This window comes from Odontesthes bonariensis, chromosome 12 (genome assembly GCF_027942865.1).
Source record: "Odontesthes bonariensis isolate fOdoBon6 chromosome 12, fOdoBon6.hap1, whole genome shotgun sequence".
Classification (NCBI taxonomy): domain Eukaryota; kingdom Metazoa; phylum Chordata; class Actinopteri; order Atheriniformes; family Atherinopsidae; genus Odontesthes; species Odontesthes bonariensis.
The window spans coordinates 19,432,301-19,504,389 of record NC_134517.1 but is presented as its reverse complement, the minus strand read 5'-3'; the positions used below and the strand labels follow the sequence as shown (position 1 = coordinate 19,504,389).

Genomic DNA, 72,089 nt, shown 5'->3' with positions numbered 1-72,089 from the left:
GTCGGAGTTTCACTCATTTCCCATCGTTTCCATTTCCATCCTCGCACACATACACTTTTGTAAATATTACACTGTAAATAAGAAACACATCCTTGTTGTTTAAAAGTTTTGTCAATCATATTCCTGTTGTGCATTTGTTTGTCGTGTTAGCTAGCTACTTTTAGTTGTTTCTTTCCAGAATTAATGCTGCCCATTCACAAATGTTACCTTTTTTAAGAATACTTACCACCACCATCAAACTCTTAAGTATTCATTATGACAGGGAAAAATGCTCCACAGATTCTGATCCAGTCACAGATCCAGCCATTTACAGGCCTTAGATTCGATCATACTTGATTTTGGCCTTTCTGTGTGAATTTTCAAAGCCTATACCTTCTTTCTGTGTATTTGCTGGGCATACTTGCAATACTAGACACAGCTATGTTATAACTAATTCCTTTTAACTTTTCTATCTTCTGCTTTGGGATGGCACGAGCTACTACAACCCTGAACACGTAAAATGGGCTTCCCCTATTTTAAAAGTCAGCAGCTGCCACTGGGTACAACAGAACCAGGACTGAAAGTAAAACTTGTTTTGTAGTATGACAGGCATTCTGATCTTTGTGAGGGTGTCTTGTTTAATCTCTGTGACCTCCCTGTCATTGTATTCATCACAAAACTTCTTTGTTGGTCATCATTGTGCCTCATATTGAGCCTCTGGCTGTATTCCTTTTGTTGTGAAGGAAGATATTGTGTTTTTTTTCTGGGATAGTGGCATGCTTTGGTGGTTTATCACATACTGTGATACACACGTTTAGTTCTTGTGAATGCACAGAAGCATAAAAAGCTGCAGCCACACTTCGATGGATGATTTTCATGTAGCGCTTCATGGTGGATGCTTAATTTTACTGTGAAAAACTGTCCAATAGTGCCATCATGTGGTCAAAGTTACAGTAGAGCTTTTACTTTAGGACGTAAAGCTGTTGTTGCACCTTTTTACAGACAATCAAGAAGAAACATTTGTGGTGTTCATTATTTCAGTCTCCTAAATTTTTCCTTGCTATAACTTTCTCTATTTGTCTACTTTCCAAATAAGAATAGCTGTCAGTATGGCATATGGCACAAGGCACTGTTATCTGGCATGAAGAATATTTTACAATTTTTCAAACCATTCTTTTATAATAATTTAAAGCTGAAGTTATTAAAAACATGAACAGATGGGCTGTTGGGTCCAACTTACTGTCACACTTCATCTTAACATTATCTTGACATTCATTAATCTAAAGAAATGTTAGCATAGCAGCTTACAGTAAAGCAGAGCTGCTTTTCTGAGGATTCTTTTACCCACCTGGTAAAACGTTGCCCACTTGACCCAAATTGAGCAAGCAAAAATGGCCTTCAATGCAACTACGGTAGGATAACTAGGAAGAACAATGGAGGAGCATAATGGATACTTGGTAAGAGAGCATTGTATAACACAAACACTTTCTGCCCTCAAATTCCAAACTGTACCTTTGGTTTTGTACAATGCCTATAAACTCACCTTTCAAAAACCACTCATGCCCGATGTTCAATTTTATAAAAAAAAAAAAAAAAAAAATGATTTTAAGGTTTGACAAGTTGCTCCGTGTCAACATGTTGAGAAGCGTAGCGAGTACCCAAGGCTTGAACAGTAGTAATGTTCATTTTCATATTTGAACTGCAATAATAGTTTTTTAAACATTTGTTCCAACTAAAATGGTTCCAGTTAGCACCATGTCAACTCCAGATAAGTCTTCTATATTACCATGATTGCATATGGACAAATGACATCGTATCATTTAACCCTTGTGTGGTGTTCGGGTCCGTGGGACCCGTTTTCATTTTTTATCAAAAGAAAAATGATACAATTGATTAATTTTTCAAACTCAGACTCACTGGCCTTGGCTCATTTTCTGTGAAGAACATATATCAGAATAAATTTTTAATGACCACACACCGTACACACCCCCTACACATTTCTATTACATATAAGATGTTCGGGTCCACTGGACCCAGGGCTAAAAGAAGTGTGGAAATTGATGTTCTGTGTACATACACTCTGTCCTCCTCCTGTCTGGGCCTGCTATTAGTGTGTGTGTGTGTGTGTGTGTGTGTGACAGAGAGAGTTTCTGCACCTAAGGTTCCCACACAAGTTTGCAACATTTTTGCAAAATTCAAGCATCAACACTCAACACATCAAGCATCTACTCTTGTTTTCCCGCACATTTGACCCTCTGTCTTGCGGGAATCTTTATTTTCTCCCACTCTATCTGCTACAAATTGGAGGCAGGACACTATAAATATAGCTTTGCCAGTGTGGTTTCTTATCACAACCGATCAAGATGGCCAAAAGGATCTCTGCGCAGAGGGTCTTGGAAGTTATTTTGTAAGATGGAGAAGGTTTTGATGATGATGTAGAGGGAGAGGATTCCCAAGAAGAGGTTTCCACTTCCTAAAATGCTTGGAACTTACAAGTCTACACAGGGAAACCTGATGGAGGAGCCCCTGAGAAAAACCAAGGAATGAGAGTTGTCCTGGACATGTCTCAGGGACTCAGTGGACACAACATCACATGCGATAATTTTTTTACCTCGCACAAGCTGGGACAGGAGCTCCTAAAGAGGAAGCTGACCATGGTGGGAACAATACGGAAAAACAAGTCAGAGCTCCCACCTCAACTGCTGATTACAAAGAACAGGCCTGTCAAGTCTTCCATGTTTGCCTACACGGCTGACATATCCCTGGTATCCTATGTGCCAAAGAAAGGCAAGAATGTGGTACTCATGAGTACACTGCACGGGGATGGAAGAATCTGTGACCAGGAACATCACAAACCAGAGATCATCATGGATTATAATGCCACAAAAGGAGGGGTAGACAACATGGACAAGCTGGTGACGGCCTACAGCTGCAAACGGAGGACTCTACGCTGGCCACTGGTGATATTCTTTGACATGTTGGACATCTCAGCAAACAACGCCTTTGTCATTTGGATGGCACTTAACCCAGAGTGGAACAGAGGGAAGCTCCAGAAGAGACGCCTCTTTCTCGAGGATCTGGGAAAAGCATGGGTGAGACCACAAATTGAGGAAAGACAACATGTACCCAGAACCCCAGCCTCTGCAGCCATCGTGAGGAGGATTCAGGAGGAGAATGCTGGTGCCCTGTCCACCCAACCTACAGAACCACAATCTGCAGAAGCTGAAGTAAGTGTGTTATGCTGTTGCAGTACATGGATGGCACTCATGTCTTGTGAGAGAGAGAGGTGTTAGAAAAATTCCTGATCTTTTCATTATTCTAGGTTGTGAACACCAGCAACAAGAAGACGCGGTGCGAAGTGTGCGGACCCAAGATGGACAGAAAAACACACATGCATCAAGTGCAAAAAGTATATCTGCAACACACACACAGTAAAACTCTGCCCCTCATGTGTTGTATTGGCTAGTGGCTAAAGGCCATGTGTTCAATGGGGCTCATGTGTTGTCTTGACTGATGTGTTTACTCTATGTGTTCATGTGTTCAGGTTGTGTTGTGCACCTGAATGGGTTAAATTTCTGAGTTCAAAGAAATAAAAGTCAGTAGTTTTGAAAAACCTTGCTTCACTTGTGAATTTGTTTCCACTCATATCTTGATTTTAATTGATTTTCTTTATTACGTTTTAAATAATAAGTTATAAATGTGATCTAACAAAGGTAAAGGGCAAATATTAACCATATATACTGTTTATACTGCTTGTAATTGGGATGAAGTAAACATCTGTTGAGTTTTTTAGCATAAAATACTTGATTGTGAGGCATTAAAAACCACAAAATGCTACGGGTCCACCAGACCCACAAACACTGGCTGAGTAACAACAATATGAACACCACACAAGGGTTAAGAATGATGTCCATGTGTTTGATCAATGCCTTTGGGTTGATTAGTTAAAGGTTGGGTAGGGGATCTTTTTCTGGAACATTTTTTTTTACATATTCCTTGAAATACTCTTCACACCCCCATTGCAACCAATTAAAAGTTTTGACATTAATATGAAAAGTTTTAGTGGCCTCTAGAACGTACAATCTAGGAAAAACAGTATCCAATCATTGTGAACGGACCGTTCACAATGATTGGATACTGATGCCGTCTATCAAACTGCAATCTGCTCCTCCCTCCCCCTCCTTACCCCTGTGCGCGTACCCTGCTCCGTGAACGATTTACGCGTGCCCAGAAGCTTGGCAGGAAGCTAAACTAGAGCCAGCTTGGCTAGCATTATTTAAACATAAATACGGCAGCGATCGATGCTTGCTGTCAGAACAGCGCTCGTTCATGTACTCTAGAGGCGTGCCTTCGGGGGGGAAAGTGAAGAAAAGGGTTGGGACTTTTTACCTGTGTATTTTCAAAATGCAGCGTCGCTGGACTCAAAATCCAGGATCTCCTACCCTACCTTGAAGATTAAGGTGCTTTATATTTAGTTTAAGCTAAACCCCTTCCCCCTCAAGGGCAGAAGCCTCCAAAATGTCACCCTGCTCTTCTGGTAGTCTGTTATCTAAAATGGTGTGAAGATTCACAAGTTAAATTCCACACCTCAAACTGCAGCCCAAAAAAAAAAAAAAAAAAAAAAAAAAAAAAAGTTGAGCTTCCGAACATCAGAGTTCGATCAACACTAAACCATGAGCAGAACAACTCATTGAATTAACTCTATGGCCAGAATTAAGAACATAAAATTGCTGTACACAAAGCCAAGAATAGAGGTGACACCATTTGTGACAGTCAAGATATTGGAACCCAAGAAAGCCAAATAGGGATTCAACAGCAGTGTCTGAATAGACCAGCTTTATTTATCACATGTCAGGACAACCATTTCCTCAGCACCCAGCTTTCATCTGGCAGTTGGGAGGCAGCCGCTTGCCCAGGTGGATGCCCACCATCAGTCCAAACTCCTTGCTGGCATGCTCCTCATGGACATCAGGCTTCAACTGGAAGCCCTTGTCGTCAAAGCTGTCTAAGGGAATGAAGGACAGCGGCTTTTCTTCCAGGAGGCCATGCAGACGTGTACGCCAGCCCTCCAGCATGCTGGTGCGAGCTTCAGGAGAAGCGGAAGAAGGAGCCCAGAAGATCTGAGGGGCCAGGACCTGGAAGCCACAGTAGTGAAGGATGCCATTCTGCAGGGGGAAAGGAACATTTGTGTCAGTATAGTTGGGGGGGTTTGAATGCGTGTCAAGTAGTCCATCTGGAGTGAAATAGTACCTGCAGGGGCCACAGTGTGACATTCATGTCCCCATTGATGCCAGTTGGGCTGAACATGGATTCAAGAGACCCAGTGGTAAAGGACAACATGGCTTTCTTGTCCTGAAAAGCAGCAAGTTGAGAACACAGGATCTTTTGAGACAAATACAAACCTTGATTGAGCCCTTACCTTGAAGATTCCCAGACTGTACCGCTTGTCCTGTGAGAAGGCAAATCCACTCGTGAGCACCCGATCAATCCAGCCCTTCAAGATTCCAGGAACACTGAACCAGTACATGGGGAACTGGGGAGAACAGGCCCACATTTTGTATAATTAAGATTTATTGGTTAGTACAAACATTACTGGCACCCAGGTTCTACCTGAAAGATAATGAGGTCTGCCTCAGTAAGTTTAGTTTGCTCCTTAGTGATGTCATCCGACAGTCTCCCGTCCTCCCATGCAAGCTGGGTCTCCTTTGAGTAACGAAAGTGTTCAGCGTCCTTCAAGTCTCCTGTAACAAGTGGGGTTTGTTAGATTTACAGACCAGTCAAATGTAAGGCTTCTTTAATTAATTTGTGTATCAAGACACCTTTGATGTCCTCAGCTGTAGCAGTGGCTTTGAAGTTCATGGCGTACAGGTCAGAGACGTCAACTGTGTAGCCTTGAGTGGTCAAAACCTTCACAGCAGCATCTTTGGCTGCAGCGTTGAATGAGCCAGAGCTCTGGTGAGCATACACGATCAACACTTTCTTTGCTGCCAAGACAAGAAAGATTAAGTAGCCATCCAAATATCATTTAACTGACATTGACCAAATGTAACAGTAAACCTTTCATGCAGGTCAAACATAAAGACATTAGTCTTACCCATCCTGACACCAGTTCTGTAAATGATGAACTGTACACTTAGCTGATTTAACAAAGTTCATACTGCAACAAAGCACAGGATGCTGTTTTTATACACCCTCCTAGATCCAGCTCTCTCAGGTGCTGTCAATTAGCAATTAAGGTAATCAAGATTAAGATCAATCATCTGAAATGGAGCATTATCTCTCAGATCTCTTATCTATTGATTTTCTACTGAAATCAAAAACTATTTTCCATTATATGTTGTGTAAATTTGCTACTTTTTGTTTTACCTGTTAATAATGAGACCATTGCGTTCGTGTGAGCTGTGTTGTTTAAGTCATTGAAGCACAGAGGCAAGTTGTGTGTGATAACATGTTTCTTTAATCAAATTGATTGTGTAAGTCTAATATAGGTGCTAGATGATGATGTTTAAAAAGAAACAAAGAAGCTAAAAGGGCTACCATGTGGCTTGAGAGGGAGTTAGTCATTTTATTTATGGAAATTAAATACATAACAATGATCTGATGTCATACATTTATATTTTCCTTTTTTTTTTGTACTTTGCATTCCTATATTTGATATTGGTAGGATATCGATATGCCCCTTTCACTCAAGCAGAAACAAAATAGGGAAGTTTAGATGCTTTATCTGATTAAAATGTCCCTGAAAAAGACACAAGGCCACAGTGGTCTGAGCAGAAGAAATCATTTCACTGTCAGACTCGTTACACGTCTCAGCTACACAAAAAAATACTTCTCACATTTCGTCACAAGATGGCAACAGTGCACGGGTACTGTTGAAGCCAAGATTTTGATTTAATGCAGTGTCTGGTTTAATCGCAAACTGTTAATATCCAATTTGAGTGATAGCCCCCCCAGATGGTGAGACATTAATTGCAGCTGTATATTGATGGAACATAATCATTGTAAAGCATGCAAACGGCAACCTTTTACAGATTAATGTTGCCGATCTAATCACCAGGATGACCCTGACCAAACAGAGCTGCAGGATTTGCTGTGAGACTTTTGGCACCACTTCCTGGCAGGGACGCAAAGTGTGCGGTGTTCCAACACTCTGGTGTAGATTCAAGGGGAAGTGCAATTACTTTGTGCATTTATTTCCAGTTTGTGGAATGGAGCCTAAAATTAAAACTCACCTTTTGTGTTCAACTTGAGCCTTTTAGATATGATAAAATACCTTAAGCAAGTACTCAATCAGAATTATCATAACTAAGTGATCAAATGCAGATAATTGTCCTTGGTTAGATAAAAAATAAAAAAACAAAAATTTCATGCAATATCACTGATCCTGACACCATTTAACAGCAGATAGTCTATGAAATTACTTTAAACCTGGACTGTAAATATCCAGTGACAAATATTTCCTTAAATCTAAATTCATACTATTTGAAAGGGCCTATATAATCAGCCTATGACTTTCTGAATTATATGTGGCACAGATGAAATGAAGTAAGTTCTTTAAAACTATGTTTTTCAGAAACTTGTTCTGTAGTTTGTACAAATCCCCTACGGAGCAGCATTTACAGTTCTGCTGGAAAAGTGAAACAAGTCAGATCACAACGGCTCTTATAGACTGCTCAAAACAAGTGTTGCCTGCTTAAATTGATGACAAATAGATAACATTACATTAAAAACCATATGTAACTTTTAATATTAGATGCCTTCAGCATTGCATGAAAACCTCTCGACTCAACTTTCCTCTCAACTCTTTCAACTTTTGGATGTTTTCTAAGGAATGGCCCAAAGGGGAAAAGTGGTTGAATGTTGATACAAGTCCACTAATTTGGTCAACTTGAGAAAAAGTCTGGCTCCTAATCACTGAAAAACTGGTTGATTTTTCAGTACATCAAATCCTGTATGTCACAGCTGCCACCCACTCAACTAAAGAAGCTCATTGCTGCTAATGCACTCAAACTCAATGTGAGACTCTGTCTAAAACATGGTAGGCATGGCTGTAGCGACATTAGAGGACAGCGAGGTCTGGACCTCCCTTATTTCATCTGAGTTTTTTTTTTTTTTTTTTTTTTTTTGGACCGCCAAAAATGCCCAACTGAATCAAACATAAAAAACCTCAAAACCACTGTGAAACGTGCTTTGCAGATTGTGGTTAACATCCATGGGCTTTGTTTTCGTTTTTTGCCTGTGTGAGTGAGGCTCTGTTTACATTAATTCATTTCACCATTTCTTCGTGTCGGCGTCTTGCAAACTATTAACATTTACACACAAACGGGGATCAGCTGATTCGCTAGTCACATGACTAATCAGCCATCACATCACATGATCGCCCTTGCTTTATTATTTATTCTTCGGCGACAACAACTTGATCCACGAAATTGTCCCACCATGCGCTGCTTCTTCCTGGTCTAACCCAAAAGCGGCGCTCCATGTACGGCTTGGACCCAACACCCCATCTGTTCTACATGTTTTTAATAACTTCAGCTTTAAATTATTATAAAAGAATGGTTTGAAAAATTGCGTTGGGTTCTCATCATAAAAGCTTGTTGAATCTGGCGCCTCCTTGCCACGTATTGTTGTGCACAGCGTACTATCAGCAGTAGGACATGGAGCAGGCTCCCATGCTGATCGTGGTTGTCCATGATTTCCATATTCTTCTCGATGACACGAATAGAAAGGAAGTGTGTAACTGAAGTGAAGCACGCCTGTTTGTTTTTAGTTTCCCAGCACTCAAGTCACATGACTAACGATACCAGCCTAGCGAATCAGGGAGGAGTACGTCCGCAGTAGCTAGAGCTCAGCACTGCGGATCCTCGTTTCTCACCGTTTACAACTGCTAAAATCAGCATCGTATGCGAATGCTTACGTGGGCTCCGGCGTCTTTGAATCCTTCCACCTATGAAGTCGTATTCCAGTATTTTGATGTAAATGGACAATGCATCCGCGATAGAAACGATATAGAAACAGATTAGTATAAATGGCACCTGAAAAAGACTGTGCGAGTGGAGTGGTGCGACTCGTGGAAGAGAACGCAATTCAGCAGACATCGCAAGTGATTAAGCCTGCGCAGCGCAGCACTTGGGCGCAACAAAGCCAACAGTTTTAAAACAGTAGCCTATGCATAATGAGTTATGAGTAGGCTATGATGTCTTCTTTGACAACTTTGTGAAGCAATTTGATAAGTCACTGTTTTTAAGAAGCCGTCATTTGGTTAGTGGAGAAAAAAAAAGACCGACTGATACCATCAGCTGCATAAAATATGAACATTAAAAACATAGGCTCATGTAAAAGCATAGACTATCCGTGATCTACCATTCATCATTCAGTTCAACAAGTTCAAAGTTACCCCCTATATTCTTTAAAAATATGGTTGTCTACTATGAAAAAAATGTAAATTTAGTACAGTACATTTAAAAAAATAAATGCTGGTTTATACAATTAAAAGACATTTAAACAATACAACTGTTGTGTGACCTGTAATTTAATAAATACATAAAAAAATATAAATATATATTGTACATATACATAAATGTAGGCTATATATTAAAAACTATATCATTTTAAATGCAAGATGCACACTTTTCTTAATCAGGATTTTCCTTCTGAATATCTTGTGGTCTGTGTTTTTGTGTTAGTTAGTTTATATTTTTCATGTTAATAGTTTGTACTTTTTTGTTATCTGCAGTCTCCTTGTTTCCTGTGGGATTCAATATTGTTGCATCTTGTTTGCTGAGCTGCAGCGGAGCACCTGCTACCCGTGGGCTCTGTGATCTGCAGCGGTTCTTAAAATAAGACCTTCAGCCAGAGACCTTGCAAATTTTGTGCAACTCTGCTCAAAATGGAACATCTATCCAAGTGTATCACAATGACTCAAATCACGGAGCAAATTGCATCCCCCTACTTGTCATGTCTGACTTTTGGTTTTATATTTTCAGTCCATCAAAGGCCCTCTTTGTACAGAAACCTTTAGAAGCAAGCCGAGTGATCCATTTTCTAAAACCGATTTTACTTGTTTCTTGTACTATGCAAAAATATAGAAAAAGTATGCGGACAAAATCTTTTTTTCTCTAAATTCACAGATGAAAACAAGAACTTGGAAGGCAGACCTCATTATCTTTAAGGAACCCCACACGTTAATATGTAAGATGCGGTGAAATGTAGTTGTGAGGGTGTAGATTATCTACTGCCTCATTCTGCACTTCCAAGTCTGGAACGAAATGGAAACGATTAGATAAACATGACTTAAACCTGCCCAATGCTGTTCCTTTGGTCCCGATACCATATTCAAACTGTTGCAATAAAATAGAAACAATTTTCCTTTTTGCAAACAGATCACCCTAAATGTTCCAAATTGGAGCTTTGACACACAAATGGCAAATTAAAAAAATAAATTAATCACCAGTGTTTTCTTTGTCAGTTACTTCTTGAGGCTGTTGTATTCCTGCCATTTCATTTCATGTTGTATAGTGTCTTTAAAATCATGTGCTGCCCTATTGGGACAATTTACATTTCTTAACCTTAAAGTATCAAGTATGTAATTGCTCTGGGTCAGAGAATGCTGCACTTTTAATGTCAGTGTATTCATATCTCCTTCTCAAAGTATTTGTGAGCTTAAGAAGGTTTTTCCGCGCCTAAACCCCCGCAGGGTTTTGGATGAAGAGATGCTCACTGAACTGTGACAGTGACAGCAGCGAGACCGAGTAACACTGTTAAGAGAGCTGATGACTGACAAATCTTGTGAATTTCTTTTTTTTTTATGTTACCGCTCAGGAAAGAACTGAGATAAGAGCCTCTGCTTCTGAAAACATCTTTCAGACCAAAGCAGAACATTTACATGCATGGCTCTCCACCGTTCAATAAGTGCCCCAAAGGGGTTACAAGCAGCAGGCTTCTTCCATACTGTGTCTGCTTACCGGTTGTAGGAACAAATAACAAATGGAAGTGGGTCTTTTAGTTTTAGAGAGATAACTGTCAGATTTGAATATTCTGTGCTCCCCAGAGTAATTTACAGATGTGCAATGTATTAATCTAACAATAAAATCTTGTCCAAGTCTGTTTTCTGCTTCCCCTTTCATTGAAATAGTTCTTTCAGTTACTATAAGTTTTGAAATTAAAAAATGAGCAAACAAACAAATTGGAATGAAATCTGTGAAAAAGATAAAACATGTTACCGGTTAGATAATTCCTTTGTCTTGTTGTGGGTGAACTCCGGAGATGATCACACAGGATTAAATTGCACTACGTGTGTCTTTTACCAAAGTGCAAAACAAAATTCTGGTACTTGTTTATGGTTTATAGTTTATGATTATGGACGGAATTTATGACTCAGCACACAGAAATGCTTGAAGAAACTACCTTATCTAGCTACCCCGCTGTTGCCACGGTGACAAGGTTGAACGATTAGACGTCATGAGATTCCAAGTTGGCAGAAAACGGACATGACAGGAACAGATGAACAGACAGAGGGGTCTCAGGGAGGAAGTCAGAAAAGAAAGGCTTAAAAATAATGTGAATACCTCCGCTAATTTATACCTCCAGTGTGTGGGATTGTTTGGTTACAGCCGGGTTACAGACTTTCAACAAGGTTTAAGTGATAGAAAATATAAGAAGATCAGTTAATTAGACTATCATGCATGCAAACAAAATAAGCACCATATGCCAACTTTTTCATCATTCCAACACAAACGTCAAACAAACCTTTACACAAAGTTCAAACTCAGCAAAATATTTAACAAATGTGTGTTGTGTCATTCATGTGAGCATGTGCACGGATCTATGAGAGGAGATGAAAATGTGAGGCTTGTGGCTCTGTCCTTTAAACAGATGGTGTCTAGACTGAGACAGATGATGAGTTAAACCCAGACGAGACCAGTGGACAAGGAGAAGAACACAAGGGAGAGATGTAAGGGAGGTGGAGTCCTCGAGCAATGCAGTATGAAAACATGAGATCCTAAAGAATTAGAAGTTGTTGCTTTCTGAATGCTGTTTATGGATGTGAGTCACATTTCACATTGTGTCAAGACGTTTTTCTGATCCAGATGCCTGTGCTGCATTTGGAAATAAGAGGGATGATTAAAATGTAATCAAATGATGCCAGATGTGAGAGACACCCCTGCACTATGAAGTTGAAGCTCTGACAGATGTGGAGGAATCTGTTGTTTTCTCTTTGCAATAAAGCTGTGAGAAACAAATTACATAAATGATATTTTGTATTTTGATTTATTCATTATAGCCAAGACACAGTGATCAACTCTGCTCTGTTGTTAGTTGGCTAAACGTATTTCAGCACAGTCTGTCCATACTCCGGCTTTTCAAACAGAGTGCTGCAGGCATTGCCCTTAGAATAGATTACTTTGAGACCGTATAAAGTTTTAAAGAAGGGAGAGCTGCTTTTTCAGATATTCCTCATTTCTGCCAGAGGGTGAGATCCGTATAAGTACACTGCATGTCTTCCACCAAAATTAAAGTACATAGGACTCAAACTCTGGTCTCATGGTTAAAACTTAAACTGCTTATTCCCTGTATCAGTCACTGCTGTTTGACTTTAGTTTAAAACTTTGCACTTTCATTGAGTTTTTGGTGAGGTTAAGCGAGCAAAAGTATTTGTTTGTACAAGTTTAGAATTTCACTCAATGTAACAGTTAAAAGTGAACAAAACAGATATGCAATGATATGCTCTACTTTTTTTGCCCTGTATATTTCTAAAGTCTGATTTTTGTATGATTTAAAACCCTTCAATGTGATACTGTATCTAGTTTCAAGGATTAAATTGTAAGGGGTTTCTCTATCTATCAAGGCTTTGAACAACACCTCCAGCCTGCCACAACACACAACCTCATAACCAATCAAATACCTTCATGAATCTAACCAGACAGAAGAAATGACAAACAAAGGCTGCTTTTATCTTCTCAAATCCATCAAGTACTCTCCAAGAGGGTCAACGAATATTAATGTTTACAGACATAACAATCCCTAGACTTCATCGTTCTCCACATGACTTATCTTTCTTGTGATGAGCAGCATATCGACGTCATTTCCCAGTTGTCAAGAAAGAAATTGTCCCATGTGGCTTGGAGGGAATGATAATCATGTTAGCCATATGCCAAGGCTTTCCCCGTGACTGCACATGATCCCCATTGAGCATTTATGGTGCCATTTTTCACAGGGTCCAAGGAAATATCTCCCACCATCAACTCAGAGGTGGACGCCTTTTGGTGATTTACTCACACTGATTATGTTAGTATTGATTAGCAGTGACATTTCTCTCTTAAGCATAGGAGAGAGAGAGAGAGAGAGAGAGAGAGAGAGAGAGAGAGAGAGAGAGAGAAGGAGAGGGACACAATGCTGCATCTACACAGCAGAGGATAAAAATGAATTCAAGATATAGGCTTCATCAGTGGTGGATCTCAGTTTTTTTTCAATCAGGTGCCATGTCGAGGCCAGATTGAAAAGACAAAAATGTCCCAACCTGCGACACTTCACAGGACTGCTGAATGGTTAGCATGCTCGCTGGGTTCTGAAAGAGGTTTGGGTTGTGTCAAATTGGTGGCGGATTTTATGAGCCACAAACTGACAGAATAGTTGCAGAACAGTTTATTGCATTCATCACCTTTTATGCTGAGGGAGGCAGTGTTGGATTTTGAGGCTTGGGGTTGTTGATTTTCCTCCCACTTTCCAAATTATGATTTCTAATGTGCGCTTTCACTATGTGGGTGTGCATAGCAGCTAAAATTACATTTGAAAACCGTACATCATAAACAAGCTATGAAATGTTTAAGAAATTGTGCTTGTCACCTTTAATGCGTCTGCAGCTCATTTTTGCACAATCTTATTTTATTTATTTTTTTACCTTCTAAGATGTGTCATAAAGCTCTTTGCAAACATTTGAGATTTTTCTTTCCTGACTGAACACAACAAAAATGCATTAAAGATAATAAAAGCTTATCACAAATTTAGAAACAAAAAAAACATCCTGTGGCACTAGCTCCAGTTTTTATTATTGTGTGACAAAATTCTCATTTAAAGAGACAATTAAGAGAAATCTATCTTTCGGCTCCATGTTTTGCAATCAGGGTCAAAATGATTTGCATTCAACTTGTAAATATCAAGCACAGCACAGCAGGGAAAACCGGCCTTTTTGAAGTACAGTGTTAGATGATGATTTACATCATTTATGGAAGCAAAAATAAACCTCTGAACATTTCAGATTCTTATATTCTGCGTCACCGTAAATTATCATACCGTATAACACCAGGCTGTGGATGTGAACTCACAGGTTCTTTTGCTCTTCTTAGGCTGCCGGGAATAATGTCACACCTGAGTTGACCAAGTTCCAATTGCAAGTTAGAAAACCAGAAGGATTTGCACATTGATGTGCTGACTAAGCTACCTATCAAAAGCAATGCAACTTGACAACAACGATACGCAGTGGTTTTCACACGCAAACACTGCAGGAGTATGTTCCCTGAAGGAGGCTTGATTGTCCTGTATGTGCGACTGATTTTATGAGACACAAACTCGCAGAAGTGTTAAGGAACACTTTATTACTGCAACTATCATCACCTTTTATGCTCAGGGTGCTGGATTTTGCAATTTGGGGGTGTTGGTTTTCCTCCCTTTTTCCAAATTTCTTTCTGACTTCGGGGGACATTCTTGTAGTTTTTTTTTCATCTGGAATCTTTGAAATTCCAACACCTGATTTCACTTGATACTATCAAGTAATATCATACTGCCTTCCAGTTCATTCAGAAATGCCAAAGATTATAACTTTTACACAGTGACTGGACAGGGACCCATCAGAGGGCACTCAAATTTGGGGTAAGTGCCCCTCTGCCTCTGCCTCTGCCTCTAGATCTGGCCACAGGGTTATATTTCTAGATTCATAGCTTGACTGATCTATGATGTATTAAAAAATGTGTTGATCTTTGAGATGCTCTCAATCCCTCAGTGAACTCTGATGGCATTTTACAGGTTAGACTGAAACAGATGATGGTTTTCTGATCAGCCTCTTTGAAGGACGCACTGGACCTGGACTGTCCAGATATGAGTCATTCTTCCATAAAAAATGGCATTGTTTGTGTTGTTTTAAGTTGTGATTGGTGTTCAGGTGTTTCACATCGTTTCATTTATTCATTAAATATCTATTTATAATAGTCTACATAAACAAATCTGACTAAATAACACGTTTAATAACAAACGTGAGATGGAGATCTTTGGGCTGCAAACATTCTTTCATGATCCCGCTGTGCTTGTCATTTCGCCTCAGTTTTATGGAGAGATGGGGGTGTTTCCATGCACACACACAGGCAAGGCAGGGTAGAATAAAAGCGGCACATTGACAGTCTGGGGATGTTGCTGCAGAAGCAGGTACTAAGGTGGAACAACAAGATGAGGAGCACTGCATCGAAGTTACACCTAAATCGAAGTTTGTTACACCTAAATTCCACCTTTTCGGCTCTTTACTCAGTTAAATGACGACCATGACACCGCGTTAACCTTGATGAAGAGGTCACTTTAACGGCCGGTTACCTGAACTGACTGTTTATTGATCGAGTTGGAATATTTGCTGTTCCCCAGTTGTTTAAACCTGTTTGAATGTGAACGGTAAGTTAGATTTTGACCTTTTCCTCCTACCTTGTCCCTGCAGTCGTTCTATCTGATGCAGTTTTCACTTTTTTGCTCGTTTTCGGGGTGTTTAAAAAATAGATCAAAAATACTTCTCGTGTCCACTGGTTTACTACATGAAACCATCGCTGCATGGAAACAAGACGCCACATCCCCAATGTGGGCTTTACAGTAGAATTCGGTTCGTTTGGCTCGTTTGTTTCCTTGGTTGTTAAAGTTGTTGTGTCGTTGTTGATTCAGCACCTCGGACAGCGTCTGTCACTACAAGCAACAGCTCTGCACATCTTCCACTGAGGGGCAGCACAATTCTTTCACGTTTGTTTTGTGTGTGTGTGCAAATGTTCTTTAAAGATATTTTGCAAACACGAACAAATTTCTTACATTTGCTTCTAGGTTGTGCACGTAATGCGTCAATATAAATGATCCTACGTTACGTTTGAAACAGTTTTCACTAAAACTTCAACGTGTTTCTTCAGGAGATTGAAGAGTGTGGTCTGGAATACGATGCTTAGCTGTGGCCAACAGGAACCTGACCTCCCCTGGGGACAAACAGACAAGGAGACCTTTCTGCGTAGGTCCATGCCGGCTGAGCGCGTGGATGGAGAGGGTGGGACGCGCTCCAAAGAGGAGAGGAGGCGCAGGAGACGCGCGACAGCAAAATATAGATCTGCGCACGCCTCCAGGGAGCGGGTCCGCGTAGTGACCTTCAACGTGGCCTTTGCTGAGCTGAGAAAACTTCTCCCGACTCTCCCACCTGACAAAAGGTTGTCCAAGATTGAAATCTTGCGACTTGCGATTTGTTACATCTCGTACCTCAAGAACGTGCTGGATGTTTAGGCTGTGAGGACAAACGGCTTTGGATGGATGACAGTTAAAACGCAACACGACTAAAACAACTGTAAAGCAAATCACAAGATTTGAAGAATGTTTCAGAGGGGGTTTTATGAGGCCAGTACACAGACGCAGCTGCTTTTACAACCTTTGGCTATCACGCCTTTCTCACGATGGGGATCAGCAGGACTGAGCATTTACCTTCGACATATGAATGAAAATGAACAGTGATCTTCTTGAAACTTTTGTATATTTGTGAGCCAGCGGGCTAAAACATTACTGCTTGCTTACCAAACGATAAACATATTAATTTCATCTGCAATTTCATCAGGTGTGCCGATGTCTGCTTTCACTATGTGGGTGTACATACCAGCTAAAGTTGGAAACTTTTCATATGTTTAAGAAATGCCTTTGTCACCTTTTAACACACCAGTAGGCAGTTTTTGCAAAATCTTATTTCATTATTATATATTTTTTTTTACTTTGTAAAGTATGTCATAAAGATTTTTTGCAAATGCTTGAGTTTTTTCTTTCTAAACTGAACACACACATAAAAAAAAATAAAAAGATAAAAGCAAATTACAAATTCAGAAACAAACAAAACATCTAGTGACACTAGCTCCAGTTTTCAAAATTATGTGCCATCTTGAGAGAAAATTAAAGAAAAGACAAACAGCCTCCATATCTTTTGGCTCCATGTTGTGGAATTAGGGTCAAAATCATTTGTAAGATATTTGCATTCAGCTTGTAAATATCAAAGCGGCACAGCAGGAAAAACAGGCCTTTTTGAAGTGCAGTGTTGGAGGAATATTTACATAATTTATGGAAACAAAATTAAACCTCTGAACATTTGAGGTTGTGACATTCTGCATCGCAGTAAAATATCTTACTGTATAAGACAGGCTGTTCTTTTGCTTTTCCTCTCTATTAGTCAGAGGCCGCCTGCGCTCCTACTATCATCCCTTTATGTGAATCTCTGCTGTGTAATGTGACCCATGGGGCTTGAGGTATTGTTCATGCCCACTCCAGCAGCAAGAGTGACAGTCTTTTGTCTACACACTGCACATTACGCACGCTACACACTGATCTACACACTGGATACGGTCACCATGCCCATTCCTATAGAAAGGAGAGTCTGATATCGGATTTTAAGATAATACAAGTAAGGAACTTTTTAAAATTCGTACGTTGATGGTGATGATGGCGATGTTTTTATGTGGAACCAAGAGGTATTTTAAATACTGTCTTTAAAAATGAGGATACACAGATCCTAACTTTATCTTATTTAATATGTGAAAATGTTTGATGTTATTCTGGACTGTATGTTTGTATGTATGACTGTATGTTTGTAAAGGCAACAAACATTCTGCACATAGTTTGGTAAACATTTAAGGTATCAGAAATTGTTTTTTAGAAGGATCAACACTGCCATCTGATGGCGTCTCACAGAGGAAAATTTCAACATGTTCCTTGCACAGGTTGTCTATTGTTTAAAGAGGCTTTTTCAGAAAACACAGGCCCTATTCATGGCGTATGTTCGAGACTTATCTTAGAATCTTTGTTACACAAAATGGCCATATGTTCTACTGGGTTATTTTAGACTTTCAGATGTGTTTCTGGTCCTCTTGGCCTACACTCCTAGTTTTAATGCCTATCATGGCTTTTACTGCTTTTACTGTGTCACCTTACCTTGTACAGGTAAAATTATCTAAGATATACGTGCATATCTAAGATGTACTTTTGCCCTGGGTGGAGGGCTAATGCTTTACTTAAGGTTACAGCCGAATGTAATTGTGTTGTTTTTGGCTATTGACGCAGTAAAGGAAATATAGATGACCATTCTTGAACCCCTCTTTTTTCCTTGAACCATGGTCCTTCTTGTTCTTTGTTTCCGGGGTCCATAAGTGACCTCTTTCATAAATGCCTAACATTTTCTTCTCCTTCATGCAGCTGGAAGTGGAATGCTTGATGGCAGTTTTATCCAGCGCAGTAGCTATTTGTGGCTGTGACATGGCGCAAACCTTTTCAAGTATTTATTCAAGAATTATGGGAGTGTGTGTATTTCACAGTCTCTCATGGGTTATAGAAACAGAACTTCCCGCATTATGACACTACATCTCTGGAATGACACTCTGGAGTGTACTTATCCTGTAGGTTTGGGGTTAGGGTTAGGGTCCATCTTGCCCATTCTTTAATGAAGCTGGTATATCAGTCGGTAACAAGATAATACACAAATTAAATACTGAGTGGGGAGAATCCGATATGCAAGCAAAAAAACATTTTGAATAGAATTTTCTTTACCCATAAAGGCCCAAAATGTAATGTCTGAAAATGTGTATTTATTTAACCTAAAATCTCAATGAAATTGTTGCAAATTGTGAGAAACACTCTCTAACTAATAGAAGTGTAGCAGTGGAGGTGCATGCAAACTGCAGCCTCCTCATCACACCCTCTTTAAGTTGAACAATGACACTGATTATTTATTGTTGTAAATATTAAATGGAATAATTGATTACATCTGAATAGAGTCTTTATGGTTTAAGACAATGATTTTCAAAATGTATGGCTGCCCTCCCCTGGGGGGCTCGAAACAATTTCATAAGAGTCTGAATGGATGAGAAATGTTACATTAGTTATGAAAATAAGAATTTATACATTTGTGTTGTGGTTAAAGAGCTCATATGCATTGATTTGGGAGAAATTAGGATTTCTTTATTCAAAGAAAGCAATAAATACTTATATGCTAAATACTTAAACACTAAATATATATATCTGGTGTTGTCTTGATATGTCATTTAGCAATGTGTAGTTATCGGGGCTAAGCTGCTAAATGTGTTTGGTCTTAAACAACATCGTGATGCACCTACAGGCATACAGAATTTTAACTAAACAGAGCAAAAAGTCAGTGATCTTTGAGTTTGTCTGAGGAGAGGCTTACTGTCTCCGACTGTGAAAAATCCTTGTTTAAAAGAACCCCCTAAAAATGATGATAAAGTAACATCATTACTTGATTGTTGTTGTTTTTTTTAATTACCTCAGTTTTATAATAAAGCACGTGTTTCTGGGTCAGATGCAGAACCCTGATTACTATCCATCCACACCAAAACTTTGCATTAGAAGTAGATTTTTTTTTTTTTGAGAGAACATAAAAGGGAATCAACAATGAGCACATTGAGTTTTGAAGTTGGGGTGCTTTTTAAAGTTTACAGGTCAAATGCAGCTTCTGAGCTGTCAAAAATATATTCAGACAGTTCTGAAACAATCGTACAGGACGACCTCTTGTGGGCCACAGCAGAAAATTCTCATTGTGCTGCTCCTGCGAGTGTTGCAAATCCATACTGCCTCCCTCTCTGGTCCTGGAAACCACAATGGCCAGACTCGTATGAGGGAGCGCCTCACAGCAGCAGCCGCGGCGGAACCACTGACAACGAGACACACCGTTAAGGAATATCGGAAATAGTTTAAGGTAAGTACATTAATCTCAGTCGCAATGCTGTGTTTTAGACGCCAGAAAAGGGTGTAGACTGCAAAAACAGCCAGAGACGCACGACCACATATTGCTGATGAAGTTCACCGCTCCCGTGCCATCGTGGAAAATGGTTTTCTTCTTCCCAGACAGATGTGGCCTGATAACCCGTTTTTTTATCTAGACACTGCTCCAGTTGGCTGTATTCCAAATGCAGATAAATGCGCTGAGCCGCAAACAGAATGAGTTGCTTATATTAGGTGATTGTAGAACATTTAGGCCACTGTGGTGAAGCGGGAGACTGCAAACCAAAATTGCAGCTGTACAATAGAAGATTAACATCCACTGTTCTTTCAAACAAATGGCGTTTGGGGATGAGACAGCCACCGCAGGGCGACGGCGTATATCGCCATCATCAGCCACTGGCTGCAGGGCTGCACAGCTGGCTGAGGTGCTGCTATGAATAAAAGCGCCTCGCGTATTTCCTCTGGCGGTGTCCACCGAAGAGTCCTGATGCTGCAAAGACTGTGCAAAGAACACAACTGCATTTATTATTAAGCAGTGCCGACAGGTCCTGCGCAGGGAGGGTCAGGACACTGAGAGGTCTGAGAAACTCTTTATCAGATGAGTCATCCCATGAAAGATACCAGTTCTTGCCAGGAAGGATCAAAAGAAAGTAGTGTGCTGGTGCTTTTGCCTTTGTTCTCTCTAAAGCCACAGTTTCTACTGGGTGGACAGGATGTCAGAAGTGTAACACGAAGTGGAACTACCTTAGGCTAAAGAGGAGCATGAGGAATGCTTTGGTAATGTTATACGTGATACATTATGAAATAGTTTACAGTGTGCAGACATAATCACACTAGAAGCAGGTTGTTCCTCTGCAACCACTCACCTCCTTCAACTCCCCTTCTTACCATACTTTTATTTAGTTCCACATGAGTGAATCAGAGGGGCCTAAAGTTTGCATTCCAGAGAACTGTGTCAGGTCTTAACTTTCTCCTTTTTCTTTGTGAGCGTGTGGGTGTGAAAGAGCAGCAAGGTGGGAATAACAGAGACTCAATCAGAGGTCATGGGTTTCCTTTCTGCACTTGTTCAACCATTATTACCGTGTCCAGGATCAAATATGAAGGCAAACAATGAAAGGAAAACACATTTTCATGTCAATATTTATGCACCAGTAATAAGTTCCATGATATAAGATAAAAGGCTATTTCTTTGTGAGTTTTACGACTTTAGCCCAGTTCATGTGATTTAAGTCAGCAGTAATGTAATCTGTTAGTGAGCAGGTGTTCCTCTGGGTTATCTGAAGTCCACTGAGGGATTGGGAGCTGAAATCACTATAAATAACCTCACATACACACAAACAAAAGACTTTATCAGTCTTTGTTTGATTTAACAGAGGTTTTAACAAGCTTAGTGAGTTTGTTACTCATGTGTTGCTCTGCTTAATGTGTCTACTGCTGCTTTGAAATAATACATTTTAGTACAGTGAAATCACAGTTCGCTGGTTCAGGTCCTCAAATATGAGTCATATATTAGTTTTCTATGGTAGCAATTTGTGACATGATTGAAAATAAGCAGCAAATATTGACAGTGAGTTTAGATCATAAAAGTTGAGGCTGTAATACACAATGTATTGGATATTTTGTAGTTGTGTGGTATGTTGACTTTTGTCAAATTGTCATGCTGCATCTGGCAGATTATGGCCTAATGCCAACAGAGCAGGGTGTGCATGATGGAAGGAAGGGTGGCACAATAGCTTCTGGGTGTGAGGGAGGGCACAGATGCCATGGTAACCAGGCTTCAGCATGAGCTCTCGATGAGCTATGAGACTGATCTGTGCCATTCACGTTGCCAAGGCTGCGTTGGACACCTCAGTGCCCTCGCAAATTCATCTTTTTCTGCCCAGTTTGGAGGGCAAATCTCTTTACAGCCAAGGGCAACTCATTCAAATCTCACATTTGCAGATGTATTGTTAACTCTGCTTGTGATATTTGGCGGCTCTCCTCGTGAAACCATGCGCATATTTGTTGCGATGAGTAAGGTCTGTTTTTTGCTCTCTCTTTAGAGTAAAAGTAAAAGAGGAGCCTACAGCACCATATGTGTATTCACCTCTCAGCCAGCACATGTGTAATTACATTAGTTCCTACTGGAGCAGCCCCTGTCCACTAAACAAACACATTAATGAATGTTTGTTTTACATTAGTGTCAGTTTCTGCCCTTGTATGTCACTGCTCAGTGCAGCCAAGTGGAACGATGTTCAGTGATGCAAGTGCACGTCACTAAAGATTATATTTTCTATACATGTCCCCACCGAGGACTACTAAATTATTTTGTATGGGCCAACTCAGCGTAAGGAGGCTGCCGCATGACTCAGATGCACGTTTTTTTTATTCCCGCATGCTTTATTCATAGTTATCCTAGGTTTGTAACTGATAGTTTTTCTTACCCCGTGGCTGTGATTTTCCACATGGCCTGGTTCTCCGTGTCTCTTCATGCTCATCTTTTGGATGAGTAGCCTCTCGGTGTGATCTTCTTGGCCCACATACCGCAGCCACACGCTCAGAGATCAGCACTCAGGAGGTTAACAGCTTTCATTCAAATCATCTGGCTCATTCATTTAACCATATGGGCGCTGGGTGTGATGAGAGACCATTGTTTGGTCTTTGCGCCCTCTGTTTGTGCCACCCCCTACCTACACTCTCACACGCACACACACACACACACACACACACACACACACACACACACACACACACGTAAGTGTATCAGACAAATTTACTCTCAGTGGGGGTGATTGATTATTACTCCTAGATGGGGCCCCCTGCCTCCAGTGTTGCCAGGGCAACAGTGGACGCTCCTGATGTGGGTTAGAGATTAGACATTTGACTTTGTCTTTAAAATGTGATGCTGCACCATCAGTGATCTGATTGAATCTATTGAGTTTATATGCAGCATCATATTCAGTGGAGACTCTTGGATATTTTACTTCTTTACTCCTCAATCATTCCATCCTAGGATGATGCAAATTAAGCATTTAGGCTAATTCATATGTACTTCATGCTGATCCTTAATAAAACGTCTTTCTCATATACTGCAGGATGAGCTGTGGAGGGAAAGAAAACCACACAAGCTCATCTTATTGAAAGTCATCAACACGACAGTGTCTTCCTCTCACTGTAATGATCTCCACAGCATTCACATCCTAATATGCTGTATGTTCTAATTTAGTGTTTGCACGCATCATTGGCTGGAGACACAACAATGGCCTGTAAATGGTGCGCAGAATTGTTCCAGTTAGCAAAATGAGATGGTGCTGGGGATGGTTATTGGCAGTTGGTTGTCAGGACAACAGCTGGGAGACAGACAGGGTGTAGATTGAGGTCTAAATGAATGGTCATGCATGGTGAGACACTGAGACATCCTCCTGCACTGCACAAATTAAGGCCCAGAAGTTGATGCTGCCCCAGCTTATAATGGCACATTGGAGAAGTAATTCTAAATCTTTTCCAGTGTGTATCACTGTGTATTCCTTTTATATAGGAACATTTCACATTAATGTTGTTAGTACAGACAAGCTTAGAATTTATTTGATTTAAGGTTAGCCAGGTTTGCCATTCTTTGTCAATTTATGGGTTTTATGAACCAGGGTGGACTTAATTAAAATGTTTAAAGTACCCTCACAATATGGGCCTACAATGAATAATTAGATAAAGACCTGAAGATTTAAAATCTGAGGTTACATATTCCTTTTAATGTGGAAAAGCCTTTAAAGAGAATTGAGATGTGAATTTGGAGTTAGACCTGCCAGAAAATTATATAAAAGATACTTTCTTTTTCTTCTCTTTAGTAGCAGTACTTGGTAGTTTCTAAAAGTACGTGCTATTTTGTTTGAATGTGATGTTTTAAAATGTATTTCTTTACATCTGATACGTCACTTGAAAAGCAGTGCACTGAAAGGGCTAATTCTTTAGGTTTTTCTTCCCAAAGCTATCAAGATGTCAACACTTGAGATGCTGTATTTATTTTCATGCAACTTTTATTTTGCCAATGAAGTCTCCTGAGATGCAGTATTTGTGTTTACAAGAGAGAGCCGGCCAAAATGGCAGCATTTAGGCACACTGACGAAAACAAACACAGACACGCAGAAAAATGTAAGAGCTGTAAAAAGTCATCGTGTTTGTTTAAAACCATGACTTTCCTCTGATTCATGTGGTGTCATGAATGCCTAGTTTTATTGTAAGTCTTTCCAAATAAAGTTGGTCTTGTAAATTATTCCGAGCTGAGGGTACAGAGTACAAAAATAACAACCCAGTTCTGCCAAGTCTGTAACACACTCTGGACATTACCCAATAAATATCCAAATTAAAACCTTGAGAAGAATGAGAAGGATTTGACAAGGTTTTAAAAAAAAGTAGTTAGATAATCTAATTTATCCAATTACAAAACAAAAACACAAAAACTTGACTCAATTTTACCAGAATCCTGTTTTCCCAATTCAGCACAGTTCTATGCAGAAATTCAGAAGTATCTCTCGTATCTGTTACGTATATGTTCGTTGTTTTGACACAGCCCTTAGAGTGTTCGCTCTGTGTTTGTCTCTCAGGTTAATGTGGTATTTGCAGCTCTCTGGGCTAGTTGTCAGTCGCCGTGGATTCCTGAGGCCTGTCTCTATAGCAACCCATTCCTCCTCCTGAGCACTGCTGCCAACTTCCCCTCTCTGCCACGCTTCCTCATCCTCCAGCCCAATCACCATCTCTGAACACTGTTGGAATGGACACCGAGTCGACCCACTCTGGCTACTCCTACCACTCCAGTCGCTCTGGGAGATCAAACCGACATGGGTATGTTTCCTGTCTACTGGCTTCTCTAACTGGCTGTCTGCTTCTAACTGTTCTTCTCATAACACAAATCTGTTTCCATTAGATCACTCACTCTATATTTCATCCCAGCCCTTGCTATGGTATTTTTATGGTATTTTTACTACTTTGTTGTTCCACTTTGAGTGTGCCACATGTTGGTTGTGGCCCAGTAAATGAGATGAGAGGCTGAGAGGGAAAACAGAATAAACTAGAGATTGAGATGGACAGAGCTCATGGATTAGGGTCGTCACAGTTGAGTGGTTCTAACCTATTTTAGTGATTGACTCGAATCTACTCTGAAAAATTGTATTCATTTGATCCTCATCCTGGTCATTCCTGAAGCCTGTGATTATCTCCTGGGACCTTCCCTCTCTTCCAGATAGCTTTCTGTCTAGCTGTCACTTTCATCATTGATTCGTGTTCACATCATTTTTACTGATTTTTGATTCATCTTTTTGCGTGTAAATTGTCAGGAAATAATCACCACTGTCAATCATTACTATTCTAAAACAGTATTTTAACAGACAATGCTTTTATTATTATAATTACTGTTTTTAAACATTCTATTGATCATGAAATCATCTGTACATAGATCCTCATTTATACCTGTCTTATTTTCACGGTTAAATGCCCTTATCCTATATCTTATGGGAGTTTGTGTGTGGTCTTGTGCTCGTTTTCCAGAGAGCGAACTCGCGAGCGACACAAAGTCAGCAGCAAAGACAGCAGCCGCTCTGAGAGATCTGTCATCATCAATCCTCCAGACTCGCCGTCCCAAGACTCCCCTGTTCACAACGGAGAGCCGCTGCCTGGAGAACCCACACCAGCAGCAGATCATGGGGATGAGGCCCAGGTATAAGTTTATCATTGTATGGAGCACTGGAGTAACTTGAAACTTTAAAGTGACAAAAATCAGATACTGTGAAGGCATGCTAGTGGATTTTGATTTAGAGGAACACGCTCTGAAAATGTCTGTGCAGTAGTCACATTAGTTTGAAATAAACCCAGTAATCCATGTATGGACTTGGTGTTCTGACCTAATAAACTCACAGTCCCACACAGCTGTCTGCCCATTGGCTCGCATAAAATAACAGTTGTGACACAAGATCGAATAAGTCAAGGGATTAACATCCTTCTTGTAGGCATAGACGGATTTGTACAGACAGTGCTGTAATACAGTGTGTAAGCATGAGTGTGATACTATGTTCGACCGTCATGCATGGCTCTGAAAGCAAATCAAACTGATAGCAATTATTCCATACAGCTGAGTTTGCTGAGGTCGGAAAAATTGAAATAGATTTTATGTAGAGAAGGCAAAGAAAAATGCCTCTAATAGTGCAGCACAGAGTAGTCAGCGCTTCAGGGATTAGAGATGCTGTCAAATGCAGGGATGAAGGCATAAAGAAATAGTTCAATATTTCTCTTTGTTTGCAGACTTAGATTCAAAGATTGATGCCACTCTCGTATCTGTGTGTGACGCTATAGCTTGCTATTTGTTATTTTAGCTTAGCACAAAAAACTTTTATTGCCAGACATAATCCCCTCTGAAAAAACAGCAAATTTGTCAGTTTACAGGTGTTTTCTCAACATGTCTGACTACTCTATTCTCAAAGAAGCTAATGGAATAAAGAAAGAGCAAAAATAGACTCTTCCTCTAAATAGAAGTTATTACTCTTCATAGAGAACTTTGCCTTAGGCAATCTCCACAGCGTCTCTGACCTACTTGAAATCTATAGGAGACTCGAGAGAATTTACTCACAGTGTATGGACTGCTCATGTGAAACAGTAGAACTATATCTATATGTTGCACAAGTTGCCATTAAAATGTACTTTCCCAAGCCAATAAGATATTTCAATGGAAAAGGGAAAGTAATATTTCTTCATTCAGACTTTCTCATATATTTTAGAGGTCTGACCAATTTTACCATCACTCTGCTCTGCATCCCCTTCTGATGGGGAAGTAACATTCCACACATTCCCCACTGGCATGTGATTGTCACCATATAGCTTCCATCTATTGTCATCAGTGCAAGGTAATCTGCCATTGTACTGAATTTGCCCTCCAGAAAAATGTGTCCAAATGGCAGAGCAGCTCTCCCATTACCATCTCTACTGCCATCACCAAAATCCACTCCAGCTTGGGCTTTTTGGAGCAGCTTACATTGGCTGGCAAAGGCACTGTAACACTAACTGGTCTCCAGTGCAGAGAGATATTCTCACAGACTGAGACTAGCCTTTTCCTGCCAAATGCCACTTTGGGGGAAACTGATAGGAATAATCTTCTGTGTTTACATGCATGACATAAGAATATGGCCTTGGAGTGCAGCTTTTGTGTTTGTGTGTGTGTATGTGTGTGCGGTTGTTTTTTTCTTTTGAACTCAAAAGGTCCAAAAACAGCCTCACTATACTTGTGGGGTCCAACGTGTTTTGTGGGGACCAAATGGTGGACCCCACATGTTCAAAGGGATTTTTGAGGGTCAAAGCTTGGTTTTGTGATTCGGGCTGGAATTAGGTTACAGTTAAGTGTAGTGTAAGCGTAGGGCTTGGAATTCAACTGTGGTGTTAGGGTTTGAGTAAGTTTCTAGGGAATGCATTATGCCAATGTTGTATCACCATAAAGATAAACAAGTTGTGTGCGTATGTGTGTGTGTGTGTGTGTGTGTGTGTGTGTGTGTGTGTGTGTGTGTGTGTGAGTCATAGTGAGTCTGTCACTGAGACTGTCCAAGCTGCTTTGTGAGAGACTTTGTGCCAGAAGGGAGCAGCTTCAGTTTCCTTCCAGTGTTAGCTCAAGCAACACCAAAGCATATGTTACTCTTGTTTTAGCGCTTCTTGCTACAGACATCACTTGACCTAACCAAACGAGAACAGCTTGTAATATGATGTAAAAACATCACCAACCACAAAAAAAAGTAAGAAAAGTTTTCTGAAATTGTAACATTTAAGGAAACATTCCAAAGATGTCGCCTTGGAAGGAAACCAAGATCTTATATTTCATACTAACTTACTCGCACAATCCATGGCACTAAAACTCTCTTGGACTAAAGAAAAAGGAAAAAAGAAACAAGATGTCAATATCATTTTAGACTCAATCCAGGCCGGTGGAGCTAAGCCATTGTGCTTTACAGTCGGCAGACTGTTTGTTGTGTGTTGTAGGGCTTTATGGTGGTGGAACCGGCCTGATCACAATCCATATTCACCCTCTGCCAGATGAAGGACTGCCAAGCAGGCAGGTGGCAATCTGCGTCATTTTCTTCTTCATCATTTTCTTCTTCTTTTTTTTGCTCCCTTCATATAAAGATCACCATTGAGTATTAGCCCTCAAGATTAATCTACTAAGACTTAATGACTGCTTTTAACAGTGTATTAGCTCAGTCAATGATACATTGTTTTGTATCATTGACTGAGACATTAACATGTAAGCTTGTTGTATTAGCGGTCTTGATGCAGACATTGTTTGTGAAGGCTGAGAAATTAGGGTCCAATTATGTCCAATATCACTCAATTGTCAAACAAACAAAAAAATGCAATCACTTTACAGTACAACTGCATATATGTTAACTATTAAAGACATAAATATTAACAGAAATCAGCACATCTTTCAATACAATGATCTTTCATTTTTTTCCAAGATTTCATATAATTTTTTTATGGCAGATGAACTCATTCTCAAAGGACACCAGTCTTTCGTTGTTCCATCCCATAAAGAGATGGTTTATCTGTTGTTGTTGTTATTGTTGTACCTCAAAGATGTTCTGTGGTATTCAAGTCATGTGTTTTCTTTTGCAAGGTCAAAGCATTCATAGAAGCTGTGATAATGGCTTTTGGCAGTGTGCTCTGGATTGCTTGTCATCTTTTGAATAATGCAGTTATTGAGGGGTGATATATTTACGGATATTGCAGAGGGATGTACTCATTTTGGTCGATCCATCTATCCATTTTCCATACCAGTTTCATCCAATTCAAGGTCCCAGGGAGGCTGGAGCCTGTCCCAGCTAGTCATAAACTGTATCTATAGAAATCATTTCAGACTTCAATTAACTTTGACAGTGATTTGTAAGCTCTGTGTGAGGAAAAGTTAACATTTACTGTACCCATAGCTACACTAAAATCTCTGAATACATGAAAATAATTGTAAATCTCTGCATCATTTGCAATTTTTAAATGATAAATAGGATTTGCTGCAGGATGTTTTAAGTTGTGAGCCTTTAAGTTGGAGACTTACATATTTTTCTGTCTTTTAGGAAACAAAACTGATATACCCTTCAATTCGAGTATAATCACCGCTCATAAATGTTGCTTTTCTCTCAAATAAGTCATTTCTGACCATTAAAATCTTACAGCCAAGTGGAGCGGTGTCTGAACAGGTTTACACCATACATTTGTTATATTTTATCCTGACCGAACAGAAAAGCCATTTTGTAAATGATTTAGTTCTTGTCTGAGAAAAAAAAAACATCAGCTCAGTGAGAAGAGAATCAGAAACAGTGAAAAAATGTTTTTTTCCAAAATTTAGCTACTTATGAAAGGACTATCTTTGCTCAGATAACATTACACTGCCAGTAGAGTGTGAAATGATGTTAGTTGTTCACAGTTCCTGTTTTCAGGTTGGGGTCCTCAGAAGTGGGGGTTGGTTTGAGAAAGAAATGGAGAAATAGTGGAGAGATGTGAGCTGAATAGAAATGAGATTGGACACTAAATGGAGCTGACATTACATCTACAGTACCTGCCTGGCCTCTTGTTTCACGCAGACTCAAAGACACGCACAGGGTGAAGTGTTTCTGCATCCCACACTTCCCTCTCTCTACTCATCTGCTGCTGTATTGCTCCTTAACCACCGCCATCCCCCTCTCTGACTTTCCTTCCCTCCTCTCTTTTCATGCTCATTCATCTTCTGGCTGCTGTTGGCATCCCCTCCTCCAGCCTGGCTGAGTTAATTGGCTGTTAACTGCATTGGAGGACCGAATGTGTATTTGTGTGGTATTTTCCTACAATGTTGTTTTCATATTTCATCATATACAAATAACGGCGAAGCTCACTAAATCTTAGTAGACGTTTATTTTAACCTCTTAAAATCGTACCATGACCCAGCATGCAGTGGTGTGCAGTGGTGCGCACACTCTTTAGATAGGTGAGCGGTAATGTGGCCGTCTGTTGTCTGGTTTTCTGGCGGCTTTCACCGCAGTCTGGGGCTCTGGCTGTTTGATGTGCTCAGGTGAATATGTGTGCACACGTGTGTGAAGATTTAAGGGTTTCTGGGTTCAGCTTGTCATTTTGCCAGCCCTCATTCGTCTCTCCGCAGTTGCTGCTCCTGTGATTAGTTGTAGGGCGGTACAACACAGTGACACTCTTGGGGAAAATTAATGGCTAATTAGCTGCGCAAATTAAAGATGGGCACACAAAAACAAATGTCTCCTCAGAGTAGACACAAATTTATTCTTTCTCTGTTTCTTTGTTGGAAATATTTATGCTTTAAGTGACCGTGACAGTTAGTAGGGAAAAAGATTACTATAATTTGCAGGGATGGGCGTGGAAAGCTTCAGCTGTTGTTTTTGTGATTTCGTGTGTGCATATGTAGGCTACCCTTATGCTGCTTCATGTTGCCATGTGTATCTTTCTTCCTGCTTGAACCTAACTGCACATCCTATTCTGTCATCCCACATTGCCTCTGTTGAATCTTAAAGGCTTGCCAGAATACGGCCAAACAAAAGAAAATCAGACATATCTAACTAGCATGTTCATAGTGAATAGAAACTGTGGTGTTTCTGTGGCTAAGAAGGATGTAAGTAAGTAAGTTAAAAGATTTTCTTTCCTTTAATCTGAGAACCTCTCATGGCTTTTATCATCATTGTTATATATACATATATACATATTTATATATATATATATATGTATATATATATATATATATATATATATATATATATATATATATATATATATATATATATATATATGTATATATATATATATATATATATACATATTATCCACTGGTGGAGGCTTTGCACAGGTTGGTTTTAGGAATATCTGCCATCATTTTTTTTTTTTTTTAGAATAATTATGTTAGAAAATAGTGCAAATCTCTAAAATTCCAAAGCAGCAGCCTTGTTGTCAGTCAAATCCGTGATTTTTTTCCTAGAGCAAAGCAGACTAAACACTCAGTTGTTTGCTACCAGGCTCGCTGAGCTGTGCTGCTGGCAGCCATGCAGATGGATAAAAGAGATCTTTCTCATCTCTTCATATTTTAGTAGGTGCTCTTTCCAGTTTCTGAGAGTTAATGTAAGATGATTTGGTTGATAAAGGGTTTTTTTAATGCTTATGCCAGGGCTGTGCTCAGCTTCTTAAGATTATGTATTAGCCAGCAGTCACTTCGATGACATTCAAGCTGTTTGCTGCTCAACTGAGATCCTGATTTTTATTAAGATGACATCATCTGGCAAAAATCACAACACGCAAAAGTTTTTTTTCTCTTTTCTTTTCAAAACATTATCAAAGTTGTGTCTGAAAGATGCAGCCAGAAGCACGTTCTACTGTAATTGTTGGTTATTAATGATAAAGCACAGCTCAGACAGAGCTTGCGTCTGTAGCTACATATGTTACATTAAACCCAGAGGTGTGAAAGACATGATACAATGAAACTGGTCCATTTATTGCCATGATACGCAACCTAGTATTTCAAATGTAAAGGAATAGCTCAAAACCCATTTTCCTCATCTTTCTATCCATTTTTCATTTCAGGATGATAACTGGGGAGAAACTACCACAGCCGTGACAGGCACTTCAGAGCTCAGTGTTTCCCAGGAGGAAGTGGTTGGCCTAGGGAAGGAGATACAGGATCGGACCCATAGCTTCCGCCGATACCTTCCCCTGGCCGTGGGCTTGTGTGTGGGGCTGCTGGTGCTGGCCACACCCTTGGTTTTTCTGCTTCTTCCAGCAGTAATGTGGTCCGACAGACTGCAGGCTTGTGGTGCTGCCTGCGAGGGCCTCTTCCTCTCCATCTCCTTCAAGCTGCTCATTCTCCTGGTTGCTATTTGGGCTTTGTTTCTGAGGCCGGGCCGGGCCTGTCTACCAAGGGTGTGTGTGTATCGTGCCTTCCTAACCACACTTACACTCTTGCTCACCATGTCTTATTGGCTTTTCTATGGGGTCCGGATCCTTGATGCACAGGTGGGTTTGAGAGTCTGCTATTAGACATTCTAAATCAAAATCAAAATCAAATAAAATTTATTTGTATAGCACATTTCATGTACAAAAAAATTCAATGTGCTTTACATCAAATAAAAGCATTGCAGCAGGGAGTGCAAGAAGAATTAAAAATACATAAAAGAATATAAAGAGAAACAAATAAAATAATTTAAATGAATTTAAAAACAATCAACAGTTAAAAGATATTAATAATTAAAAGATATCGTGCAGATTTCATGCATAGACACATGAGAAAACAAATGTTTTTAACCTGGATTTAAAAATGTCTACATTTGGTGAAAGTTTAATCTCCAGTGGCAGTTTGTTCCACTTGTTTGCAGCATAACAGCTAAATGCTGCTTCTCCATGTTTAGTCTGGACTCTGGACTGGACCAGCTGACCTGAGTCCTTGGATCTAAGAGCTCTGCTGGGTTTATATTCTCTGAACATATCACAGATGTATTTTCGGCCTAAACCATTCTGGGATTTGTAAACCATCAGCAGGCTTTTAAAATCTATTCTGTGACTGACTGGAAGCCAGTGTAAAGTACATTGTTTATGGCTTTCATAACCAAAGAATATACCTTTACATTTTTTTGTTGAAGAGGGCAGATCTCAATCAATTTCAAACAATGGGGATGCTGCTTGAAAACAATACCCCAAAAATCATTTTGAATTAAATGTTGTTTTTTTTTCAAACAAGTAATTCTTTAGTATGACTTAACCTCTAAAAACCAAGATCATTGTTAACTTCTATTCATACAGCCAAAGAAAAGCACTTTTCTCATGTTTTTATTTATTAATTCTAAATGATTAATTAGCACAAAACTCAAAGTCCAGTATTTAGCAAGAACACAAAAAATAGATGACCTTAAAACATGTGCAGTTCCACAAGTCATAGTGAATGTGAATGGTATTTTTGACAGTAACAGGCTCAGGTTGTTGTGTGCCAAAGGTAACAAAAGTAGGACTTTTCATATCCTATTCATCTATGCTCGTCAGTTTGTTGAAGCCTTTTAGTTACAGGTGAGTTATCCAATCCATAATGTTTCCTGTGGTTCTCATTCAGCTCCATCCCTTGCATTTCTTGTTTGGCTGCAAAAACACAAGATGGTGAGGGGTAAATGCCATATTCAGGGCTTCAAAATGGTAGTCCACAAAAGAATAAGTAACATCACACTGGCTCCGTCCATCTTCTATATACAATCTTGTGGAGAAGGACAAGACAATCTTGTGTATAAATATAGGGTTCAGTTTTTGGAGAGACAGCAGAAGTGGATTACCCTTTGGACCATTAAGCGATAATAGCATCATGATAGTTTGATGGCTGCCTGTTTTTAATCAAACCGAAGTTCACAGACAGGGAGCTTAATCAAACAGAAGACAGATGGAAGCGGAGGCACGAGGACAACATGACATCCTGGAAATCAACATACTTTTTTCTCTAGTAGTGGTACTGCACTCACTTCTTTGATACAGTTTAAGGAGGAAACCTTTTGCAACAAAAAAACTGGACCTTTTTGTGCAGGATGCTTTTGCTTTTTAAACTTTCAAACAAACCTGCATTTGGACAGAAATATGGTTGTGATTTTGCTCAGCCACCAAGTATCCTGTAAGAAGATTTCTCACACAGTCATCACATTGTGTTGAAATGTGCTCACTTAAAAATCTAAGACAAGAAATCTGATAATGACCTGGTTGTATTACATCACATTAGAGAGTAAAAGTGTTCTGCAAAGCTCTTTTATGCTTATTAATAATTTTGACCCATCTTTCAAATCTAGGAACGTAGGGCTTAGGTTTGCAAATACCATTTCATTCATGTTTAATGGAACATTTGGTGTGGTCTGAGCAGGATGAGGATTACCACGGTATCGTCCAGTTTGCCGTGTCCCTTGTGGACTCCCAGCTGTTTGTTCACTACCTGGCGGTGGTGCTGCTGGAGCTCCGCCACATCCAGCCCTGCTACAGCGTCTGTGTCATCCGCTCCACAGACGGAGAGATGCGTCACTACAACATAGGACAGCTCAGGTACTCGTGCAGAAATACTACTGTAATAATTATTCCCAATGAAATACTGATGGATATACAGTATAAGATAAGCCCCCCACACATGAATATCACCCTTCGGTACAGTATACACTGACACACACTGGCTTTTCACCACCACTCTCCTCGGTGAAGTATGTGTGTAATTGGAGGCTGATGTCTGCAAGGAGGACTGGCACAGGCTGTAATTGAGTTACAAGGGAGCCTTCTCATTTTGGAGATTGGGGGAAGGATGAGAAAGTGCCAGACAAAGACATTGATCTTGTAAATGTCTTGCTAGAAGCTAAGTTTTTTTGGTAAGATTTGTGTGATAAGGGCTACGAACATAAGACTTATAATGAGGTTTTCTTCTGATTATGAACATTCCTTAAAAGATGGTGAACAGGGAGTAAGTACTTGGACTGGGTTAAGAAACTGAATCAGGTTACATATTGTACTGATAGTTTCTGAAGTAGCAGGTGACCTGCATTCATTTTAAGCAAATTATTTACTCACAAGCCTTGGGAAATAAAACTTTGCTATTCAAAATGGTGGGGTTAGAGGAGTTTAAAAGAAAATTTTTGAGTTTTTCATAACCTGTTGTCTGTTTACTGAACTTCCTGTTTTATTTTGAAATGTTTTTTTCTTTGTTAATTTCGGCTCGAATTGCTTCGTGTCCTTGCTTCACACCGGGTTTCAGTAACTTATTACAACTCACCTGTTTTGTGTAAGGGGCCTTATACACCAAACAAACAGTCAGCTGTGAGGAACCTCTGTTAAATTTCTAAATTTTCTCTTCATTGTCTCACTCACTGTCTGCATTGTCAGACCTCACTGTGGTTATTTTCAGCCAATTCAGTTAGTTGCCTTCAGGTCTGGCACTGAGAGTAGATAATTCTGATTGGCTGGCCAGCAGCATAGCTGGAGAATATATTATTTCACTCACTTCGTTTTTTTTTTCTATTTTCTTCTGTTTGTCCTGTTATCGTCTTAAACAACCAAGAAGCCAAGTATTCCTAATTCCACTCCTGCAACAAAGTTTTCAGTAACCATATCCTGAAATTTCACAAATGTCGTTTGCTTATCATCACACAGTGGCAGTTGAATGTGGTCTTTGACATGTGTTTAAGTGCTATTTTGTTTGCTAAGATGCTGGCAACTCGAGGAAACCCAGCAGGGAGTCCTTTGTCAACGCTGTCTCTTGAAGTTGGTTTAGTTTGGAGCCCAGTTTTTCTTTCTTTCTTGCCATATCATTTTCTCACCATCTGTTAAATTCTTTTGTTAGTTTGATCATTTTAGGCTTTGTGTTCTTGTTTGAATTGTCAGCCTTGCAGCATCTTAAGTTTTTGTTCTCTTTGTAGATTATTAAGTCGTTTTGTTCTTTGTCTGGTTGTTTCTTGCCTGCGTTTGTGTCCTCACGTCTGACACTCACTATGATAGTCCGAGGTTTTTAGGTCAAGGTTGAACTGTCCATTACTGGAATAGGTGAAGATGAATGATATGTGGAAGTGGTTCAGGTCACAGTCCAAACAGATTTGTAGAAGCTAGTAAATCCCTTTCACCATTGTAGATAGAAAGATCATGTGAATTAAAGAACATTGATAAAGTAAGAAATGAATAATCTACAGATACAAAGGCTGACTGCTGGTGGATTCAAGGGCATTATTGACTGTCTCATTCTAAAATCAGCTGTAATATAAACTGTACTAAGCTTTTCTCTCTCTTTTCTCACACAGCATTCAAAGGGCTGCTTTGTCCATTTTGGAGTATTACTATAGAGATTTTCCCCTCCACAACCCAGCACTTCTCTCCGCCTCTAAGCACCGGGCAGCTAAACACCTGGCCGGGTTAAAGGTCTACAATGTAGATGGTTAGTCGCCTCATATGTCACAGTAATATCCTCTTGTGCTATATAACATTTCTGCTTATCTTTCTCTTGTTTTTACCTTTCATTTTCCATTGAATTTACCATTCTCCTGTTCAATCTGTTCTCTTGCATTGATGTTCTCTATTCCGTCCTCATATATTCCATGGGCAGCTTTTAAAAATAAACTGAGAACGTACCTTTTGGACAGTAAGTACAGATTCAAATCCCCACCGTCACTCCACTCAGCACAAATGCGACTTCATCATGGTTCAGCTCTCTCTTTCACAGCACTCTGAAAACCCCATCTCTGATCTAATGCAGAATTGCATTTCCTACTAGGAGCACTCCAAATGCTATGCCACAATGCCCTTGATACATTCCCTTCCTGCGCTCACGTGCACACATCCTGTAATGTAACATATTTTACTGTTTCCTGCAGTTAATAGGATCCACTGTTTACCACCCATTAAACCTCCACCCGCTGCAGAACATCTATGGCATGGATGCACTATGGGATATGGTGTCCTCAAAGCACTTTCCATCCACCCCCACCCCCTTCTTAATCGCACTGCGAAGGAAAGACCTCTAGGGGGCCACAGAATTTCAAGCCTTAAATAATTCATTAGAGTAACTCTTATTTCTCACATTCTCTCACATCTCTCCTTCCTCCCGCTCCGCCTGTTCTATCCTTTTTTCTTCCTTTTCAAGCAGTCACTGTTCTTATTATAGAATGAATATGTGGGCCAGGTGGTAAAAGAGGCTGATGTTTCCCAGTATCTTCTGTTATATTCGCAATGCTTCTCGCACAATTTGTTGATTTTTCTTCCATATTTCATCTTTGCATTTGGTGTCTGTCTCTCACCTGCGCGCACACATGCACAAACACATGTATGCAAATCAGATTATCAATGATTTATATCCCTCCCTGACCTACAACATTAACTCTATCACCTCCCCCAAACTTCACTGATCCTCATGAATATGTACAAAATCCCCCACACTGAAAACCCAGGTACTCTGATGCACTATTTCACAAGCTCCATTAGTTTTATGGGTTTATCACACAAACCAGTAAATTCACACATTAGACAAGGACCGTGGTCTTTGATGCGTAAAAATAATTAATTCAAGAATTCAAGTAAGGAGGTTGTAAGTGGAAATTTGGACCCATTTAGGAGAAACTATCTATTTTCCCGGTTCCATAACTGAAATGTTTTGTGACTCCGACTGGGATATAAGTTACAAATATTAAGATGTATTGTCCTCAGATCTTTTTGAAAGGTCATTTAAGGACAATGTGAGCATAATAGGATCTGGACAGCTTGTTTAGCATCTCCAGTGATGTGAATTTTTCCTTCCAGCATTCAGAATGCACCCCATTCATCACTGGTTGGGGGGCTGCAGGGTCAGGGGCTGCTTCCTCCAGGTCAATCTGATATAATCAGTTTACTTTTGTCTTCTCTTTCTGGTGCAGCCCCAGGGAGCACAGCGGCAGCCCAGCCTAGTAATGGAAATCAGTCACGCGCCATGGTTACAGCTGCGGGCAAACGCAAAGACAATGCGCACAATGAGTTGTACTATGAAGAAGCCGATTATGAGAGAAGAGTTCGCAAACGTAGAGCCAGGTGAGTGAAAATGTTATCATCTTAGAGCTTGCGTAGACAGGGGTTTCAGGAGGGATGGACAAAGAGCAGATAAAATTCAGTTTCACACATGCACTTTGTTGTGTAAATTCATCGGCTATTTTACTTGCCAATCACATCAGAAAAAGTCACCAGTCAAGTTTAGATACAATTATGTAACACTCTGATTAGACCAGCCATTAGGAAGGAAATTGGGAGCAAATATTTCCAATGTCCACATCCACTACAGAACCACCACATCCCACTCTGTCAGATCAGGTACAGGGTCTTTAACAATCATTTCCAAAATCCGTTGTTACAGATTCATACAGGCCATGCCCTGTTTTGCACGCAGCACATGAAGGGTTGAACTAGGAGGATTTGTGAAAATCTGGAGCCAATAACGTTTCAGTAGAAAGTTTGAGTAAATATTTGTGGACATATAGCGTATTGTGCTCCATGGAAGTAGATTGTTAACATTAACAAGGGAATTTTTTCTTGAAAAAGTATTATTTCTAAAGTAATTTCTACGTATCATCTGAACTGAAAAAGGGGGTTTCTATTCACCTCCTCTCTGTTGGTAAAGTTTCAGAAAGTCAGAAATCCTAAATGAAATCCAATCCAATTCAAGTATTCACAGTAACTTATCTACAAAGTAATAAATCAGAAATATTTCTTCATTATCAAGCTGCTTCATTTTTTATTCATGTTTTAATCAGATAAACACAGAAATGTTTTTCTTTGCATTTTATTATTTAATCCCTGATAAATTTTAAGATTCAATTAATAATTTCATGAATGGCTGGACGAAGCATCCTTCAACATCATGGTGGTCTTTGGCCTAAGGTTTCAGTGGCAAGCTGTTTTAAAAGCCATCAGTGAAGCAGTAAATTTCTCATTATAGCCATACTAAGCTATGTTGAACATTCACTGGCTTTTTGACAATAACATTTGTATAATTTTGGTCATGTTTAACTACTCTGCACTGCTTCATATTAACTGTTTCACTCAAACTTGTTCATGTCCACTCAAATCTGTCAACAAGTTTACGTTCTGATTGACTGAGCCTATCTTTCCAAGTACCCCATGGCTTCTGCAGATATATTGGGTGACATGGTGCCCCAGGTTGGGAATCAGGGATTTAAAGGGAAAGCAAAAAGCTGACTGCTGTGTGTGTGTGTGTGTGTGTGTGTGTGTGTGTGTGTGTGTGTGTGTGTGTGTGTGTGTGTGTGTGTGTGTGTGTGTGTGCGTGTGTGTGTGTGTCAGGCTGGTAGTGGCTGTGGAGGAGGCCTTCACACATGTCCGCCGCATGAAGAAGGAGGATGAGAATGCAACACCATCAGATATTATGGATGTGCGTGAGGCAGCTTTGGCCATATTTCCCTCTATGGCTCGTGCCCTGCAGAAATACCTCCGCACAACCAGGAGACAGCACTGCCACAGCATGGAGAGCATCCAGAAGCACCTGGCTTTCTGCCTTGTCAATAACATGAGCCCCAAGGTCAGTGTGGCTCACATCTGTTGTCTTATTTTTCAAGTCTGTGTTCATCTGACTTGGGTTTGATTTGAACCATTTGGAAAAAGCTGTTAAACACTGTGGTCATCTCCATAACTGCTGAAATCTTGGAACTAAAGAGCTTTTCTAAAAGTTCTGGCAACAGGATAACAAAAAAAAGCATCAGACTGGTTGTATACATGCACAAATCATGCCTGATTTGCCTTTATTGACAGTGAAAGTGGAGAATGAAGTAAGAAATAGAGGGTTAATAAGATGATATGCATTGTAAGCACTGGGCTGCAAAGAACCTCAGTAAAACCTCCTGTTAACTGAGATTATGGCTCTCCTTATATCTTCAATCTAAGAGATGTATTTGAAGCTAAATCAAAAACCTCCGGCATCAAAATGTCGCCAATAATCTCTTATTGCACAAAAGATATATTCTGGGTTTTTAATACAGTTGAGGACCTGTGAAAGTGAAAATATAAATAGAAAATTAATTTTAGGCTCCAAATAAAACTAAATAAGTTTGAAATAAACTTATCAGTGTTCTCACCTTGACGAATACTTCAGTAACATTATCTTCTTCTGTCTCCAGGCCTTCCTTGAGGCCTACCTAGTTCCTGGTCCCACCCTGCAATACGGCCCTGAGCGTTGGATGGCAGATCAGTGGACTTTGGTCAGCGAGGCTTCTGTCACCGGCGGCATTAAGGAGGGAACTGAGTTCCTTCTGAAGTGTCTTGACTTTAGCTTAGCTATCACTGTCAGGGGCATCCCTTACATCACTTTGACTGAGGAGTACATCGACCCCAAGTCACATAAGTTTATACTGCTGCTCCAATCAGAAACCTCAGTTTGATAGCGACAACGGTTGAACAGCACTGCTGCTCTGGACGTACAGAACTGTCACAGTTATCCAGCTGAATTTTTCAAGTATAACTTTTTGTACTGTTTTTGTACTTACGTGTGTAGTTTTCTCACATAGAATCTTTGTCTTTGTTATGGGAGACTTGGAAAAACGATAAATGACAGAAACAGGGGGGAAATAGGCCTGAATTTCTGTGGACATTTGCGGGACACAGTTTAATTATTCCTCTATGCACTACAGATGACCCTCACAAATATCCATCTTCCTTTTGTTTGCATGTGTCCGTGTGTGTGCCTTTGCAGAAAAGCTTGGGACGTAGGGAGAATGCGTGGTTTTAAGATGCAGAGGTCTGAGTGCTTGTAGGGTTTTTCACTGGGGTGTGTCTTAACTGATTTAATCTAAACTAAAAACCGTTCCATGACTTCTCCTTTCTTTTCTTTTCTTTGTTTTTTTTTTCTTTTTTATACGTGTAGCAGTTTCTATTTATAATTGTCCGGTGCAGATATATGTACAGTATTTATATGTGAATACACTTTATCCCAACAATCTTTTTTATACCAAAACTGTGCACTGTTTGAATTTTTTATTTTTTTCATCTTGTGTCAAGGATTTTGCTTTGTTACTTTGTGTATCTGCGCTGTATTTGTTGAGATAACTGGACTGTAAATACCTGATATACTTGTTTTTAAATGTCGGACAAATCGCAGAAGTCTCATGAAGAGAATACCAACTGCAGTATAACTGAAAACAGACACGACCGACTTCTCTTTGGGTTTGTACAGCTCAGTGTGTGTAGCTTACACTGATCTTTTTCGTTGGTCAGCAAAGATTTAACGTTTGTACAGCTGTTAGGTTCAAAACCTCTGCATATTCCAAATGAAACCTTTACCCAATGCTGTTTCATTTGCAGAACATTTACCCCTGATTTTCATCTTGGGTCATCGAGATGGGATTTGATATTAAAGCACTTCAGCCAAGAATTTAATTAGTTAAATTTTCAAACTAGACTTTGGGAGACATCTTAAAAGATTTAGGACATTCTGTACCACTACAGTCCCTCTACAAAATTTACAAGAAGTACTCTCATGCTGGCAGTGTTTAAGCAAGTGTTGAAAGTGAATAATTGAGTGTGAATTAGCTCAGCCCAGTGTCAGTATTCCTGCTGTCAGTGTTTTGTCTGTTAATCTACTGCCACCTATCTGCCACAACTGGAACACTGTGCTGAGCATTATGCTTAGGAATGTTTGATCTGTATTTTTAGAGCTTTTTGTACTTATGAGGTTTGTTGTGACGTAAATTTTTGGAGTGGTACTGTGCTCACAGACAGTGTAGTTTTGTTGAGGACTATTTAGGAGTGTTCGTGGTTATACATACCTTCTCTTCTTAAATACGCACGTGCCTCAGTTCTAAAAACACTTGTTATAGTACATATTTAGGATGTGCTCGGCATACGTGTACAAGTGTGTGTGTGTGTGTGTGGATGTGAACATGACAAGAAAAAGAGAGATTGCTTTTCCAAATTTGATGCAGTTGACAAGTCACAAGTTTTTGGTTGTCCATGTGTCCCTTTTATACCACAAAACATGTCAAATCACAGCAGCTGTGGCAAAGTTTGTAAAAAAAAAAAAAAAAAGAAAGATAAATGAATAAATATTTGTATTGACCTTTTGGGGCAATTGTTGTGATTGTTGTGTTTTCATGAGTGATAATCAAGACTAAGACTGATCAGATTCGTCCAGCGTACCGTGGAGGCATAATTAAAGGATTTTCACAGTTTCACAAATAGAGAAAAACAAACATGTAGCTTCACAAGTGATTTGTCTTGATCATGACTACTGCTAATTCACAGAGGCTTTGTAGGTATTTGTAACTTCATTTTGGTCTTAAATTATCTTTATTTGTTGTCGTATCAATCACGCATACAGGAAAAATGCATATTTCTATCTTAATTCTTCTTTTAGAGCCATAACATTAGCGTACATTTGTGCTTTTATGTGAATAGAAAGCTTACTTTTCCCTTAGATACATTTTTTTTTAAAACAGTGGGTGACAATTACTGATATATAGTGGACAAGTTTGAGATCACAACCATCCCAAATGTCATTAACACACCATCTAGCAACGACTGCATCCACATTGGTAGGCTACATTACCTGTGAAGGAGAAAACAAGCAAAACTGGCCTGGCTCTGAACAGTTTTGTTCTTCATCAGTAAATTCTCTCTGTGAAAAAGACACACCAATATGTATTCTTGTTTTCTGCCTACTTATATCCTAAAATGGCTTTGCCTCTTCATGTTTTAGCTTCTTTAACGAGGTCGATTCATGCGATACTTCCTGTTCTTACATTGCGTATGATCCTCCATTTCTCGATTGTGCACCCCCCTCTGACTGATTGTATGTCTATCCAACTGCTTCCTGAGGAATTTTGGTGAACACTCGAACAGCTCTTAAAAACAAAAATTAACCAAGATGTTCCACACTTATTTGCATTAGTCAGGTGATGCCCATTGGCATCACAAGGTATCGGGTGGGTTGCATATTTTCATTAACATTCATCCATCGGATCAAAACAAAGTCAGTTGGCAAGTTACCCCTGTCTGCAACATTTGATCACTGGGGCCAGCGACAATAAGGAAAAAGTTGACCAACGACTGTTACCATGGGAACTGCTTCATCTCTGCACTGCAGCTTGTAGCTGTAACAGATATTTAGTGGAGTAAATACAAATCTTCAAAATTGAGAGTGGCAAACACATTTCAAATAAGACCTCAAAATTGTGCCGCACAAGGACAGTAAATGTACATTCAATGATGGAGCTGTACCTTGCGTTCAAGTTTTAATCCACTTGCTGCTTCACACTTGGATGAAGCGTGATGTCAGATGCTTTCACAACAAGAAAAGATTCATTTGTTGTCAAAATCCTTGATATCATCAGTTTGTTATGAATAGTCAGTCAAATTCAATTATTCATTGATCACCACATCTGGTCCAGATATGTAAATCTGTATCCCTTTTTTCAATTTTAAATCCCAGAAACTTATTCCAGGTTTATTTACATGGTCAAAAATCACAGACAACAAATATTAAAATGACTTAAAATCTTCAGCAGGCGCATATTCAGTACAAGTGTTGAGTTATTTCTTCATGAAATGTTGTAATATACAGTCTGACTGAAGATGCAGGATTTAATACTCTCTGGTTATGATTTATTCTTCATCATCATCATCATCATCTTCGTTATCATCACCATCTTCCTCTCCGTTATCATCTTCTTCATCATTGTCATTATCTCCCTCATCATTGTCTTCATCATCGTCATCATCGTTGTCATCGTCGTCATCGTCGTCATCATCGTCATCGTCGTCATCATCATCATCATCATCGTCGTCGTCATCATCATCTTCTGTGTTGACTTTGCCAGAGAGCACATCTTCAATCCAGTCCTCCAGTTCCTGAGCTGTGGGAAGGTCCTCCTCATCCTCCATGTCCATCCACACGCTGTCCGCCTGCACACACGCACACACATGCACAGAGGTCAAACAATGTCTGGAAAAACATGTCATGGCAACCACAACAGGTTGTCAGGAACTTACATCCGTAACATTGACGACTCCAATCTGTGGTCTGAACAAGTCCACCTTGAAGGTCTTCTCCCAGTAGGGAAGCATCTGAAAGGGGATAGCGGGGGGGGGGACATGTCAGACATGGAAACTGTGGTCCAAATGCAGTGTCTTTCCATTTTTTTCTTTTCTGTTTCAAATCTTTTCAAGTCTGCCTGGGTTTGTGTCTGTCCATCTAAGCTAAGAGACATCAGGCTCACCAGGGGGAAGTCATCAGGATCAATCCAGATGATGCTGAGATCAGGGAGGTGAGTGTTGTCTCTGGCCACCTCTTTTAAGATCTCCAAGAACTCATAGCCATCTGGAAGAAAGCAATTTCTCATAACAACAATCTATATCCCTTTTATTGCATGTGTTAAAATGTATTGTGGTCTCCCAGAATATTTTGTAATTGACTGCTGTGACTTTCTGGAGCCTTCACCAAATGTTTCAATTCTTACAAGATATCTCTGGATACATTACAGTTTATAACTATTAGATACCACAGTGAAATTCACCCAAGATGAATATACGCATTTCTATTTGTTTTTACCAGCTTGAATCATTTCAGTTCTTATGTACGCATAAGCTTTTTAACATTGGGTTGCCAATTACTTGGGTTCGTGAGCATAATAAAGTCACAAACTGCTCTCAAAATAAGACTTCTGCAGCAACTATCTGAAGGATTCCATGATATAAAACATTCATACCAGGGTCCTCTTCCTCCGCAAAGGCTACAATGTGGATACCCTCAATATCATCCTCCTGACCAGAGAGAAACATCAAATTATTATAGATTTATATGTAGGGGAGAAAAAGCTAGAATAATCAAGGTTCTTCACTCACCCAGGTCTCAAACATATCTTCAGCACGCAGCTTCCTCAGGGTGGGCCTGACAACACAGAAAACATCAGATGTGAGTCAATGTGTTTATAAAGCAGATCTAAAAATATTAATCCTGCAATTACAAAGCTATTCAGATAAATGCACAGTTGGAGGAGCTGCTCTTTGTTTACCGTCTGTGTTCAGTTATGAATTCCACCAGCTCCTCCTCAGAGTGTGGCTTGCCTGGGATGGTGACGGGCTCCTCCATGAAGGGCTCATAGAAGTCTACCTCATTTATCTTTAGAGTCAGCTCCTTAGCCACCTAAAGCAGCAAACAGAGATCACTCAACAACAACAAAAAAAAGATAAATTCTCTGTGTAATTGTTGCTTTTGTTTGTAACTTACAGATTTTTCAAATGTGGCAAAAAATCTAATGTAGGGCTGAAAATGCTCTGCAGCTTCTTTAAATGCTTCATAATCTAAGGAGAAAAACAAAGAAAGAAGTTATGTACAGAACAGTGTTGTTATATCTCATGATTTTTTTTCTTATACTCTTGTTTTCATGATCACAGATCAGTTTGTCCTCTCTTCATCTGTTGTATACTTGATGTTCGCACATCAGGGAGCGGAAATAGCTAAACTTTGACCTCAGGGTAATGCTCCCACAGATGGTCAGATGGGATGTGGCCGCAGCTCATTCCTGTGAGTAAACTATAGACCCAGTCTCTCTACAGCATGTGAGAGGACTGTGGCAGCTGTGTTAGCAGCAATGGTAAAATTGGATCTGTAAATCCATGGAGACGAGGGGGTTAAACTGTTCTCATGTTATAATGAAGGGCACAGAAAGTCCACTGCTCATCCATCTAACAGTGCAATGAGCTGTGCTCGGGCCACAAAAGATCATGCAAACAAAAGCACTCACGCTCAGAGTCTTCACTCTTGAAATAACCAATGAGACGGATGTCTTCCTCCATTCTGTCAAAGGCTCTGAGCTCTAGAGCGTTGTCTATAATCTCCACTGGCTCGTCCAATAGCTAGAGACAAACCGAAGAAAGAAGATTAGACGGAGCCACAGTGAGCTTGTAACATGGGCAAGACTGGACTTTAGCTAAACTGCTGGAAATCTACTGTGAAACAAGACGACTCACGTCCAACAAGAACTCCGCCAGAGTGTTCGCAGAAAGATAACCATCAAACTCTATCACCCTGTCGTCCTTAAAAACATACAAACTTCCCTCCTCCTCCAAGCCTGCAGTCAAAGGAAAGGATATGTTGTAACAATAATTCATTGACTGCTCAGGTTTTTGAACTCCAAAGCTGTGATCAAAGGAAGTCAAAGTAGATGTGTATATGTACTCACCTAGTTTCTTTGCCACCTTTACATCTTTGTGCGAGTCAACCATTCCAAAGCCAATGTCCTTCTCTTCCATAACCTGAGCTACAAGCTGAAGCCAAGAAAGATGTATCATGTAAGTATAGTATTATTAGTATTAGTCTGCAAGAACAGGGATTAAGTCTGAGGACAAGGGGGTGACGAAACAAAATCACGATCAATCATTTTTAGTGATGAGTTCTAGAAACAAAAATGTCAGTTCAGTTAAAACATTAAGACACAGAGGGTTTCATTGTGAACAGAAGCTTGACAGCAGCACCAAAGTTGGCAATGTGACAGAGGTGCCCAAGCTGCCCCATAGCACAGGGATACAGTTACATAATCATCCAGCCTGCCTCGTTCTAAATATAACCAGAGTAAGAGTATACTCTATGTAATTGTTCTGGCAATTGTTGTATGAAGTACAGTAGAGAAGCTCTGGTAGTATTTGACTTCTTCTTCCACAAAGGTTGGAAAAAGATGATTAAGTTAAAGGTATTGTGTGCTGATTTGAAAAAAAACCTACACACACAAGTTGATCGTGAGTGGATTAGCACACAAGGACATCCACACATGTGAGCATATGTGGTACAATGTATATACTGCACCTTGTTTCACACTATCTCACTTATTGACAGTTGCAGGCTGAAATGTACCATCTAATATAGCGAAATTTGGCTCATTACCTGTACCTCTGTTCACATATAATGTCTTACAATAAATAAGAATATGAATTTGACAATCAAAATGTGCCCAGTTATATAACTAGCTTGAAATGTTCCATCCACCTATTTAATTTCTATACCCACTAAATCCAAATCAGGGTTGTGGGGGGCCTGGGTGATAGGCAGGATACACCCTGGACAAGTTGCCATGCCATCACAGGGCTGACTTGAAATGTTGCTGTCTTAGTCAGCAGCAGACATACACGAAAAATACAAGTGAAGACACAGATTATATAAAAATGGTTCCATTCAAACCAGAACTTGAGTAAATATCCTGAAAAGTTTCTACATAGCAGCTGTAAGAAGAATTTTTGCTTCCACATATTTAGATGTTCCCTGGTCCAAAAATCAGAAGCGTAGGAGGCCGTCCCCTGTCTGCAAAGCCCACTCTGCTCTGAGTGGTCTACCCTGCAGGCCTGAACAGGCACCGCCCTCCATCCTACATCAGCTCAGCTTAAGTTCAAAATTCAAGAGGGGGAAATGAGAAACTACAATACATATTTCTGTCAGTGGTTTCAAATTTGAATTAATTTAGTCATGACTACATCCTATTTTCGAAGTATTTTGCCACCTTTTGACAAAAGATAAAGAAAAATGACCTCAAGCTGATTAAAAACTGCAGAGGCGTCGGCAAATCTAGGATACTGTGCACAAATCAGTTGAGATGTTGCACCCTTAATTTACCAGGAACAGTCGCTTCAATCAGCGGTGGCAAATTCCTTGCATGTGGTGTCATAGATGTCTGATTTTCAGAACTGCCCACCCGTGTTGTCTAAAACTAGTGAAGCTAATATCGGGATTGCACGTCGGGGCTCAGATTACCTTCAACAGGTCAAATTGGAACTCACCCTCAGCTATGTGTAACATGAGACGGGCCAATGTGCACAGTTTCCTTCTATTGGGTATCCAAACAGAGAGATTTAATATGTCTAATTGACTCTATTAATTAGTTTCCTGATTAAAACAAAACACCTACAAGTCTTTTTTATTCTTTTGCCCACCATAGAGGAGAAGGTGGCTGTGCCCTTCAGCTCAGAAATACTCATGAGCTCTTGGCCTATTTCTGCCATCAGAGGAGAGCCACAGGGTGAACACAATTCAAGCATTTCTATGTGATGGAGACACACATTGCATTAGGCTGAAATTAATCCCAAGTGACAGAGATGCAGCTCACTGGAAAACTGTCCTCCTTAAGTAGATACACACTGACCTTGAGGAATCTCAAAACACACAACACCTTGAAATGGAAAGTTCTGCAGTATCTCACAACATGTCTTTTATGTGGAGCCATTTGACTGGATCATTATTATTGAACTAAACCATGTCATTTTCTTTTTCTTTTTTCCTTTTCCTCCATGCATTCATTTCCCTCCTCCTCATACTTTACCTCCAGCACCAACTCGGTCATCTGGAATTTTTTCTGCAGCTCCTTGTTGTCTGGTATGGGCTCGTGGTAATACAGGCAGAGCATGTTGTACTTCTTCAAGGCTTTCTTGTAGTTTTTGTCATTGATATCAAGAACACGGTCCTGCCCATCGTAGCGTGGGAACTCAAGGCCCTTCTCAGCCGGCGCAAGAGTCACAAGGCTCAGGCAAGGGAGCAAAAACAACCACAGGGAGAGCATGGTCCAGAGTACCACACACCCCTAGAGAACGATTTTGTTTCAGTGAATGAAACTGCACAACTGGAGACGTCACCCAAGGCCTGTGAAGGGATGGGGAATTGCTGCAGGAGGGATTGAAGGTAAAAAGCGGCCTGTCAATGGGAGTTCTCGGGCATCTCCAAAGAAATCCAACAACTTCCTCATAAACAGTCCTGCTGCGATCACTCCTTCACTTCTTCTCACTGTGGACAAAAAGACGAAAGAGAACGGCTGCCAGGTCTATGAGGTACTGGTGGGTGGATACCATACATAGCAGCACTTCTCTCCCCCCTACGCATGCAGGACAGGCCCATTTTTAGGAGACCAGTTGTTTGAAAGCTAAAAATAAAACGACTGCAAGTGAGAAAGGGAAATAGCAAAGGATGATAGTTGGGGTTCATTTAGTACAGTACTTGCTCCCTCTGATGATTCTTTGAGGAATTCCGAGATGTGCGAGGAAAAAATATTGGACGATTCAGTTATCTTGAGGTGTTAAAGGACCAGAAACAGTGACCATAGTGGGTGCTAGAGTAGAAAGCAGTGTGTTGTAAGTGACAGCTCAGAGGACAACTTGCCAACAGGTGTGAAATGAGCAATTCAGACATTCTGCATGTATTATGTTTGGTCACCCATCTGGTACTATGAGTCTGATATATTCAGTGTACTATCTAACCCTGTTTACCACTGCTATCTCTATAGCAACTTTTGCTATCATAGGTGTGGGTTGCCATGTCTGATTAGTCACTCATAACTTATTGTACCTTATTTTCCCTTTATTTCACCCTTTGAAAACCTACAATTGCCCCTAACTCTAAGATTTTCCATTTCAAGTTCACTCTTATATCCAACCTAAACTGCTTCTGTCTACACAACTGACAAAACAGAGGCAGCTGCACCTCTATTTTGGTCTTTTTTTGATCTTTGCTCTCATCTCAAGCACATTTGTCAACGTGCACAGGGTGAGGGGTTCTGCTGCCCTCTGCAGGTAGAAACACACAAGCTGCTGAATATGTGGAGCCACAGTCACAAAACCCCTGCAAATTAGGGCACATGTGTTATTGCAGGGAAAAAACAACGTGCAAGCTGACTCACAGGCTTGGCCAATGGAACTAACCTGTCTGTAGCATGATTTATTTATCCAGTTTGGTCAGGCAAAGAACGTCTTGTGACATGAGAAGCATCTGACTTTCCCTGTCTTCAAGTGTGCTCCATAAATGTTCAGTGGGGTTGAGGTCAGGGAACTCCACGCAGAGAGAATTTCCACACAGTAAGCACTCGCTCAAATTCTTTGGTGTCAAAGTTACAGAAAATGTGAGGTGTGCTTGAGCTCATTGTACGGCTGCGGTATGGATTTTTAATTTCTTTTTTTTCCACAGAAACATAAACCAAACGGTGCATCATGTCTCTGAAAAATGGGGAAATCGTCAGGGTGGAATTAATGCAGGCCTGGTGTCCAACTCCAGAATAGGCTTGGTACAATATGAGAGTTTGAACTGTTATTATAATCAAGTAAAGTTACCCTAAAAAAATCTAAACAAAGAGTTGAACGACTACTTTATTACAAGGAAATTGTTGAAATTCTTTCAATGAAGTTTATTTGAAAAGAATTCAAAAGAGTTAATAAGTCATCAAGTCTGCTTAAACACAAGCCTCTTTTTCTGCCACTTATCTCAATCTTAGATTCCTCAACAACAAGGTTATTTTTTCAATCTTTTATTAAATGCTGGCAAGACTTGGTCTTGTTCCTCCATGTGGTTTAAAGACAAAAACTCATCTTCTAAGACCCCAACAGCCTTGCTTTGACAGAACGCTAATTGCGGCCTTGTTTTTTTCTTATGTCTAGTCACTAGTATGCACGGCAGTAGTGTTGAGTGAAGGGGCAGAGGCTATAAAAGGGCACGGAGAGTTTATTTGGGTCCCTCTTCTTGACTTGACATGCCTGAGAGCAGTGTTTCAGAAGCCTTTGTCTGTTTATTTGAGTCATGTTTGGTGAGGATCACAAAACTGGGAGTGGTTGCTCAAGAAAAACAGACAAGATATAATGTCTAAACAGGAGAAGTTATTTAAATTCATATGCATTTCTTGGATGGTTAACAGTGTGCTTTATACAGCTTTCAGTCACCTGCATGTCTCTGATGTCCCTGGTGCTCCAGCCTACCAGGTATACTTCTTCTTTTTACCTAAACTTGTTCGGACAATGTTTTTATTTTATTTATTTGTTGTTATTTTTACCAGTATAGCATCAGAGGTGCTAACCACTGTTTTCCCCACTTTTAGTTTCTGGAGTTTTCTTTGCTGACCAATTGAATGGACCTTTCTTTGTTTGAGATATTTTGGCTGTTTGTTTTTGTGTGGTCCATGTCTTTGTTGGTCTGCTGAACATATCTTAATGGAAATATTGTTCCCCTCCACTTTGTGATAACCAGCATTTACACTGACAATTCAACCTTTTAAAGCATTTTATCTTTTTGTAAATAAAATGTATATTTGTATTAGTATAGTGGTGTCTTGTGCAGGGTCACATCCAAGCACCTATTTGCTTCAACATAACTATTTGACCACGGTTAGAAACCGTCATCTTGGTGGAAGAATGGAAAACATATATAAATATATACTAACATAAATATATACTCATAGTAAATATGAAAAGCCTGGGTTGTTGGTTTTAATAGAGGGGGCATAAGCTTGAAATTGTTAGAAAAAAACAAAATGCTGATTTTTCCTTTGGCTGATAAAGGAAAGGGAGGGATGCAAAGTCATTCAAACTGGCACACACACACATTCGCAAACTTTTGATGTCATTATAACGGAAGGAAATTTGTTTTTTTAAGACTGACATGACTTGTTTGCGAATTATGTTTGAATCATTTGTAATTTCTGATCTGTCCATGCAGAGGGAGCACGAGTCATTTCTGATCGTCTCTCTATAGAAATTGTACGGCTACTTACTCTAGGTGGCAGTATAATGCAACCCATTTGAGAGCCATAGTCACACAGACTTACATTTTTTCATGTGAAACGTCAGTGATTTCCACATAATCAAGAAAACATTGCTTACCCCCCTGTTCTGCAACAAAACAGAGGCCTGCTACATGTTTTTATAGTAACAAACTCACATGGAGTCCTCTGTTTTTTGTTTTTTTTAAAAAGGTGATTTATAAGGTAACAGTGTCAGCAGCCATAGAGATAACTTGTCTCCAAGGACATCTTAGCCTTGTATCTGTTTCATATTTCATATTCTGATTTCTGAGGGGGGGTTGACAACCTCCACCTCTGATCATACCCATATCACGTAAGCCTTCATATGTAGTGCCAGTGGGTGGAGGCTGATTTCTTTCACTGTTACGTGAAATATGCGAAAGATGGAACCGTGTGAGTAAAAACACACATACATACAGCGAAGTAAAACTGAAAATGGGTGTAAAATTTCACAGCCTAAAAGAGAAAAAGACTACCGAAGGAGAAAAAGCAAAAACATTGACAGTAAGACCCTAACCGGAGATAACTTTAGAGGAATACATCCTATAAAGTGTCTATTCTGTCCTCATATGACACAAAATATTTAAAAAAAGGTAGAAGGAATAGTATCTACAGTGCAGATGTAGTGCGATCCTTGTATAAAAACTGGATAATTCCCATGGACCAATTTCATGAAAATGTGATTTTCCACAGTCAAATGTTCAAACCTTCCGCCAATCTACACAATGACCCTGGAATTTTCCTGTGTTTGTCTTAATCCCTGGTCAGTCTTCAGCAGACTCAGTCTGGCGAAAGCTCATTCCAACACAATCTGTGTGGAATAAAACTGACAGCAGGGATGCTTTTTGCAAAAAATTATCCAGATACTGCATAACTTTCAAGAGTACCAGTATCTTTCCTACTTCAGGTTTGAAATTGAATGACAGATTAGCAAAGTTTATCAGACAAAAGAAGTCTTTTAAGGTATTTAACACTCAATAAAGCAGTCTGTGCCCAAATATTATTCTTTATCGTTTTATAATACAATATAAGTCCAATAAGAGAAAAATGGTTTTCACGACCTGGCAAAATTTCCATAAAGAGCGTCTTGTTGTGTCTTGTAACTTGCAAAGCAGCTGGATTCTTGTGAGATTTATGCGATCAAGATGAATCTATAGTGCCAGGCTTCAAGCTGCAAGCTTGTGGTCAGGGTACAGTGGTTTGGACCATGCAGCGCTCTACTCTGCCAGTGACTGGAAGGTTTTGGGAGGGACAAGAATCAGCATTGTAGCTCTTTAAGACGTTAGCGTGGAGACTTCTAGCATCAGAACTGGGTGAATATCTTCATTTCAGTAAAAGTGAGGAATCAAAATGAGCTGAAGGTTTTACTCATCTACAGTTGGCAGAAAGGCTGGATCACATCTTTGAGAACGTGCCTGACGTTTGAGAATCTAGGGATGATCAGAGATCTTTTCACACTTGAGAATTTTCCCAAGACTTTAAGCATTTACATTTGCACCGCATTTAATCAGGATACGATAATAAAACAAAATGAAAAAAGATGATTCAAACAAGTAGTGTACTCACAACCCTGTTTTTCCTGTTCAATGTTAAAAGAGTCGTCGTTCAAGAAGAAACACACCTCAAACCTTCAATTAAAGCACTTGCCCAATATTGTGAAGGTTCCCCTCATGGCAAAACCTGCTCTGACAATTTGTGGCTTAGACTTGCTCCGTCACATCCACCAGATTCTCAGTGGTGGGGAGTTGGGAGACCGAGGAAACATTCTAAAATCTTTGTTCAATTCAATTCTTTTTTTATTTATATAGCGCCAAATACAACAACTTTCATCTCAAGGCACTTAAATAATAAAGTCCAATTCAAGCCAATTGGAATTCAATTCATTGTAATCAATTGTTGTGTTCCTCATCAACAGTTTTTTGGAACATTGTCCTGCTGGATTCAGGGCTGCTGCCATTGGGTAGCATGTGAGCTCAGTCTAAAACAATTTTTAGGAGGGTGGTGTGTGTCAAAGTTACATTCGCATGAATGCCAGCATGGTTTTGACGAAAACAGCAACACAGCCTCTTAGTATTTGCAACAGTATTTTCTACATTCAGATATGGCTCTTTGAGTAATTATTCTGCCCCTCTTTTACTATGAAGAGTAGAATACCAGTCAGTGACTGAAAGAAAAATGTTTTAAAAAGCCCATATAATGTACTTATTTGAGTAAATTAAAAGTGTGACGACAATGTTTAAGTCAGTGACAGTGAAGTCATGACTGCGATGCCGCAGTATTTTTCCATACTCTCATAAGATTTCTGCCTTATGCTCTCACTCTCGCACTCCCCGGCATGGGTCACTCCTGTAATCTTACTGACCTGCTGGAAAGGAAATCACACCTGACCAGAGATACTGTGACTTACTGTCACAACTGTGACAAATTGAGTATTGTGTTGGAAGTTTCAGATGTGTCTGCAGTGGTAGCAGAAATGATGTGTAAATGATGAGTAACTTTGTCTTAAGTTACTAAAAGCTCGCGGCAGCTTCGGCAGTGATGAGAAGCGCATTTTTCAGTCCATATCTCTAACTTCCAGAGACCCATTGCGTTTTAGAGGGGACCACTATTATTCAGTTGCTTCTGCACTGGAACAATGAGCATAAACATCCAGGTAAATCAGGAAAACCTTTAAGACCCTTTCAGATATTTTTTCTTTCTTTTTAAATGTTTTTTTTATTATTACTATTATTATAACAAATATCCAGAAATGAAGATGGCTGGTTTAAGGAGTTTTAAACAACATCCTCAGTACTTTGCATTTTTCCAGATAAATTCATTAGACTGAGCCAGCCCTCTGGCAAAAAAACCTGAAATATTTCCACATGATGCAGCTGAAAGAGCTGTGATGTCATGTCATTGTTAAGGAAACCTGAAGAAAAACCTGTTAAATTACAGGCTCTTGGATGATACAATTTAATTTGATGCACTTTAGTAGAAAAAAAGCTTCTTCTGAGTTTTATAGGCATTCTACCAACAGGATGATATCTGCTGTAAACTGCCTCCCATGTTTGTTCTGTCATATCTGTGGAATGAGGCTATTAGTCAAAGACAGACTAAATCAAATGTTATAGCTGATCATTTAGAATTCAGATTAGTAAAATATTCCTTATGTGTCTGACAGACTGCAGAAAGCTTTGTAGGGTCTGCTTTTAAGAGTGTTGCATCAGAAGACGGTCGTTCTGAGGCAAAGTTATTGTTTGGTGTTTCATTCAACAGAAGAGAGGGTAACTGTAAAAACTGTTCATTTTTATTGATTCCAGCACCAAAGCAGCATGTAAAATGTAAATGCAAACATTTTTTTAAACACATCATTTAAGAATAATGTCTTTAAAGAACAACACTGTCCCACTGGTTGTCTTTCAGTCCCAATTGTCTGCGTCTCGTCTGGACTGTGTTATTTCTGCAGGTGTAGGTGAGCAGATCTTCTTCTCTGTGTGTCTGTGAGGAGCTTCACACACGGAGACGGCTTCATCTGTACGGCTCGGTGTGGGATGCTTTTCATCGTTTCAGCTGGGGCCGATCCATAGTCCGGTGTCTGGGAGCAGATTTGGTGCTGGAGTGTGTTCAGGGGACGGCTGTGCTGCTGGAGCTTCCTGGGACTGGTCCATGTCCACTGTGGTGCTACAAGGGAGACAGAAAGAAAGTCCTGATTTAAGCTTAAAGGCATGGTTGGTAATCCTGTTCAGAAACACATTTTGTAATACTGGGTGAAATGGTCCGTCTGTCCTGAGAGAAATCTATACAAGATGTATTTAGAAAAAGGGACGAAAATAATCAGACCTCTGTGGCAGCTGCAGGACTGAGAAAAAGCTGACCAATCCGAGATCAGCGTCCCGCTGATCTCGGATTGGAGCGCCTACAAAAACCAATCAGATGCCTCTGCTTTCTGCCTACGCCCCCCTCTGTCGGCTCCCTGCTCCGTGTGCGCATGCGGTTCTACCGGCTTTGGATGAAGCACTGACGGAATGGGGAGGGGGGGGTGGAGCTTAGAGGAGGGGACACTTTCGAATCTTGCTAGCTCTCTTGCTAGCTCTCTAGGATTACCTACCATAGCTTTAAGCATAACTTTGTGACAATTTGTCATCTTTTGTTTTTAAAATAGCAGCTTGTTTCTTTTCTTTTTCCTATAATATCAGCTAATATCCTCTAACTGTAGTATATAATGTGCCTTTTAACTGATCACGACTTTGTGACACTAAAAAGGACCTACCCCAAGTCCTCCTTTATTTCTTTTTTTTTTTAACATCAGCTTCTCTCATCCGGCTGGGAGCTCCTCGTCGTCACGGAAACCCTGGGTGCATAACGGCAATGTCGGGTCTACAGTCTCTCTCCTTCGGACCTGCGCTGGAGTCTTCTCTCATCCATGATCACCTCGGTAAAACACAGCAGGAAAAATTAAGGAAAAACTGCACAAGTACTCAACATGTGGGAGCCAGCACACAGTGATTTCTGTAGATTTTGTTCATTAGTCAGACAGAATCATGCACTCACCTGTTTTGCACAATACGTTACCTGCGGTAGCTCAGGTGTTCCAGTTTGTCCTCCGTTGGTGTCAGAGTTGTTGTTTCTTTGCCATCAGCAGGAAGCCACAGAGGCTCAGGCCAGCGTGACATGTGTTCACACAAAAGAGGAACATCAGAGGTGGACACTTTATTAATCCTGCGAGGGGAAATCCTTTAACTTCCCCTCGCAGGATTAATAAAGTACTTTGATTTGAATCAGGCCTGGATCAGAAGGAGGGACCCCCTCCTGACACTTAGCCTGTGAAGACAGTTCCACCTTCCTGTACTTATATGACTGTGACATTACACAGGTAGCAGTGAAGAGAATGCTTACTATTATATCTAGTTTGCAAATTAATTACAAAGCCGAGTCCTGCAGATAAACCGGTTTGTAACACTCGCTCACAGTGCTATCTTTTGCCTAAAAAAATTCCAAAGGTGAGTTCAGTGCGTCCCCCTCTTTCTCTCTGACATGCAGCAACCACTCAGTCAAAGCGATAACTACCAGGTGACCACGACACCGTAACGCACTATGATGATTCCACCTTAGAACAGAACACAAGTTTTATAAACCATACGTAATCTTTTACATCCCTCAATATTTCCACTCGGCCCCCGAAGTGTTGTCTGACTCTAACCCAACATCAACACCAGAGTTTGGGTGCCTTGCCCAAGGACACTTCGACATCTGAACTTGAGGATGTGGGGATCAAACTACCAACCCTTTGATTAGTGGATGACCCGCTCTTTCTCCTGACACACTGCCACCCCGTCTCTCACTCTCTCGCAAGCTGTCATTTATCTCTTTGAGGTCTCACCGACAGGTGAACGGAACATTTGATAACCGATCCACGGGTCAAATAAATCTAATGTTATCAGTAAATGGTCAATATGTATCAGAAATTCTACATTTTTGAATAAATACACATTAGGTTTCCCCCTGAATAACAACCTACACATGATATTTCATATTAGTTTTGGGTCTTCTTCTTTTGTCTGCACCTGTGCTTTGCTACTCTGTCCATTCATCTTCCTGCCATGTTACTTATTTGGAACGCCACTCTTTGACTCTCTCCTGTGATTTTATATATTCCTGTTCTTCATTAGCTCAGACCAGTTATAGTTAAAGCTCACTTTATTTGCCATGCCTGCCTTCTGTGCCCTGCATTTGAGTCCTCTTCCTACTACACACACGACATTCTCATGACATTTAGTATTAAAGCATTACATTGGCTTGGTGCAAGACGCTACCGCAGGCTGTGCCAGCCCTGCCCAATGTAAAACACCACTCTAAAATATTGTATTCCAAAATCTAGCGACCGGATAAAGAAAGACCCTGGTGCAAGACGCTACCTAAGGCATTACCAGTCCAGCTAGACTCAAATGTTACCTCCTAAAGTTTAAGAAAACAAAATCTAGCGACCGGATAAAGAAAGACCCTGGTGCAAGACGCTACCTAAGGCATTACCAGTCCAGCTAGACTCCAGTTACCTCCTAAAGTTTAAAAGAACAAAATCTAGCGACCGGATGAAGAAAGACCCTGGTGCAAGACGCTACCTAAGGCATTACCAGTCCAGCTAGACTCCAGTTACCTCCAAAAGTTTAAAAGAACAAAATCTAGCGACCAGATAAAGAAAGACCCTGGTGCAAGACGCTACCTAAGGCATTACCAGTCCAGCTAGACTCAAATGTTACCTCCTAAAGTTTAAGAAAACAAAATTTAGCGACCGGTAAAGAAAGGCGTCGGATGACAACTTTAGTCTTAGTCGCTGCTCTCATCCCATCTCGCCCTCTTAACATCCCAGCCTAGACTCTGTGGGAAGCTGAGGCCAGAGGTTGAGGGAGGTGGCTTTGGAGAGAACTGCTCCTCCCCAAAGCTCTACTCACAACTCTTCCTCGGCCTCTTGGCATCGGGCTGCGATTCTTCGCTTTCCTCCCTGCTCCTCTTTCTGGAGGTGCCAGGGCCAGAAGCGGAACAATCGGAGTCCTCTGCATCGCTTTCCTCCAGATCAGACCAACAAACTTCTCCCTCAGAGGACGAGTACACTGAGCCCTCACTAGAACAGCTATCTGTAACAGAGTCCTCTGTAGCGCTTTCATCCAGATCAGACCAACAAACTTCTCCCTCAGAGGACGAGTACACTGAGCCCTCACTAGAACAGCTTTCTGTAACAGAGTCCTCTGTAGCGCTTTCATCCAGATCAGACCAACAAACTTCTCCCTCAGAGGGCGAGTACACTGAGCCCTCACTAGAACAGCTTTCTGTAACAGAGTCCTCTGCATCGCTTTCGTCCAGATCAGACCAACAAACTTCTCCCTCAGAGGGCGAGTACACTGAGCCCTCACTAGAACAGCTTTCTGTAACAGAGTCCTCTACATCGCTTTCCTCCAGATCAGACCAACAAACTTCTCCCTCAGAGGGCGAGTACACTGAGCCCTCACTAGAACAGCTTTCTGTAGCAGAGTCCTCTACATCGCTTTCCTCTAGATCACACCTACAAACTTCTCCCTCAGAGGGCGAGTACACTGAGCCCTCACTAGAACAGCTTTCTGTATCAGAGTCCTCTACATCATGAACAATACCCCAAGTCTCAAAATAATCGGCTACCAACCAAGAAGGAACGTCAGGGAAGTCAGGGACGTCACCAAAAGGGAAGTCAGGGACGTCACCAAAAGGGAAGTCAGGGACGTCACCAAAAGGGAAGTCAGGGACGTCAACAAAAGGGAAGTCAGGGACGTCACCATCATTATAAACTACACCAACAGGACCTCTCAGCACGTTCTCATCATCTGAGGAGACATAGATAACGAGACTGTTACCGTCATCTTCGTCGATGATGTGGGGCAGCTCGGGGAATCCCTCAGCTGCAGGACGCTCTCCGATGTAGCCAAGACCTGTGAGAAAGAAAGTTGAATTGCAAACATTTTAGTACTTTCTTTAAAGGATGTGCTGAAACACCACATGTAAATAGTGGTTTATCAGAAGTGTGCATATGCGTATGTTTATGTGTTGAAGCAGATTAAATTGAGAACTGCATCTCTAGGATATATATGCTTAAAAGAAAAAAAACAAAAAAAAAACAACGCAGATTCTTAGGATTTTAAACGTTTTTCTAGCACAACCACGAAACATGGAGAACAGCGAAGAAAAAACCCACACATAAACAAGTACACCAGCCAGTGACCTTCACATTCTGACAGGCAACAATTCATGCAGGAAGCTCACATAAGACTCGACTTTGCAACCGGTTTGATAAACACACACACACACACACACACACACACACACACACACACACACACACACGAGAACGCCAGTACCAGACATGCAGCATGCACCATCAACACTTAAAACACTTAACACTCAACACTTAAATTTGCCTTACCATAGAAATAACACTTATTTGGTTCAACACAAACAGCATACATAGTGCATAAATATAGGGGACCTCATTTTGAAAAACCCAAAGCATTTTTTTTAGAGGGAAAAACAACACAACGCCCAGATGAAACAAGTTCAAAGGAAGGCAGAAGTTAAAAAAAAAACTAAACAGGGCAACGGGGTGAATGTACAAAAATAAAATGACTTTCATCAGTACAAAAATGAGTAGAGGAGGCACACAAAGCTGCTTGCTCACTTATAACAGATCCAATTATGGTGTATTTTGATAAAAAACAGACCACAAAGTGAAATTTCATATATCACGTAAACTCAGCTGGTTGACGCCGGGACGTTCTGACGTCTGTTCAGAAAGCTTATTTTAATAGTTCCATAGTTTCCATAGTGACCAACGACAACAAAAAAAATGCATTTAGAGCATTTTACAAAAAAACCTAAGTCGCCATTTTGTTTTCTAAACTTTCGAGACAAAATTGGACAAAACAGATGATCTCGACCAAAGAATAACATTCTTTTTAAATCACTAAACCGCCATTAGGCTATAACATTCTTCACTTTTCCCGTGAATTCAAATAAACGCGGACCAACTTTATGCTACATCCAGAAACTTTAGTGTAAACCAATGATGTTGCCAAACTGGGAATTTCTGTCTCGACGACCTTTATATCCACCAAAGTGATGGCTCCTATAAGTGCCATAACAGACAATATTCCTATTTTGGGGGAATTAGTTATTTCTAATGAAATAAATCATTCATATGAAGGAAAAACATTCATTTAATTTTGCTCACCGGTTGGACTCAGTGTTCCGACCAGGTGTTCCTCTCCGAGTTCTTGCATCATTTCTGGTTGAGTTTTTCTTCTTCCTTCGGTGATTTTCCAACTTTTTCAGCAATAAAAGGCCGAGCAGGTTTTTTACCAAAGCTTTATGGATGTTCAGTCCAAGTTCAGGTAAAAAGGAAGGAAGTAAAGAACGCAGCGGCCTTTTATAGGTAATCGAACGCGTTCCGTTCTGTTTCCATGACTTTTCCAGACGAAAGCACGCAACTACGTGTGCGTGAGACACGTTTTCATGATAACTTGCCAATTTATTTGCGCTTAAAAAGTGATATCAAAATCGTTCAGGAGATATTAACTTGCAGCAGCTGATGTCTCCACACACATAGACGCCATGACATGCCATGCCACATCATTTTGAGCCAAAGAATAGCCGATATGATAATCCCCCCAGTATTAATTAGTATCTCCAATCTAATTAAATAAAAATAAAAAACGAGTACAGACCGCTCAGTCAATGGCATGTACCCATAGAAAAAATACACACACATCACACAACCTGACTATCGACTGCTAACAACCATGATCAGTAACCTACACAAACCCAGACACATAATGGCTCGGCGGCCAGCAGTCGGATAAACCAATGAAGTGAATCAATCCTGTGAAAGAATGGAAACAAGTGAATGAAACCTGCACTCACCCATTATGAAGTTAACTCTGTCAACCCCTCCATAACCTGCTCAGCCAACTCCTTGACGTCGGGTATGGTTGGTAACGTTAATACGGCGGCTAGCATTAGCAACGAGGCTGCTAGGCTTGCTAAATCTTCTGCAAATCATCTTAAATCACATTTATAGTAAGTAGAGGTCTTTTGAAATTAATAGTATCATCTTAGAATACTTAAATGAAAAGAAACAAGCCAATTGAATAACAAATGTCATGGAGAGTGTTTTGAGTTTTTAAAGGCATTTTGTCACAAGGCCAGCATCGAGACAGTTTTTGTGCTTGTTTGTACTGTTTTGTTTTTGTCTCTTGTTTGTATGTTTGTTACTTTTTCCTTCCCCTTGCACGGTCACCTCTGGATCTGCTTACCTGCCACTCCACACCTGCCCTGCTGCTTCAATCAAGCCACCTGGTTCCCATCAGCTCATCACCCAGTCTGTATTTAGTTCCTGTCCTACCTTCAGCCTCTGCCGGATCGTCATTCTGTCTCACGGTTTGTCGAAGTGACTTCTAGCCAAGCACAGTCTAGTACTATATCCGTTGCTAATAGAAATCTGTTTTGTTCAGTTTCCGGATCTACCTGTGGTCCTGGCTGCCTGTCAGCCTGCCAGCTTGCCTGCCAGCCCAGCCATTCCCTCAAACTAACCTGCAGCTACAGTGAATCCTCGCTGTAACGCGGTTCACCTTTCACGGTCTCGCTGCTTCACGGATTTGCATCGTGCATTGTGTTCTGCATTCTGATTGGCTAAACAGTCTCTCGCTTCTTTTCTACCTGTGTGTCAATAACGTTGCGGTTTAATATGTACACGTACACGTTCATTACAGTTCTCAAACATAATCGATGGTGGCATGTCGGTATATAAAAATCTTTTTGCCCACAAGAAAAAAGAGCGACAACAACTACCGATATGTTCTTCCCTCGAAAAAACACACCTGCTCCGCAGGCATTAGAAAAAAAAAAATCTACAGAGCGGAGTCAGGATGCAGCGGCTCAGTCAGAAGAGCAGTGAAATACACGTGAGTCACTATTTGTCCAACTGTACTTTGTATTTTTTTTCATAATCATTTTTCATTTTCTCCCGTTCTAATCCAATGACTCGGGTCGCGGTGGGGCGGTGCTGATCTCCACAATTTGAAGCCTTCAGTTCGTATTGATGATGAAAATGATTATTTTACAGTAGGCTACAGTAGTTATTTAAAAAAAAAAAAAACGTTTATACAGTACTTTTGTTTGTTAAACATATGCTTGGGCCTGTAAAAAGGTTTTGTTCTTTGGTTTCAATGTATTATGGAGTATTTCATTGTATAATAATTGTAAAAAAAAAATAAAGGTTACTACTTCACGGATTTCGCCTATCACGGGTTCTTTTTGGAACGTAACCCCCGCGAAAAACGAGGGTTCACTGTATTTTCCCCTGGACCCCCTCTCCAGCCCATACCCCCTTGGACCAGAGCCCAAACTCCCCACACCATCCATCAATAAACTTGTTCTTTGTCAGTTGGTGTCACATTTGAATGTTTCAGCAGCAGATCTTTGCAGGTAAAGTGTGTTGTTTCCAGTGAAATGTTTCCCTCAAGATGCAAGATAAGATAATTAAATTCAGGCATTTAGGGAAACATTGCAGTCTTCACTATTTCCATAAAACCTCACCCACTTTCTGAAAGCTGTGGCCATGAGGTCTCATGTGAGATGAGTAATAAAGACAGTTTTTCACCACACACTGTTACATATAAGAATGAGAGGCATTGATAAGGTTTGCTTCGTTACATTTAAACTCAGCTGCTTTTACAGTGTCTTGCGAAAGTATTCGGCCCCCTTGAACTTTTCAACCTTTTGCCACATTTCATGCTTCAAACATAAAGATATGAAATTTAATTTTTTTGTAAAGAATCAACAAGTGGGACACAATCGTGAAGTGGAATGAAATTTATTGGATGTGTCAAACTTTTTTTAACAAATAAAAAACTGAAAAGTGGGGCGTGCAATATTATTCGGCCCCTTTACTTTCAGTGCAGCAAACTCACTCCAGAAGTTCAGTGAGGATCTCTGAATCATCCAATGTTGTCCCAAATGACTGATAAATAGAATCCACCTGTGTGTAATCAAGTCTCCGTATAAATGCAGCTGCTCTGTGATAGTCTCAGGGTTCTGTTCAAAGCGCAGAGAGCATCATGAAGACCGAGGAACACACCAGGCAGGTCCAAGATACTGTTGTGGAGAAGTTTAAAGCCAGATTTGGATACAAAAAGATTTCCCAAGCTTTAAACATCCCAAGGAGCACAGTGCAAGCAATCATATTGAAATGGAAGGAGTATCAGACCACTGCAAATCTAACAAGACCCGGCCGTCCCTCTAAACTTTCATCTCGAACAAGGAGAAGACTGATCAAACCAAAATCAAACTGTTTGGCCACAATGCAAAACGATATGTTTGGCGTAAAAGCAACACAGCTCATCACCCTGAAAACACCATCCCCACTGTCAAACATGGTGGTGGCAGCATCATGATTTGGGCCTGCTTTTCTTTAGCAGGGACAGGGAAGATGGTCAAAATTGATGGGAAGATGGATGGGGCCAAATACAGGACCATTCTGGAAGAAAACCTGTTGGAGTCTGCAAGAGACTTGAGACGGGGACAGAGATTTATCTTCCAACAAGACTGATCCAAAACATAAAGCCAAATCTACAATGGAATGGTTCACAAATAAACGTATCCAGGTGTTGGAATGGCCAAGTCAAAGTCCAGACCTGAATCCAATCGAGAATCTGTGGAAAGAGCTGAAGACTGCTGTTCACAAACGCTCTCCATCCAACCTTACTGAGCTCGAGCTGTTTTGTAAGGAAGAATGGGCAAGAATTTCAGTGTCTCGATGTGCAACACTGATAGAGACATACCCCAAGCGACTTGCAGCTGTAATTGCAGCAAAAGGCGGTGCTACAAAGTATTAACGCAAGGGGGCCCAATAATATTGCACGCCCCACTTTTCAGTTTTTTACTTGTTAAAAAAGTTTGACACATCCAATAAATTTCATTCCACTTCACGATTGTGTCCCACTTGTTGTTGATTCTTCACAAAAAAATTAAATTTTATATCTTTATGTTTGAAGCCTGAAAGGTGGCAAAAGGTTGAAAAGTTCAAGGGGACCGAATACTTTCGCAAGGCACTGTATTTGCCTGTATGTCATAAAAACAACTCACACTTTAGCAATCTCCTTATCAACAGCTGACACTTCACACCCCAGTGACAGTGTTTTTGATTAGTCACTAATCAATAATTTAGCTCAGTGGTCAGTTTGACACAGACAGACAGGAAAAAGCCTCCCTGGCGTTAGTTTCATTGATCCATAGCCATTATGTTTTCGACCTTAGACCTTGTTTCTTCCTGCTGCTATTTTAAAAGGAGGTAAATGTTTCCTTTTGCTATTGAAGCCCTGTTCCATGGATTTAAGCCAGAATCCCAGGCATGCCACCATAGTTTGGTCTGGGCTGTGCATGGGAACGCTAGGAATGCACTGACTATGTCTTTGCTGTATATTTGAAAGGTCACACCACATTCCCTACATGGCTGCTTCCGTTGTTACCCCAATGATAATGACCAGCAGGGGCATTTTCAAACCTTCAAAGTGTTTGAAAATGTGATAGCCGAACAAACACAGAGGCAGAAAAATAAACAGAACTCTATATATTGAGCTTTCTTTTTTCTTTTGATTTTGTACTTTAATTGCAAAACTTATTATGGTACATCTAATATATAAATAATTATGTTTACAAACCACATTATTTCATTGAATAATACACCAACTGTTGAAACTGAGAAATGTTTTTACATTTTATGATTCTATTTATTTTTTCTTATCTATTTATTTATATTTGATTTGATCCAAGCAACGCAATACAAAAAAAAGCTGGCAAATTTATGTCTGTTTTGCCTCACCTCTTCTTTTAACAACACTCTCTAAATGTTTTGAAACTGAACTGGCTGAATTTCTGTGGTAGCGTCATGTTTTCAGCGGAGGACTGCAAGCAGCTCAATTTAAGACAAAGCAATGCTGATTTTTGCAACATTCAGTTTGTTGTTTGGAAACCTGAACATATCATTCAGCATTAATGGTACTATTACAAATGTACAAGTTACCAATGCTACTTGCGTAAATGTACTCTAAGACCACCATCGATGCTGGGTTTTTATCTATATGCCAATAACTAAGTGGATGTTCCTGCTCCTCATTTGGCTGAGGATGTGTGGTGTCCCTGATTTACAAGAACATTTCTGACTTGTGTATATATATAAAACCTCTCCTCGTTTTTACTGCTGCAAAAACCAATCATGTTACTGCCCGCTGCCTAACCTTTGCCTTTCCTTTGTGTCCGTCTTTCAAACTTTTAAAAGATTCTTTGAACATTGAAATAAATAAATTGCAATGAAAGATAAAAAGCTTTGTTATGTAGCAATGAGTGTCTAGACTTTTAACATACCTTGTTTTTTAGATAAGAACTTTAAGAGGAGTTGGTTTAACATTCTGCATGTATTATGTTTGGTCACCCATCTGGTACTATGAGTCTGATATATTCAGTGTACTATCTAACCCTGTTTACCACTGCTATCTCTATAGCAACTTATGCTATCATAGGTGTGGGTTGCCATGTCTGATTAGTCACTCATAACTTATTGTACCTTATTTTCCCTTTATTTCACCCTTTGAAAACCTACAATTGCCCCTAACTCTAAGATTTTCCTTTTCAAGTTCATTCTTATATCCAACCTAAACTGCTTCTGTCTATACAACTGACAAAACAGAGGCAGCTGCACCTCTATTTTGGTGTTTTTTGATCTTTGCTCTCATCTCAAGCACATCTGTCAACGTGCACGGGGTGAGGGGTTCTGCTGCCCTCTGCAGGTAGAAACACACAAGCTGCTGACTATGTGGAGCCACAGTCACAAAACCCCTGCAAATTAGGGCACATGTGTTATTGCAGGGAAAAAACAACGTGCAAGCTGACTCACAGGCTTGGCCAATGGAACTAACCTGTCTGTAGCATGATTTATTTATCCAGTTTGGTCAGGCAAAGAACGTCTTGTGACATGAGAAGCATCTGACTTTCCCTGTCTTCAAGTGTGCTCCATAAATGTTCAGTGGGGTTGAGGTCAGGGAACTCCACGCAGAGAGAATTTCCACACAGTAAGCACTCGCTCAAATTCTTTGGTGTCAAAGTTACAGAAAATGTGAGGTGTGATTGAGCTCATTGTACGGCTGCGGTATGGATTTTTAATTTCTTTTTTTTCCACAGAAACATAAACCAAACGGTGAATCATGTCTCTGAAAAATGGGGAAATTGTCAGGGTGGAATTAATGCAGGCCTGGTGTCCAACTCCAGAATAGGCTTGGTACAATATGAGAGTTTGAACTGTTATTATAATCAAGTAAAGTTACCCTAAAAAAATCTAAACAAAGAGTTGAACGACTACTTTATTACAAGAAAATCTTTGAAATTCTTTCAATGAAGTTTATTTGAAAAGAATTCAAAAGAGTTAATAAGTCATCAAGTCTGCTTAAACACAAGCCTCTTTTTCTGCCACTTATCTCAATCTTAGATTCCTCAACAACAAGGTTATTTTTTCAATCTTTTATTAAATGCTGTCAAGACTTGGTCTTGTTCCTCCATCTGGTTTAAAGACAAAAACTCATCTTCTAAGACCCCAACAGCCTTGCTTTGACAGAACGCTAATTGCGGCCTTGTTTTTTTCTTATGTCTAGTCACTAGTATGCATGGCAGTAGTGTTGAGTGAAGGGGCAGAGGCTATAAAAGGGCACGGAGAGTTTATTTGGGTCCCTCTTCTTGACTTGACATGCCTGAGAGCAGTGTTTCAGAAGCCTTTGTCTGTTTATTTGAGTCATGTTTGGTGAGGATCACAAAACTGGGAGTGGTTGCTCAAGAAAAACAGACAAGATATAATGTCTAAACAGGAGAAGTTATTTAAATTCATATGCATTTCTTGGATGGTTAACAGTGTGCTTTATACAGCTTTCAGTCACCTGCATGTCTCTGATGTCCCTGGTGCTCCAGCCTACCAGGTATACTTCTTCTTTTTACCTAAACTTGTTCGGACAATGTTTTATTTTATTTATTTGTTGTTATTTTTACCAGTATAGCATCAGAGGTGCTAACCACTGTTTTCCCCACTTTTAGTTTCTGGAGTTTTCTTTGCTGACCAATTGAATGGACCTTTGTTTGTTTGAGATATTTTGGCTGTTTGTTTTTGTGTGGTCCATGTCTTTGTTGGTCTGCTAAACATATCTTAATGGAAATATTGTTCCCCTCCACTTTGTGATAACCAGCATTTACACTGACAATTCAACCTTTTAAAGCATTGTGTCTTTTTGTAAATAAAATGTATATTTGTATTAGTATAGTGGTGTCTTGTGCAGGGTCACATCCAAGCACCTCTTTGCTTAAACATAACTATTTGACCACGGTTAGAAACCGTCATCTTGGTGGAAGAATGGAAAACATATATAAATATATACTTACATAAATATATACTCATAGTAAATATGAAAAGCTTGGGTTGCTGGTTTTAATAGAGGGGGCATAAGCTTGAAATTGTTAGAAAAAAACAAAATTCTGATTTTTCCTTTGGCTGATAAAGGAAAGGGAGGGATGCAAAGTCATTCAAACTGGCACACACACACATTCGCAAACTTTCGATGTCATTATAATGGAAGGAAATTTGTTTTTTTAAGACTGACATGACTTGTTTGAGAATTGTGTTTGAATCATTTGTAATTTCTGATCTGTCCTGCAGAGGGAGCACGAGTCATTTCTGATCATCTCTCTATAGAAATTGTACGGCTACTTACTCTAGGTGGCAGTATAATGCAACCCATTTGAGAGCCATAGTCACACAGACTTACATTTTTTCATGTGAAACGTCAGTGATTTCCACATAATCAAGAAAACATTGCTTACCCCCCTGTTCTGCAACAAAACAGAGGCCTGCTACATGTTTTTATAGTAACAAACTCACATGGAGTCCTCTGTTTTTTTTTTTTTTTTAAAAAAAGGTGATTTATAAGGTAACAGTGTCAGCAGCCATAGAGATAACTTGTCTCCAAGGACATCTTAGCCTTGTATCTGTTTCATTTCATATTCTGATTTCTGAGGGGAGGTTGACAACCTCCACCTCTGATCATACCCATATCACGTAAGCCTTCATATGTAGTGCCAGTGGGTGGAGGCTGATTTCTTTCACTGTTACGTAAAATACGCGAAAGATGGAACCGTGTGAGTAAAAACACACATACATACAGCGAAGTAAAACTGAAAATGGGTGCAAAATTTCACAGCCTAAAAGAGAAAAAGACTACAGAAGGAGAAAAAGCAAAAACATTGACAGTAAGACCCTAACCGGAGATAACTTTAGAGGAATACATCCTATAAAGTGTCTATTCTGTCCTCATATGACACAAAAGATATAAAAAAGGTAGAAGGAATAGTATCTACAGTGCAGATGTAGTGCGATCCTTGTATAAAAACTGGATAATTCCCATGGACCAATTTCATGAAAATGTGATTTTCCACAGTCAAATGTTCAAACCTTCCGCCAATCTACACAATGACCCTGGAATTTTCCTGTGTTTGTCTTAATCCCTGGTCAGTCTTCAGCAGACTCAGTCTGGCGAAAGCTCATTCCAACACAATCTGTGTGGAATAAAACTGACAGCAGGGATGCTTTTTGCAAAAAATTATCCAGATACTGCATAACTTTCAAGAGTACCAGTATCTTTCCTACTTCAGGTCTGAAATTGAATGACAGATTAGCAAAGTTTATCAGACAAAAGAAGTCTTTTAAGGTATTTAACACTCAATAAAGCAGTCTGTGCCCAAATATTATTCTTTATCGTTTTATAATACAATATAAGTCCAATAAGAGAAAAATGGTTTTCACGACCTGGCAAAATTTCCATAAAGAGCGTCTTGTTGTGTCTTGTAACTTGCAAAGCAGCTGGATTCTTGTGAGATTTATGCGATCAAGATGAATCTATAGTGCCAGGCTTCAAGCTGCAAGCTTGTGGTCAGGGTACAGTGGTTTGGACCATGCAGCGCTCTACTCTGCCAGTGACTGGAAGGTTTTGGGAGGGACAAGAATCAGCATTGTAGCTCTTTAAGACGTTAGCGTGGAGACTTCTAGCATCAGAACTGGGTGAATATCTTCATTTCAGTAAAAGTGAGGAATCAAACTGAGCTGAAGGTTTTACTCATCTACAGTTGGCAGAAAGGCTGGATCACATCTTTGAGAACGTGCCTGACGTTTGAGAATCTAGGGATGATCAGAGATCTTTTCACACTTGAGAATTTTCCCAAGACTTTAAGCATTTACATTTGCACCGCATTTAATCAGGATACGATAATAAAACAAAATGAAAAAAGATGATTCAAACAAGTAGTGTACTCACAACCCTGTTTTTCCTGTTCAATGTTAAAAGAGTCACGTTCAAGAAGAAACACACCTCAAACCTTCAATTAAAGCACTTGCCCAATATTGTGAAGGTTCCCCTCATGGCAAAACCTGCTCTGACAATTTGTGGCTTAGACTTGCTCCGTCACATCCACCAGATTCTCAGTGATGGGGAGTTGGGAGACCGAGGAAACATTCTAAAATCTGTGTTCAATTCAATTCTTTTTTTATTTATATAGCGCCAAATACAACAAATTTCATCTCAAGGCACTTAAATAATAAAGTCCAATTCAAGCCAATTGGAATTCAATTCATTGTAATCAATTGTTGTGTTCCTCATCAACAGTTTTTTGGAACATTGTCCTGCTGGATTCAGGGCTGCTGCCATTGGGTAGCATGTGAGCTCAGTCTAAAACAATTTTTAGGAGGGTGGTGTGTGTCAAAGTTACATTCGCATGAATGCCAGCATGGTTTTGACGAAAACAGCAACACAGCCTCTTAGTATTTGCAACAGTATTTGCTACATTCAGATATGGCTCTTTGAGTAATTATTCTGCCCCTCTTTTACTATGAAGAGTAGAATACCAGTCAGTGACTGAAAGAAAAATGTTTTAAAAAGCCCATATAATGTACTTATTTGAGTAAATTAAAAGTGTGACGACAATGTTTAAGTCAGTGAGTGAAGTCATGACTGCGATGCCGCAGTATTTTTCCATACTCTCATAAGATTTCTGCCTTATGCTCTCACTCTCGCACTCCCCGGCATGGGTCACTCCTGTAATCTTACTGACCTGCTGGAAAGGAAATCACACCTGACCAGAGATACTGTGACTTACTGTCACAACTGTGACAAATTGAGTATTCTGTTGGAAGTTTCAGATGTGTCTGCAGTGGTAGCAGAAATGATGTGTAAATGATGAGTAACTTTGTCTTAAGTTACTAAAAGCTCGCGGCAGCTTCGGCAGTGATGAGAAGCGCATTTTTCAGTCCATATCTCTAACTTCCAGAGACCCATTGCGTTTTAGAGGGGACCACTATTATTCAGTTGCTTCCGCACTGGAACAATGAGTATAAACATCCAGGTAAATCAGGAAAACCTTTAAGACTCTTTCAGATATTTTTTCTTTCTTTTTAAATGTTTTTTTTATTATTACTATTATTATAACAAATATCCAGAAATGAAGATGGCTGGTTTAAGGAGTTTTAAACAACATCCTCCTCAGTACTTTGCATTTTTCCAGATAAATTCATTAGACTGAGCCAGCCCTCTGGCAAAAAAACCTGAAATATTTCCACATGATGCAGCTGAAAGAGCTGTGATGTCATGTCATTGTTAAGGAAACCTGAAGAAAAACCTGTTAAATTACAGGCTCTTGGATGATACAATTTAATTTGATGCACTTTAGTAGAAAAAAAGCTTCTTCTGAGTTTTATAGGCATTCTACCAACAGGATGATATCTGCTGTAAACTGCCTCCCATGTTTGTTCTGTCATATCTGTGGAATGAGGCTATTAGTCAAAGACAGACTAAATCAAATGTTATAGCTGATCATTTAGAATTCAGATTAGTAAAATATTCCTTATGTGTCTGACAGACTGCAGAAAGCTTTGTAGGGTCTGCTTTTAAGAGTGTTGCATCAGAAGACGGTCGTTCTGAGGCAAAGTTATTGTTTGGTGTTTCATTCAACAGAAGAGAGGGTAACTGTAAAAACTGTTCATTTTTATTTACTCCAGCACCAAAGCAGCATGTAAAATGTAAATGCAAACATTTTTTTAAACACATCATTTACGAATAATGTCTGTAAAGAACAACACTGTCCCACTGGTTGTCTTTCAGTCCCAATTGTCTGCGTCTCGTCTGGACTGTGTTATTTCTGCAGGTGTAGGTGAGCAGATCTTCTTCTCTGTGTGTCTGTGAGGAGCTTCACACACGGAGACGGCTTCATCTGTACGGCTCGGTGTGGGATGCTTTTCATCGTTTCAGCTGGGGCCGATCCATAGTCCGGTGTCTGGGAGCAGATTTGGTGCTGGAGTGTGTTCAGGGGACGGCTGTGCTGCTGGAGCTTCCTGGGACTGGTCCATGTCCACTGTGGTGCTACAAGGGAGACAGAAAGAAAGTCCTGATTTAAGCTTAAGCATAACTTTGTGACAATTTCTCATCTTTTGTTTTTAAAATAGCAGCTTGTTTCTTTTCTTAAAGAAACAAGCAGGTCATTGAAAAAGCTGTAGTGTGAAAGATGAAAGGTTAACGGATCAAACATGTCAGAGGGGGTTGTATAATATCAGCTAATATCATCTAACTGCAGTATATAATGTGCCTTTTAACTGATCACGACTTTGTGACACTAAAAAGGACCTACCCCAAGTCCTCCTTTATTGCTTTTTTTTTTTAACATCAGCTTCTCTCATCCGGCTGGGAGCTCCTCGTCGTCACGGAAACCCTGGGTGCATAACGGCAATGTCGGGTCTACAGTCTCTCTCCTTCGGACCTGCGCTGGAGTCTTCTCTCATCCATGATCACCTCGGTAAAACACAGCAGGAAAAATTAAGGAAAAACTGCACAAGTACTCAACATGTGTGAGCCAGCACACAGTGATTTCTGTAGATTTTGTTCATTAGTCAGACAGAATCATGCACTCACCTGTTTTGCACAATACGTTACCTGCGGTAGCTCAGGTGTTCCAGTTTGTCCTCCGTTGGTGTCAGAGTTGTTGTTTCTTTTCCATCCGCAGGAAGCCACAGAGGCTCAGGCCAGCGTGACATGTGTTCACACAAAAGAGGAACATCAGAGGTGGACACTTTATTAATCCTGCGAGGGGAAATCCTTTAACTTCCCCTCGCAGGATTAATAAAGTACTTTGATTTGAATCAGGCCTGGATCAGAAGGAGGGACCCCCTCCTGACACTTAGCCTGTGAAGACAGTTCCACCTTCCTGTACTTATATGACTGTGACATTACACAGGTAGCAGTGAAGAGAATGCTTACTATTATATCTAGTTTGCAAATTAATTACAAAGCCGAGTCCTGCAGATAAACCGGTTTGTAACACTCGCTCACAGTGCTATCTTTTGCCTAAAAAATTCCAAAGGTGAGTTCAGTGCGTCCCCCTCTTTCTCTCTGACATGCAGCAACCACTCAGTCAAAGCGATAACTACCA

The 72,089-nt window shown here is 40.1% G+C and overlaps 3 protein-coding genes across 3 annotated transcripts; 1 reads left to right on the top strand and 2 right to left on the bottom strand.

Moving 5' to 3' along the window:
- Positions 1–4,847: 4,847 nt before the first annotated feature.
- Positions 4,848–6,077, bottom strand: LOC142395962 (NAD(P)H dehydrogenase [quinone] 1-like). Its single transcript, XM_075478510.1, has 6 exons — positions 6,074–6,077; positions 5,799–5,972; positions 5,590–5,720; positions 5,399–5,512; positions 5,230–5,331; positions 4,848–5,144 (listed from the first exon to the last, which is right to left on the bottom strand). Exons 1-6 carry the CDS (start codon positions 6,075–6,077, stop codon positions 4,848–4,850), a joined length of 822 nt encoding a protein of 273 aa, XP_075334625.1.
- A 13,740-nt stretch (positions 6,078–19,817) lies between these two features.
- LOC142396599 (vang-like protein 1) lies at positions 19,818–41,545 on the top strand. Its single transcript, XM_075479509.1, has 9 exons — positions 19,818–19,951; positions 24,558–24,795; positions 25,498–25,666; positions 31,552–31,980; positions 33,854–34,029; positions 35,763–35,896; positions 37,368–37,518; positions 38,782–39,016; positions 39,612–41,545. Exons 2-9 carry the CDS (start codon positions 24,725–24,727, stop codon positions 39,870–39,872), a joined length of 1,626 nt encoding a protein of 541 aa, XP_075335624.1. The 5' UTR covers positions 19,818–19,951; positions 24,558–24,724; the 3' UTR covers positions 39,873–41,545.
- Positions 41,546–41,756: 211 nt separating this feature from the next.
- casq2 (calsequestrin 2) lies at positions 41,757–48,295 on the bottom strand. Its single transcript, XM_075479512.1, has 11 exons — positions 47,793–48,295; positions 45,669–45,753; positions 45,457–45,557; positions 45,231–45,342; positions 44,714–44,787; positions 44,499–44,629; positions 44,329–44,374; positions 44,193–44,247; positions 43,704–43,804; positions 43,477–43,551; positions 41,757–43,389 (listed from the first exon to the last, which is right to left on the bottom strand). The coding sequence occupies exons 1-11, from the start codon at positions 48,027–48,029 to the stop codon at positions 43,090–43,092; spliced, it is 1,317 nt and encodes a 438-aa protein (XP_075335627.1). The 5' UTR covers positions 48,030–48,295; the 3' UTR covers positions 41,757–43,089.
- Positions 48,296–72,089: the final 23,794 nt, after the last annotated feature.

Excerpts from the sequence above, each read along its gene's own strand:
- LOC142395962 (XM_075478510.1), bottom strand. Across the intron at positions 5,513-5,589 it reads CAGACCTCATTATCTTTCAG|TTCCCCATGTACTGGTTCAG; the intron begins GTAGAACCTGGG and ends TGTTCTCCCCAG. Across the intron at positions 5,145-5,229 it reads TCACACTGTGGCCCCTGCAG|AATGGCATCCTTCACTACTG; the intron begins GTACTATTTCAC and ends TTCCCCCTGCAG.
- LOC142396599 (XM_075479509.1), top strand. The coding sequence starts at position 24,725 with ATGGACACCGAGTCGACCCACTCTGGCTACTCCTACCACTCCAGTCGC. Across the intron at positions 24,796-25,497 it reads GGGAGATCAAACCGACATGG|AGAGCGAACTCGCGAGCGAC; the intron begins GTATGTTTCCTG and ends CTCGTTTTCCAG. Across the intron at positions 39,017-39,611 it reads TCAATAACATGAGCCCCAAG|GCCTTCCTTGAGGCCTACCT; the intron begins GTCAGTGTGGCT and ends TTCTGTCTCCAG.
- casq2 (XM_075479512.1), bottom strand. The coding sequence starts at position 48,029 with ATGCTCTCCCTGTGGTTGTTTTTGCTCCCTTGCCTGAGCCTTGTGACT. Across the intron at positions 45,754-47,792 it reads TGACCGAGTTGGTGCTGGAG|CTTGTAGCTCAGGTTATGGA; the intron begins GTAAAGTATGAG and ends TCTTGGCTTCAG. Across the intron at positions 43,552-43,703 it reads ATCCTGATGACTTCCCCCTG|ATGCTTCCCTACTGGGAGAA; the intron begins GTGAGCCTGATG and ends ATCCCCTTTCAG.